The following is a 72,089-nucleotide window of genomic DNA, read 5'->3' on the forward strand; positions in this document are numbered from 1 at the left end:
ATCCATGCTGACTTGGACCGATCCTGTTACTGCTATCCAAATCGCCACTATTACATCCTTGATAATCGACTCCAGCATCTTCGCCACCTTTGATGTCAGGCTAATTGGTCTATAATTCCCTGCTTTCTCTCTCCCTCCTTTCTTGAAAAGTAGGATAACATTAGCTACCCTCCAATCCACGGGAACTGATCCAGAGTCTATAGAACATTGGATCACCAATGCATGCACAATTTCTAGAGCCACCTCCTTGAGTACCCTGGGATGCAGACCATCAGGCCATGTGGATTTATAAGCCTTCAGTCCCATTAGTCTACCCAACATAATTTCCTGACTAATGTGAATTTCCTTCAGTTCCTCCATCACCCTAGGTCAGGGGTGGGGAACCTGCGGCCTTCTAGGCCATTAAGTGCGGCCTTTTGAATTAATCCAAATTTTGGAGAATAAATCCTTTTATTTTTATTACTATGTTTTTGTTCTTCTGTTATTATTTTTATTTTAATCTTAAAATGAACGTATTTAAAATACCAAAGAGTAAAAGAAGATTCAACAAAATAATCCTCCCCGCACGAAAAATGCTTTCTTGCTTTTCAACCACTTATTGCTGCGAATCTACATTCTCCTACCTAACCCAAATCAAGACGCTCTTAAGGTCACAAATGACAATACCCATCTAGAAGATCAGTTGAAACTGTGTACCTCCATGTTGCAACCAAATATTCAAATACTTTCCCATAAAAAGCAGTCACAACAAAGTCATTAAAAGGTTAGTTAACTTTAGAATTAACAAAAACATTTCATTTTGTTGAAGTTAGTACATAGTAGTTAGATTTTTACAAAATAATGTACATTTTGAAGTATATCTAATTGAAGTTTTGTGGATGCGGCCTTATTAAATTACAGCTAACTTAATGCGGCATTCCAACATGAAAGGTTCCAGACCCCTGCCCTAAGTCCTTTGTCCCCTGGGAGATTGTTTGTACCTTCCTTGACAGAACCAAAGTACCTGTTCAACTAATTTGCCATTTCCTTGTTCCCCATAATAAATTCACCTGTTTCTGTCTCCAAAGGACCCACATTTGTGGTTTAATATTGAGGTTTAGTATTGTTTTAGGTAATTTGAGCAAACTCTAAGATTTAATGTATAACATAGCAAGTACCAAATCAATGCTACTGCAAACAGCACCTCGGTTGATTTATCTTTATCATTTTGTTGAGCTTGCATTTATGGACTCCTCCACATTGATCTGGGTGTATTAGAGGAGAATTCCCTTTGTTATGTCCAACTCACACAGCAAGCTAACTCACTATAATGTGTAGGATGGAACTGCAGATGCTGGCTTAAACCAAAGATAGATACAAAATGCTGGAGTAACTCTGCAGGACAGGCAGCATCTCTGGGAGAAGGAATGGGTGACGTTTCGGGTCGAGACCATTCTTCAGGGTACTTGCAAGAAACAAGACTTAAAGATGGCACCACATGTGCGTCTACTAATTGCCTCTTTATTGTTGCTATTGTATCTGCTCTTTCTGACAGAATGTTACAGGCACTCCATGTAAAATTTGTACCACTGGCCTCATAAATCTCATTTAAACTCTCCCCCTCCCATCTCAAAGCTATGCCCCCTTGTATTTGATATTTCCACCATGGGAAGAAGAATCAGAAAGTTTACCCTATCCATGCCTCTCATAATTTTATAAATTTCTATCAAGCCATCCCTCACCCTCCGACGATCTAGAGAAAAACATCCACATTTCACATCCACATTCAATCCACTTTATTGATAGACAATCAACCTCTCCTTGTTGCTAATACACTCCCATCCAGGCAACAACTAGGTGCACCTCTTCTTCATCCGTTTCAAACCCTCTGCATCATTCCTATAACATGGTGACTAGAACTGCACATTAATTTTCAGTTATGTACAGCTGCAACATGACTTGCCAATTTTTATCCTCATCTTTTTTTACTTGATTTTAAAAACAAAGAAAAAATATTATTTGACAGACATTAAATTTTTTGAAGAACCATGTTTCGTTTCACATTTCCAATGTGTCTTATATACTTATGAAATGTCTTTACCAAAACTAAATATTGTTTTTTTGGATATAGTTTTTCAATTAGATAAAAACGGACTTTAATTCACTAATTGACACAACACAGCATATCTTTTGTATATAGGCTTTGAAGCAGTCTGTGGAATGTGGAAACATTACAGATTGCTTCAACTTTATCCAAGTTTAATATTCATCAATATTGTGCACTAAAACTTCAGTTCTGTCAGAATAATATACATGGGTTCACCTTCAACATTTCCCTGAACTTAATAGAGTAATTATAATCTGGCAAGCTCTGGTAGAGACCTGGCAAATTAAGGGCAGAAGTAAATGTCTTTTAAATTGAAAAATAATTGTGTTTTAAACAAGATCTATTACCTCCAAAATTAGTGTCTAATTCTTGAGCTTCCACAAGGTAACTGCAGCAATGATGAGAATACATTTCAATTGTTCCCCTTTATCTTTTACACCATTGCAGGGCACATTGCAAGTCATTTAAACCATTCCTCTGTCTGAGAATGTGATAAACATTTTGGACAATGATGTTTAGAGGCTTGATGTGCCAGTATGCTTCCCAAATGGCATATCAATAACTGTCCATCATTTTCTTGTTGATTCAATAGCAGACAATGATTTTCATCATTTATACTCTGAAAGATCAGAGGTCGAACTGAGACTATTCCCAGGTGACAGTCAAAGTCATCTATCAGCTTCACTGTTCCTGTACAAATCATGGGGAAATAACAGGTGGCCAGAATAATAAACCAATGTCAGTAGTCAAGCTAACAAAATAATAATAATAATGTTTAAGAAAGAACTGCCGATGCTGGAAAAATCTATGGTAGACAAAAAATTCTGGAGAAACTCAGTGGGTGAGGCAGCAAGTTAAGTTAAGTCAAGTCAAGAGAGTTTATTGTCATGTGTCCCAGATAGAACAATGAAATTCTTGCTTGCTGCAGCACAACAGAGTATTGTAAGCATAAATACAGAACAGTTCAGTGCGTCGACGTTTGGGGTCGAGATCCTTCTTCAGACTCAAGAAGGGTCTCGAGCAGACTCAGGAAGTGATGCTATCTGAAGAAGGGTCTCGACCCGAAACGTCAACTATTCCTTCTCTCCATAGATGCTGCCTCATCCACTGAGTTTCTCCAAGATAATAATAATAATATCTTCAATTCAAACCAGATATGCTGAACAATGGTATTTAACATTGGAAGTGTGTTTTCTATTATCCAGTACATCATAATTAAAGTCCTCTTTCTAAATTTTTTCATGCCTAAAAAAATACTAGAGATATAAAATTAATAGAATGTAATTAAAATACATATAAATGAAAGTCATAATTGGCAAAACTTTTTCTGAACCATCGGTTTCAGCAAGGGTTGGAGATTTGATTCCATCATCCCTGCTTCAGGAAAAAAAAAAAGATAATCCTGATTGCTAATCCTTGTAATGAAATGTTAACAAGTTTGGGTCGGCTTCTAACTCTCATTGTAATTGACCACCCAGTCATCATTCATTCACAAATAAGACCAGAGTTGATCAGTAACTGGATGCAGAAAAGCTGCACTGTAGCAAGTTTAATACAGTTAAATTACCTTTTGTGATTTTTGTGACCTTTTTTCTATCTAGACTAGACCAATGGTAAATTTGCTAGTTGAAACTTAAAAGATCTGGGGAATCACCAAGGTATGTTTCTAACTGGTTAGTGAAGATGTAGAATACTGATAATGGTGTTTGGCCATGAGAGGTTACACCTGGAGAGTACAATTAGAGTGTTAGCTTTTACAACAATACAATACAATACAATACAATACAATACAATTTATTTGTCATTTGAACCCCATTGAGGTTCAAACGAAATGTTGTTTCTGCAGTCATACACACAAGAAAGAAACAAGACACAACACAATTTACACAAACATCCATCACAGCGCATCTCCTCCTCGCTGTGATGAAAGGCAAAGACTTATCTCTCCCCTGCATCCCCATTCCCCTCCCAATGTCAGAGTCAAAGTCAAAGCCCCCGGCGGGCGATGGCAATTGTCCCGCGGCCATTAACGCCGCACCGGGTGATGCAAGGCCACGCTCCGGGTCTTGTTGCTGGAGCCCCCGGCGGGCGCTAGCAAAGTCCCACAGCCATTCCAAGCCACGCCGGGCGATGATGTAAGGCCCCGCTCCAGGTACTCTTCAACCCCGCAACTCGGGCGGGGGAAGTCGCCGTTGCGGAAGCTCCGAAAAGCGGTCTCCCAGCAAGGACCCGCAGGTTCCCGGTGTCACTATCCACCAGACTTGCGGTAAGCCTCCAAATCCCCGGGGTCGGGTCGCAGCAGAGCGCCACCACCGCTCCTCCCGCTCCGAACTCAGCCAGCTCCGTGATGGAGAGTAGGTTCGCAGGCTCCGCGACTGGAGCCCCAGGTCGTTCCTGCTGGAGGCCGCTCCACGGTGCTAGGCCCCAATGACAACGGAGACCCGACAGAGAAAAGGTCGGGTTCTCCGTGCAGGGGATAGATTTTAAAGTTTCCCCCACCCCCGCCCCCCACACACATACCCACACACATACACAAAAACAATTAATAAAAACTACATTCAAACGAGACAAAAAACAACAAAAAGACAGACGGACTGCAGAGGCCGCTGCGACGTGAGTCGCGCCGCCCACCGGAGTTTTAAACCCTAGTTTGTATCGGTTCAAATTTAGCAGGCTATTAATTATTTGGTCTTCAGACACAATGTCCTGGACATTTCCAAGATTTAACTCTGCCTTAATTTGCTTTTCCAAGTCAGTGCAATAGTCCCATCAATTGGTGACAAAGTGAGTTCAGGGCAGCACCAATTGAATGCCAATACAGAAAGGTTGAATCAGCTTGTTGAAAAAGAACTGGATCAATATCTGAGCTTTTCTTGTTTACTGTAATTTCATGGCTTTATTCCCTATCACGCTGTGTACAGGTTGTTCCATTCCATAAAGTCCTCAGTTTTTGAGGAATGAGAACTGAGCTGCCATAAATAAACCATTTGTTTAAATTGACAGTTAGTGCATCCATAAAATATATTTAACTTGGCAAACTTGCATATTTCCTGTTCACCACAGAGTCAATCCACAGACTAATTCTGCAAGTAAAAGGGATATATGGTGTTTTCTTCACACATCCCTAGCCAACAATGGACCTACCAGGCACCTTGAGGTCATTTGTGGCCGACCCAGATTGGTCCTGGTCTCTTTTCGCCTCCAGCTCTTCATCCCCCCCCTCCCCACCCCCCGCCCACCCCCTACTCTCAGTCTGAAGAAGGCTCCCGACCCAAAATATCACCCATCCTTTTTCTCTAAAGATGCTGCCTGACCCGTTGAGTTACACCAGCACTTTATGTCTATATTTGGTTTAAACCAGCATCTGCAGTTCTTTGTTTCTACAGGATATATGATCCTCACGTTTTCTTAATCTAAGGAGAGTAAATAAATTGGCACTAACATTAACACTTTGAGATTCAGCACATTTACCTCTGCCAGCTGACCTTTAAAAGGAGCCTCTATCTGTTTCCCTCAGTCACCCACATCATGATATCTGCTGTCCATTGTAGGGCTTATGACTTTTTTCCAAAATATCACCTGGAAATGTTGTATCTTTGCTGGGGAAGGCGAGAGATCCCCCCCCCCCCCCCCCCACCCACACTCCAAAGACATACTGGTTTGTAGGTTGATTTATTTGCTATAAATGTAAATTGTCCCTAGTGTGTGTAGGATACTGTTAATGTGCAGGATCGCTGGTCAGTGCGGACTCGATGGGCTGAAGTGCCTGTTCCTGCGCTGCATCTCTAAACTAAACTAAACTAATTCCCTATTGAATTCCCTGATTCCTCTGTTGTTATCATCTTTACATGCAGTCAGTTGCTGATCATTAGCACAATGAGTACAGGAAGATTTCCCCACAATCCCTCTTGTATCTTTTGTCTTTTTGGCTTCACCACTTTGAATCTGTGCCTGAACAATCCTTTGATAGGTAAAGCAACAATTTCTTCATGATCTTGTACCTTGCCTTCAAGTCTCGCATCAATTTTATTTGATCTGAGACAACCACAGTTCCCTCAGTCTAAACTTGTAGCTGAAATCCCTCAGTTCTGGTGCTATTCCAGTAAATATTAATTTAATTTATTCTTTGTCATTCACTTCCTTCATAGTATGCAGTGAGCAGAAACGGATGCAAACTTCAGTTGCAGACTAATATGCAGCATGGTTTTAAAGATAAAAGTTTAACATTTGCATTTGGAAATTATTAGGGAGGGTTTTTGATATTGATATCAATTTATTAAAAATTGATATCTGTGGATTTAGAAAAAAAAGTAAAGTTGCACTTACGACATGGGTCAGCAACAAGTGAGAGCAACTTGTTACTTGTAGCAAGTGCCTTCCTTTAGATTAGAAGGACTAAAATTCCAAGGCTTACTTGTTTAGTTTAGAGATACAGCGTAGAAAGAGGCCCTTCGGCCCACTGGGTCCGCACCGACCAGCGATCCCTGCGCATTTACATTATCCTACACTCACTAGGGACAATTTTTACATTTACCAAGCCAATTAACCTACAAACCTGTATGTCTTTGGAGTGTGGGAGGAAACCGAAGATCTCGGAGAAAACCCACGCAGGTCTCGGGGAGAACGTGCAAACTCAGTGCAAACTGTCTCTGTAGTCAGGATGGAACCCGGGTCTCCAGGCGCTGCATTCGCTGTAAGGCAGCAACTCTACCGCTGCAGCACTGTGACCGCCATGTCTTTCTTCTACTGTGATAGATGTCATTTAAGCGATATTCTTTCTTGTCTCCTCCACAAAAAATTACTGATTACATTGCCTCTTTTACCTTGCTAAATTTCTTTAGCATTTATTTTATGGGCACTTTGCATGGCTCATTTTCTTAATGGTCAAGCTGAAGGAAGCCTTCAAGTGTAAATGTCAACAATGCCTATAAATGATATAATGACTATAACATCATTAGTGTGTTCACTCACCCCAAAGGAATGTACAAAATGGAAGAAGTTAACAGCTCTGAATTCCCCGATGCATAAAGATGACATTCAAGGATAATAATCATTGCCATACCAACTTTAAAATATAGGAGAGGAAGTAAAAGATATTTTAAAATCGTTTTTGTCTGCGAATGCATTACTAATTTTGTAATTCCAGATTAGTTTAAATTGGTACCAGCACAGATATTGTGGGCCAAAGAGCCTGTGCCTGTGCAGTGCTACTCTATGTATTATGTTCCACTAGGTAACCAGACCATAATAGTGCAAAGTGAAACACATGGTGCAACTATAAAAGGTCCGTGGTAGTTTGTGCCTCGGTAGGCTTATGGTCAAGATTTGCAGTGTGGTTCAAGAGCCCGATGATTGACGGAAATAAACTGTTCTTTAGACTGGAGGTAATGGTTAGCGGCCTTCTGGACCTTCTTCCTGCAGGTGCAGGGAGATGAGAGCATAGCTAGGGTCATGTGGCACTGTATTGATGTTAACTGCTGTTACAAGGGAACAGGTTCAAAGATCTGACTAGTAGAACAGAAAAAAGGCACACTCGCTGTTAAGTTACAAATCAGTTTTGTTGGCCTGAGAGAGAACAAAAACAATACTTATCTCGGTATGCGCAGGGGCCCGTTTTACAGCAGCTCACCTCCCTCTCTCGCAGCCTCCATCTGTGGCGCTGATCGTGATGCAGCCCATCGGTGAACCCCTCTCGTCAAGAACTACCTTATGGCCAAAGATTATAAAGCAGAGCAAGATGCGCCACTCTGCGAAAAAAGCGTAGTATGACATGGGTATGACATGACGCCATTTTATTGAGCTGCAATTTACAATAATATTAATAAAATTTACAATAATATTAACTAAATATGTGAAGTGATCGATTATATATATTGTTCCCTACAACACAGATTACACCAAAGATGATAGAGCGGATCAATCTTTGGAACGGATTACACCAAAGATACTAGAGGAGCATTGCCCGCTGCCTCGGGAGCGCTGACCGCGGGCAGACGCTTGAGGCTCTGCCGCCGGCCGCCTTCATCTGGTATCGGGGGGACCGAGAATCAGTCCTGGATCAACTCAGAAGTGCAGGAAATGTCCTCTTCCCCCAAAGATACTAGAGGAGCCTCTAGTATCTTTGCTTTTCCCTGCGACCTAATGTAAGAGCAGATTTGATAACTGTGGAGTCCGTCCCCGCTACCAAAGATGTCGCGTTTGGCATAAACAAATGGCGGCCGTGACGTTCCGTTACGTACTACACGTCAGCCCATTGGATTTCGGAGGAGTGGTCTATCTTGCTCTGCTCTATAATCTTTGCTTATGGCTTACCGGCGCCTACCTTTATAGAGGCAGAAATCTGTTATTGAAATAACCGCCGGTAAGTCATGGTCAATAGCGCTGCTTCCAAATTCAAATTACAACCAATGGCAGGGGACTGCATCCAAGCAAGCCCCCCCCCCCCCCTTTGGAAGCAAAGCACTATCAGCCGCAGACCTGGCGCGCAAGGTAATACACACAGCGCTATCAGCTGCAGATTGGGCGCGTAAAGCAATATGCATAGCACTCTTGGCCAGCAAAGGTAATACACAGCGCTATAGACTTGGCGCTCAAATTTTTAAACAGAGCGCCGTCACCTGCAGCGCTATGGTTCAAAATATATTGCTACCACCCACAGCACTATGGGCTTTAAACATAGCACAATGGACTTTCAACATAGCGCTATGGGTCACAGACTGTTCGGGCAATAATTTCGTATAACATTCCATCCCTGGAGCAGTCTGGTTACCGTCACATCCGGCCCGCAGGCATTACCTCGTTACAACCGGCCCACAGGCTGTAGTAATGTCCACACGGTCATGATGCCAATCCGCACATACAACGCACTAATATAGAATTGCCAACAAGATTGTCCTGATGGTCAGTCCCCAGTGCACCACTGTTGTCCACTAGCCTCCAAACAAAAAGCCACCATCCTCCTGGGGGGGGGGGGGTTGTAGTCGTGGTACTGTTCTCCTACCCTTCAAATCAAGGTCAGCAAGGTTGTTGATGTTCTTTGAATCATCATGAATATAAGTACAGCAATCCCGCCTGATCAAAGCACATGCCCCTTTTCTCAGCTAGTGGGCTTTAAACATAGCGGGTTTTTAAACATAGCGCTATGGGTCACAGACTGTTCTGGCAAAATCTTCGTATAACAGCTGCACTTGCGTTTTCCTCAGTGGTGCACTTCTCTTGCACTTCTTCCAATTTAGAGCATTTTACATCAGAGTCACGTGAGTGACTACGTGAAGACCCCATCAGCATGCATGCGCGCCATATCGTCTCGCGCATTGCACCTGCGACAGGCGGGGGAAGAGCGCTCCCGCGGCAAAATTGAAAAAACGGTCCTACAGGTAATAAATTTTATTCTAAGGTCGTATTTCTTCCCCTTGCTGTGCTTTGTGTTTCAGCACTATGGACAAGGGGAAGAAAAACGGGTCACGTCTCAATGGCTGCGAGGGACTGTGAAAGTTCCGCAGCCCGACAGCCGGGGGCAACCAGCGTCTGCGGTCCACAGTCACATCAACTGTGCACAGCTGAGCACAGCACCATGTGCTGTACACCCGGAAACAGTGGGCTGGAGGCAAGCCCAGCAAGGGCTGCCCTCGGGCAATCGCTCCAGACGAGTCCGGCCAGGAGGACGCGCTGCCCAAGGGCAGTGGAAGTGACCGTCTGGAGAGATTGCTGAGGTCGTTATCGACGTTTACTCTGCTAAGCCGAGTCCAGCACCGCGAGCTGTACAGCTCGAATCAGCGCAGCGGGCTGGAGGCAAAGCCCAGCAGGAGTCGGTCCGGCCGATATATTCAATGAGTCCGGTCGGGAGGACGCGCTGCTCGAGTGCAGCAGAGGTGCCGCCTCTCCCGCATAAGCGGTTGATGGAGCAAATGCTCCAACGTGACTTGCTCCGGGAGATGGAGCAAGCTCACTATGGGAGTCTTCGCACTCCCATAACAGCACCTTATCGAGGGCTGTCCAATGCATCTCCCTCGACAGAGGGGAGCATTGCGGGCCAGGGCTGGGCTGGTCCTGAAGAAGGGGACGTGGCTGAAGAAATCGGCAGTGTGCTGGGGGTGCAGGATCCTAAGGAGCTACTGGGAGTGGTCACCAAATTTGCGGATCACCGGAATCAGGAGTACCATTGCAGGCCAAGCTGGCGGCCAGCATCGACTACCTGTACTTCCATCCTCTGCAGGAACAGGTAGTTAACGAAACTACGGAGAAGTATATGACTCCTGTGAACTTTACTTCGTTAAAAGTGCCTGCAGTAAACAATGCGATCTGGGGGTACAGTGGGACTGGCATAAGAACCCAGGAGGTCAAACTACAGAAGTTTCTAAAACTTCTGACAGCGGGCATATCATTGTTTGCTCGTTCAGTCGATGGTACAGAGATGACGGACACTCAGCAGGACACACTGGCATTGCTCCGCAATACCCAGTATGAAATCAATTGCTTGCGAGAGTGCAGTAAACCTGCACTAAACCCCAAATTTGCAGGGTTGTGCGAAACAGCTGCAACACAACCGCAGATACTGCTGTTTGGAGGGGAAACTTGTCTAAACAAGTAAAAGAGCTCGACGAAGAGTTTAAAGCCGTCGGGCTCATGAGGGCGTCATCAGCAACGGGCAGACCACACACCTCAGACGGCAGCACCCCTATGCATCCACCAGCAGGCATCAACACCAGGACTCTGGTGAAAGCATGAGGGCCGCGCAGCAACCACAAAGGTCCTTTTTAGGCCAAGGCCCAGAGCGACCCTCATGGAAAATGTGCCAACCCCGCACTCCGGCGCCTCTTCCGCAGAAGAGGCAGAAGCTGAAGAAGGGGACATACCACCGGCAACCAGGGAGGTAGGTGGATCTGGTTCCTTCCAGAACACAAAAGGTGTAGGACCTGTACTAACAGGGGGAATGTCACACTTGTTTTGGGAGGCATGGAGGTTATTACCACTGTGGAAACATTGTTACTGCTAAACAATTAGTTTCAGAGGGATACTTCATGGCATGCATTGATCTAAAAGATGCATACTATTCAGTACCCATACAGAGGGATCATTGTCAATACCTAAAATTTAACTGGATGGGGCAACTATGGCAGTATATAGCGTTGCCTAATGTGTAAACTTCAGCCCCAAGACTGTTCACCAAGATATTAAAACCGGCCTTGGCAATACTTAGGAAACAAAACATATTGTCATGGCATATCTTGATGATATATCAATTGTGGGGAAACCCCTGGAACTCGCTAATTCAGCAGTTTTAGCTACCAAACATTGGTTTGAAACTCTGGGGTCCATCATCCATCCAGATAAATCTAAGTTGACGCCATCCACAACTATGGACTATCTGGGATTCACAATTAACATTATCCACATGTCTGTAACATTGCCAAAGAGTAAAGCAGCAGACTTGGTGGAAGCCTGCAACAAAATTAATTGTTACAAAATAAACCATCTATTCGACAGGTGGCAAGAGTAATTGGGAAACTAGTAGCAGCATTTCCAGCTACTCAGTTTGGACCTTTGCATTATCAAAGATCAAAAAGGGCAAAGGTGCAAGCGCTAAAACACCTTGCAGGTCACTTTGATCGACCTATGCAGTTACCAGCCAAAGCAGTTTCGGAGTTACAATGGTGTAAGGGAAATATTTGGCATAGTTCCAGCCCCATCATTATTAGTAACCCATCATTCACATTACAAACGGAGGTCAGCGCTCATGGCTGGGGAGCTACTAACACTATATCCAGAACTGGTGGTAGATGGAACATTAGGAATCATCATTACTAAAAACACTGGGTATAAATTATTTAGAGATGTTGGGTGCGTTTCATGGGCTAAAAGCCTACTGTTCACAATGCACCATCTGCATGTCCGCCTACAAATTGATAATACCACAGTGGTGGCATATATTAATCATATGGGTGGAATAAAATCGATATCATGTGTCAATCTGGCCAATACAATCTGACAATGGTGTGTTAACATACATATTTGGCTATCAGCAACTTACCTACCAGGTAAGCTCAATACAGTGGCAGACACCAGGTCATGAAAATTTAATGACAGCACCAAATGGATGTTGGACCACATAAATATTTGCTGATATTACTATACGATATGGTACACCAGATATCGATCTATTTGCATCTAGACTCAATCACCAGTTACCAACATATGTCGCTTGGGAACCAGACCTGGGGCAGCAGCAATGGACGCTTCTCGCTGAATTGGGGAAAATTGTTTACTATGCTATTTCCCCCTCCTGCCTCATCAGTCGGGTCCTACGCAAAATACATATGGACTCAGCATCAGGTGTCTTGGAAGTACCTGATTGGCCTACACAACCATGGTTCCCTGTGGTCGTTGACATGGTCTCTGAACCATATGTCCATCATGCTAGATCTGGGCTGACGGACAGGACCATGAATATGATCACGGCGGCCTATCAAGAGTCAATAAAAAGCAGTTCCTCTCCAGCATAAGAATATGGGAGTCGTATTGCTCAAGGACTGGTGTATCGTATACTACAGCTACAAACACCAACGTCCTGAAATTCCTGTCCAGCCTTCATATTGATGAAGGACTGAGCTGCAGCGCTATAATTGCGCTAGGAGTGCCCTGTCAGCTTACTGGTGGCAGGCACCATGACAACTCTCCATGGGATCTCACCCTCTAGTTGCCAAACTTATGAGGGTTATTTACAACACTAACCCTTCTAGAACGAGGTACTCCCAGATCTGGGACGTCAGTGTTGTACTAACATTGCTAAGGGGTTGGTCACCAGCAATGTCCCTGTCCCTGGAAAAGCTCACATTAAAAACAGTATGCTGATGGCACCGGTCTCAGCTCAAAGGGTCCAGTCTCTACATAAACTGAGACTGGACAATATGATGGTATCTACAGAAAAGAAAATCTTTCGCATCTTGGAGCTGGTTAAACAAGATAGACCAGGAACATCGGGATAAATTTTGGAATTCCAGGCATACCCATCTGACACCCAACTGTGTGTAATGACACACCTTCTACTATACCTTAAGACTACTAAAACTTTAAGAGGTAGTGAATTGGCACTATGGGTCAGCTATAAACAGCCTAATGGCCGGGTATCAGCACAGACCATCTCTAGATGGCTCAGACATGTTTTGGGAGCTGCTGGGGTGGATACTGACATTTTTAAATCTCATTCCACAAGGGCAGCAGCAACATCGGCAGCTAGAGACATGGAAGTGCCTATGGACCATATCCTGGCAACAGCAGGATGGTCTAGAGAGAAGACCTTCCAATTCTTTTATAATAAGCCAATAACCAAACCTGCGGTGTTGCAGAATCAATTTGAATTCTGTAATATATTTAGCCCAAGGGAGCATTATTTTTGTTAAAATAAATTGTTATTGTTTGAATTTGATTCATGTCTGAATACGATAACATACTTCCTCCCTTGGATGACTTCGGCAGTGAGTGAAGCATGGATTTGTTCCACGGCATGAAATCACAGATCTTTAAAATCTTCACGTAGTCACTCACGTGACTCCGAAGTAAAATAGTAAGATTAAACGAGAACTTACCAGTTTGAAGTTTGATCTTTATTTTATTAGGAGTTACGTCGAGGGATTACGTGCCCTCCAAGCCCACCCTCTATCATAAAGGTCAACTGGTATCCTAGTTCTTCTTATCTTACTATGTTTATTTCACTTACTATTACTGTGATTTCACACCGCTGCTTTGAAGAATGTCGCGCATGCGTGCTGGCGGGGTCTTCACGTAATCCCTCGACGTAACTCCTCATAAAATAAACTGGTAAACTCGTTTAATCTTACTATTATATTTGGTCTTTACTTTGATTGAAGAAAATGTAGAATGGGTGCCCACTGTGCAGAACATCTTCATTCAATCAACACCTAGAGCCTCAACCTCCAGTTCTCTTCAATACTCCATGCCATCCCACTCTGTTTTTGACCTCCTATAATGCACAATGATATCCAGCCCAACGAATAGCATTCCAAGGTACACAAGAATAGCATTCCATCTTTGTCTAAGGACTTTGAGACTTAATATTAACCATTTCAGGTGAATGGTGTTTTCCCCCATAGGTGTGGCTGCATCAGTCTGAAGAAGGGTTTCGGCCCGAAACGTTGCCGATTTCCTTCGCTCCATAGATGCTGCTGCACCCGCTGAGTTTCTCCAGCATTTTTGTGTCGACCCTTCTTTGTTTCATTTGACTGTTTCCTACTGTTTCAGATGTAATTTCTTTGCCATTGGCTCTTTCTGTTCTATCCATGTCCCCTTCTCTGCGACTGAACCACAGTCATCTTCTCATGGTTTGTAACAAAATATATACAGGATTCAAGGATTCGGATCAATGAATGGAGAAAGCACATTACACTGTTTCATTTCATTAGCCTGAAACATTGACTCTTTCACTTTCCCCACAAATGCTGTCTGACCAGTTTTTGCTGTTCTGTTCAGGAAAGTAGGGCATGTGATTGTGTCAACATTTGTCACACTTGCAAGTGTTCTACTAGATTTGATGCCAGGTTACCCCAAGCATTATGTTCACGTGCTCGTGATGCCAATCCGCACATTCATAAAACTGCAATAAATCTTAACTGAATAGTAAAGGAACAAACTGGTAACAAATTATCAGAGACGCAGTAAACCAAACATCCAATTAAATCAGCAAGCGTGGAAAGGTATAATTATTGCCATTATCCAGGAGTAAAATTTGCTGTTTACAGATGAATCAAACAAAACAAAAGATGATCAACAGAGGCAATACTTTCCAATTCTTTCCTATTAAATAACAATAGCAGCATGGCATGGGCATAATGATTACATGAAAGGGATTGCTCCATTCATTTACAGCTTTTTAGGAGCAGTGTGGATTCACTCAACTGAGAGCAACATCCAGCCGTGCTTTTCATGTATTGGCCCAGCTGAATCTCTTGCCTTCCTGACACACAGGACATCTTTCCCGATATTTGTCATACTCAATCTAGGGGCCCGCATCCTCTCTCCTGCTTTTCCTTATTACCTTCTGTGCCGTTGATAGTGTCCATGGCTGCTGTTTAGCTGCAAACGGGGAGTGAACTTTTAAGGACCATACCAATCTGATTTGAATCCAACAAATTGGTGGAAGCTATTTTCAATACATTGTGGTCTAATTGCGAATCATACATGGCCTTGGGTTAACTGACAAATACAATATTTCTAATGTATCTGTGAATAGTTTTGTAAATTTATTTTGCAGAGGATCCAGAAGGGCATCTAACGCTAACAATAGCAATAGTTTAGCAAACCATAGGTAGGCAAAAAAACAAATTTTAGGAAGGAATGTTTGGGCACCATAGTTACTCTTATCACCTCTGGATTTTCCAACAGCCTTGACCAAATGCAGAATGTGTAGGAAAGATGCTGGATCTCTGGCTACCTGACCCGTTGAGCTATTCCAACATTTTATAGACAACTAGACCAAGTGCAGACCCATTGGGTCTGTTTCCCCAACGGCGATTGCGGGGGGGGGGGGGGGGGGGGGCTGCGGCATCACACTCACATTAACCACCCCCAAACACACAGGTGGGGGGAGGGGGGGTGAGAAGAGGGGAGGGAGGGGAGGGAGGGAGGAGGAGGAGGAAACGGGACAGATTTGGGAGGGAAAGGAGAGCAGTGTAGGGGGTGAGAGAGGGGGATGGGGATAGAGATGTGGGGGAGGGGGGGGTGGGGAGGGAGGGGAGGAGGGAGGGAGGGGAGAGGGGTGGGGGAGAGAGGGGAAAGAATGTGGAGGGAGAGTGGGAGGGGGAGAGAAGTGGAAGTGGGGAGGGAGGGAGGGGTAGGGGGTGTGGTGGAAGAGGGACGGAGGGGGTAGGGGAAGGGGTGGGGGGAGGGGGAAGGGGGTGGGGTAGAGAGTGAAGGGGGGTGGGGGAAAGAGGGATGGGCGGGAGAGGGAGAGGGGTGATGAGAGGGAAACATAGAAACATAAGATTCTATAAGATCCACCCTCAATCTTCTAAATTCTAGCGAGTACAAACCGAGTCTATCCAGTCTTTCTTCATATGAAAGTCCTGACATCCCAGGAATCAGTCTGGTTAACCTTCTCTGTACTCCCTCTATGGCAAGAATGTCTTTGGGCATTGGGCATTGTGACATCACACGATGGAACGTTCACCAGGGGCTGGGGCTGGGGCTGGTGCAAAGGCAATGGATCCATTCCGATTGGACATCCGCGAGCATTGGGCATTGTGACATCACACGATGGAACGAATCAAAAGACAGAAAGGCAGCCGGACGGACGGACGGCGGCAGCCACAGACTTTTAATATATAACTAGACCAAGTGCAGGACCCGTTGGGTCTGTTTCCCCAACGGCGTTTGCAGGGGTGGGGGGGGGGGGGGGGCTGCGGCATCACACTCACATTAACCCCCCCCCAAACACACAGGTGGGGGGAGGGGGGGGTGAGAAGAGGGGGGAGAGGAGGAGGAGGAAACAGGCCAGATTTGGGAGGGAAAGGAGAGCGGGGTAGGGGGTGAGCGAGGGGGATGGGGAGAGAGATGTGGGGGAGGGGGGGATGGGGAGGGAGGGAGGGAAGGGGAGAGGGGTGGGTGGAGAGGGGGGAAAGAGTGGGGAGGTAGAGTGGAGGGGGAAGGGGGGGTGAGAAGTGGAAGAGTGGGGAGGGAGGGGGAGAAGGGTAGGGGGAGTGATGGAAGAAGGACAGAGGGGTAGGGGGAAGGGTTGGGGGGAGAGAGGGGAGGGAAGGGGAGAGTGAGGGGTGGGGCAGTGTGATGGAGAGGGGTGGGGTAAGGGGGAGTGGTGGAAGAAGTACAGAGGGGAAGGGGGCGGGGGAAGAGAGGTAAGGGGGTGGGACAGAGAGGGAAGGGGGTGGGGGAGAGAGGGATGGCATGGGAGGGGGAGGGGAGAAGGGTGAGGGGGGAGGAGAGAGGGGGGGGGAGAGATGTGTGGGGGTAGGGGAGAGGAGGAAGAGTGTGGAGGGAGGGGAAAGAGTGTGGAGGGGGAAGGGGGTGGGGAGAGAGGGAAAGGGTGGGAGAGAGAGGGAATGGGGGGGGGGGAAGAAAGGGGGGGGGGTGGGAGGAGGAGAGGGGTGAGGAGAGGGAGAGCAGAGAGGGGTGGGGGAGGGGGAGGGGGAGGAGAGAGGGATGGGGAGGGGGAGAGAGGTGTGGGGGAGGGGAGGAGGGAGATGGGGGAGAGGGGTGGGGGAGAGGGAATGTGAGTGGGAGAGAGCGGGATGAGAGGGGAGGAGAGGAGAGGGGTGAAGAGAGGGGGAGGGGGGAGGAGAGAGGGATGGGGAGGGGAGAGAGATGTGGGGGGGCGGGATGGGGATGGAGAGGAGGAGGGAGGGGGTGGGGGAGGGAGGGGGAAGAGTGTGGAGGGAGGGTGAAGAGTGTGGAGGGAGGGGGAGAGGGGTGGGGGGAGAGGGGGGAAGAGTGGGGAGGGATAGTGGCAGGGGGTGAGGTGGAAGAGTAGGGAGGGCAGAGGGGTAGGGGAAGGGGTGGGGGGAGAGGGGAGGGAGGGGAAGGGAGGGGGAGAGAGAGGGGTGGGGGATGGAAAGGGGTGGGGTGAGGGAGAGAAGTGGTAGAGTGGGGAGGGAGGGGTAGGGGAGTGGTGGAAGAGGGACGGAGGGGTAGGGGGAAGGGGGCAGGGGAGAGAGGGAAGGGGGTGGGGTAGAGAGTGAAGGGGGGTGGGGGCGAGAGGGATGGGTGAGAGAGGGAGAGGGGTGAGGAGAGGTAAACTTAGAAACATAGAAATTAGGTGCAGGAGTAGCCCATTCGGCCCTTCGAGCCTGCACCGCCATTCAATATGATCATCGCTGATCATCCAACTCAGTATCCTGTACCTACCTTCTCTCCATACCCCCTGATCCCTATAGCCACAAGGGCCACATCTAACTCCCTCTTAAATATAGCCAATGAACTGGCCTCAACTACCTTCTGTGGCAGAGAATTCCAGAGATTCACCACTCTCTGTGTGTGAAAAATGTTTTTCTCATCTCGGTCCTAAAAGATTTCCCCCTTATCCTTAAACTGTGACCTCTTGTTCTGGACGTCCCCCAACATCGGGAACAATCTTCCTGCATCTAGCCTGTCCAACCCCTTAAAATGTTTGTAAGTTTCTATAAGATCCCCCCTCAATCTTCTAAATTCTAGCGAGTACAAGCCAAGTCTATCCAGTCTTTCTTCATATGAAAGTCCTGACATCCCAGGAATCAGTCTGGTTAACCTTCTCTGTACTCCCTCTATGGCAAGAATGTATTTGGCAAGGGAGATGGAGAGGGGGGAGTAGAGAGGGGTGGGGGAGGGGAAGAGAGAGGGGAGGGGGTGAGAGGTGTGGGGGAGGGAGGGGAGGAGGGAGATGGGGTCGGGGAGATAGTGGGAAGAGTGTGGAGGGAGGGGGAAGAGTGGGGAGGGAGAAATGGGGTTGGGGAGAGAGGGATGGGGGTAGGAGGATGAGGGGAGGAGAGGGACAGGGCTGAGGAGAGTGAGATGGAGAGGGGGAGGGGGAGGGGAAGAGAGAGCGATGGGGGAGGGGGAGGGGAAGAGAGAGCGATGGGGAGGGGGAGAGAGGTGTGGGGGATGGGGGGGAGGGATGGGAGAGGGAGGGGAGGTGGGAGATGGGGTAGGGAGGGAGGGGGAAGTTTGTGGATGGAGGGGGGTGGGGGGAGAGAGGGGAAAGAGTGGGGGGGGGAGAGTGTGGGAGGAGAGAAGTGGACGAATGGGGAGGGAGGGGAAGAGGTGTAGGAGGGGTGGTGGAAGAGGGACAGAGGGGTAGGGGGAAGGGGGCGGGGGGAGAGAGGGAAGGGGGTGCGTTAGAGAGGCTAGGGGTGGGGGAGGGATGGGGGTGGGGGGAGGAGAGGGAGAGGGGTGAGGAGAGGGAGATGGAGAGGGGGAGGAGAGAGGGGTGGGGGAGGGGAGAGAGGTGTGGGGGAGAGGGGAGGGAGGCGAGGAGGGAGACAGGGTAGGGGGTAGAGGGGGAAGAGTGTGGATGGTGGGGGAGGAGTGAGGAGGGGGAAGGGGGTGGGGGACGGAAGGGGGTGTGGGGAGGGGGGGAGGGGGAAGGGGGTGGGGGAGGGAAGGGGGAGAGGGAAGGGGGTGGGGAGAGAGGGATGGGGTGGGAGGAGGAGGGGGACGAGAGGTAGAGGGGTGAGGAGAGGGAGATTGGGAAGGGGAGGAGAGAGGGATGGGGGAGGGGGAGAGAGGGATGGGGAGGGGGGAGAGGTGTAGGGAGGGGGCGGAGGGAGATGGGGCAGGGGAGGGAGGGGGAAGAGTGTGGAGGGAGGGGGAGAGTGGTGGGGGGAGAGAGGGGAAATAGTGGGGAGGGATAGTGGAAGGGGGAGGGGGAGGGGGAGGGATAGTCCATCTGTTCCCCATTCCCTTTCACCCCCAATCCTCTTTCTCTATTCCCACACACGTGATGACATAGGCTGCGGGGGTGGGGCTGGTGCAAAGGCATATGTAAATGGATCCATTCCGATTGGACATCTGTGAGCATTGGGCATTGTGACATCACACGATGGGACGTTCACCAGGGGCTGGGGCAGGGGCTGGGGCTGCTTCTATAGGTGAGAAGCCAGTTTTTTTTTAAATATTGGGGGGGGTGAGAAGAATTTGATTAAAAATGTGTACATAAACACAACGAAATTTAATCAGGAGTGGATACTTAGAAAGAAAAGTGAAATCTCTGCCGAAATGGAAATAAACTCGGCGATTCTGCGTCTGGTGTCGGCGTAGCAACAAATCAAAGGCAGAAAGGCGGCCGGCAGGCCATTCAGCCCTTCGAGCCAGCACCGCCATTCAATGTGATCATGGCTGATCATCCCCAATCAGTACCTCGTTCCTGCCTTCTCCCCATATCCCCTGACTCCGCTATTTTTAGAGCCCTATCTAGCTCTCTCTTGAAAGCATCCGGGAAACCCGCCTCCACCGCCCTCTGAGGCAGAGAATTCCACACTCATTACTCTCTGTGAGAAAAATTGTTTCCTTGTCTCCGTTCTAAATGGGGTGGCACGGTGGGGTGGCACGGTGGCGCAGCGGTAGAGTTGCTGCCTTACAGCACCTCAGACCCAGATTTGATCCTGATTATGGGTGCTGTCTGTGCAGAATTCGTACATTCTTCCTATGACCACATTAGACAATAGACAATAGGTGCAGGAGTAGGCCATTCAGCCCTTCGAGCCAGCCATTCAATGTGGTCATGGCTGATCATCCCTAATCAGTACCCTGTTCCTGCCTTCTCCCCATATCCCCTGACTCCGCTATTTTTAAGAGCCCTATCTAGCTCTCTCTTGAAAGTATCCAGAGAACCGACCTCCACCGTCTTCTGAGGCAGAGAATTCCACAGACTCAAACTCTCTGTGAGAAAAAGTGTTTCCTCGTCTCCGTTCTAAATGGCTTACCCCTTATTCTTAAACTGTGGCCCCTGGTTCTGGACTCCCCCAACATCGGGAACATGTTTCCTGCCTCTAGCCTGTCCAAACACTTAACAATCTAATATGTTTCAATTAGATATCCTCTCATCCTTCTAAACTCCAGAGTGTACAAGCCCAGCTGCTCCATTCTCTCAGCATATGACAGTCCCGCCATCCCGGAAAATAACTTTGTAAACCTACGCTGCACTCCCTCAATAGCAAGAATGTCCTTCCTCAAATTAGGGGACCAAAACTGCACACAATACTCCAGGCGTGGTCTCACTAGGGCTCTGTACAACTGGCGAAGGTCCTCTTTGCTCCTATATTTGATTCCTCTTGTTATAAAGGCCAACATGCCATTCGCTTTCTTCACTGTCTGCTGTACTTGCATGCTTACTTTCATAGACTGATGTACAAGGACCCCCAGATCCCGTTGTACTTCCCCTTTTCCCAACTTGACGCCATTTAGATAGTAATCTGCCTTCCTGTTTTTGCTACCAAAGTGGATAACCTCACATTTATCCGCATTAAACTTCATCTGCCATGCATCTGCCCACTCCCCCAACCTGTCCAAGTCACCCTGCATTCTCATAGCATCCTCCTCACAGTTCACACTGCCACCCAGCTTTGTGTCATCTGCAAAATTGCTAATGTTACTTTGAATCGCTTCATCCAAATCATTGATGTATATTGTAAATAGCTGCGGTCCCAGCGCTGAGCCTTACGCTACCCCACTAGTCACTGCCTGCCATTCTGAAAGGGACCCGTTAATCCCTACTTTTGTGTCTATCTCGACCAAATGCAGAGCAGGAATAAAATAAGGCCTATCCAGAATTGGCATAAGCAGATAGCCCGTCAAAAAAAGCTTGTCAACATCAATCAATGGCTTACAAACAAAATTCAAAATAATTTTCAAGTTATAACCTGCAAATATCTTATGTGTGTTGACTGGAATTGCTTTATCAGCACAAACAAAATTTTGCAGCAGATTCACTTCTGAAAATCTACACATCTATTTTCTGGCTTCAATCAACAAAAGTAATTCAGCTTCCTCGATGTCACTGGGAGACATAACAAATGAAAACAATGTAGTTTCAAGACAGTTGTTCATCTTTTTATGAACTTAGTCAATAGCAGATTGGTATCTTAACAATATCACAGAAAGAATCACCAATTTAAGAGGATCATGCATCAATGTTCTGCAGTGCAGCAACAGGACGGTATTTTGAACATAAACCTAAATTAAAAAAAACACAATTGCACAACCAAATAGATAGCTACTATCATGAAATGACTGTATTTTATAAGAGCTGGAGAATTGCTGATACTGAATTGAATTACTGCCTTCTACACATCTGCAGGCATTGTTTTGTTCAGATGCAGTTATTATTGCGGTAAATCTGTATTATTTAGACATAATTTGTAAATAATATTCCAACATGAACTAAAATCGACTACAATAAATATTTGAAACAGTATTTTACATCGATCCCCTTGAAGCAAATCAATTACTTTGTATCAACGCAGTTGTATTTGTTATAAATATTATCAACAACTACCAATTCTCTTCTTCTTTCTTGACGATTGTTCTATGCACCCTTTGTACACCTTCATCTGCATGTTTAAAACAGAAAATTGACTTTAGGGTTTTCTGAGGCTCTTGAGCAGTGGGAGGATAATGTTCTTTAAGTGCTGTCTGAAAAAAGCAACTTTTTCAGGGTCCTTGGGAGCTGTGACATTGGTCTTCTTGTAGCACCACTTCTGCAGATATTGATATGTTGTGGCTAGGCTGCAGAAGATAATGGAGCCGTTTCAAAGGTGGTCAGTCACAGAGAGCGGAGGGTGCCTGGAACGCACTGCCAGAGGTGGTGGAGGAGGCAGTACAACAGTGGTATGCATTAAAGAGGCTTATGAATAGGCACATGAATATACAGGGGATGATAGGATATGGATCAGCAACAGGCAGTGGATGTTAGGCTGGCATCATGTTCAGCACAGACATTGTGGGCAGAAGGGCTTGTTCCTGTGCTGTAATAAAGGATACTTTGACTTTGACTTTGTACTATGTTGTTCTATCGTGTATTTTAGTCCACTCGCTATCAGGTGCTGTCATGGCATGTCATCTATGTGGGCTCTCACTTGCACGATTGTATAATGTAACAGGTAACAGTGCTTGGATCAGGGATGTTGCCATTGCCTTTGTGTTTTCCCTCTGATGAAACAAAGTGCTTGTTATGGCAAAGCCGTGGTACCCGCATTTTGATAGGAGAGAACCCCACTGGGTTTAGACATTCCTACTCTTTCCTTGTGTAGAAACTGCTGGTGTTTACACTGAAAATTGACACAAAATGCTGGAGTAACTCACATTTTGGGTCTCGACCTGAAACGTCACCTATTCCTTTACTCCAGATATGCTGCCTGACCTGGTAAGTTACTCTAGCATTTTGTGCTTACTTTTTCCTTGTTGATTACTCCTTCCCAAAGTGTATTTTCACTGTGGAGTTGATGTCACCCAAGAGGATTAGTTCGGCTCCCTTTGGGATCTGGGCCAGGATTTGTTTCAAGGTAGGAGTAGGCGTTCTTCATGGTCTTATCCAAAGCTTCCAGGGATGGTGTGAATCACTGGTGACTAGATGCTGTTGCTTCCATGTTATAGTGAGCCAAAAGCTCAATAGATTTGCTGATTGTTCAGAGCTAGTCACTGGGAGGCCAGATCAGCTTATTCTTGATGGCAAAGCTCAATCTGTAATATATAGAAAATATATAGAATCTATACATAACTAAAACTCTGATCTTGTTATCTTCCGGTGTGCGCAAAAACGATTCCCGATAGAGCTACGAATTTTCGCCAGTTCGCTCACCGTTTTCCTGCGCTGCGAGTGCACCAAGTTTCGTTCCGATCGGTTGAATGTCGTAAATGTTAGCGAGGTTTAAAATTCTTAAAAAACGCACGTGCGCAGATTGATCTCTTCTGCCAGTCAGCGCTGTGTAGATAAGTCTCTTCCCCTGTCACTCCCCCGGGACGATCCTCCCCTCTCTGAGCCATCGCGTCTTTACTGGAGCTGAGTGAGGGTGGCCGGCGGAGGTTTCCAACCAGACTTTCGGAAGGACCCTAAGCAGCCCAGCCCCAAGCAGTCCAGCCCCGCCCCACCCAAAGCAGCCACTCAGCCCCAAACAGCAGCCCAGCCCCAAGCAGCAGCCCTGCCCCAAGCAGCCCGGCATTGGAGACCCGACCCAGCCCAGCCCAGCGTAGAAGATCCAGCTCAGCCCAGCCCAGAGTCGGAGACCCAGCCCAGAGTCGGAGAACCAGCCCAGAGTCGGAGAACCAGCCCAGCCCAGAGTCGGTGACCAAGCCCAGCCCGGAGTCAGAGATGTCGGCGATGTCACCAAATGAAATGCGGAGACTCTGATCCCGACGGAGGAGCGACCAGCGCCCACTGTGAGTCCCTATCGCACCGCCAATTCCAACCACTACCCCTCTGGTCCCCCTCGCTGGCCCCCTACCCCGTGATGCCCCCCCTCCCCCCATGGCTCTTACCCCGTTTTTTCTCCGAGCTTATCACCCCCCACCCCCACAATCCCCCCTTGCCCCCACAACCCCCACACCCCCACAACACCTCCACACCCCCACAACCCCCCCTGCCCCACAACCCCTCCGCCCCCACAATCCCACCCACCCCACAACTCCCCCGCCCCCACAAACCCCGCGCCCACACAACTCCCCCCACCCCCCACAACCCCCCCCACCCCCAACACCCAACAACTACTCCACCCCCCACAACCCCTCCACCCCCACCCCCTCCCCACCCCCACAACCCCTCCGCCCCCACAACTCCCCCACCCCCACAACCCCCCCGCCCCCACAACTCCCCCCCCGCGCCCCCACAACTTCCCCCACCCCCCACTCTCAAAGTAAAATCTAAGCCCACTTTAGTTTCCCTCTCCCCAGCTCTCAGTCTGAAGAAGAGTCTCGACCCAAAATGTCACCTATTCTTTTTCTCCAGTGAAGCTGCCTGACCCTCTGAGGTACTCCAGCATTTTGTGTTTTTCGATGTTAACCAGCATCTACAATTCCTTCCTACACATTTCCTTTGGCAATTGATACTCCGGTGACATGGCTGGGATCCTTGGCAATTGTGTTCTTTAAAAAATGAAAGAATATGTTGAAGAAGCAGGGATACAGGAGAGCAACTGGCTTTTCTCAAGAAAAGTTACATGGATTAACTTCAGAAAGTTTGACATATTGTTGGTTTTAAGGAAGCAAAAGATCATGATTTTCCAGAATACTGTGGAAATACTTGTAATGTTGGTATTCATTGGCATCAACAAGCTGGCATAAGTGCTGCCAACAAACTTTCTGTACGGATTAGTTATGATTAATAATAATTACTAAAGATGGATCATGACACTGTTTAAATTTTCAAGCATGAGTTGCAAGATACACCATTAATTTGGCACAGCATGCAGAAGGATATTGTTGATTATCACTTACTTATTTATGAGGTGATAATAAAACCAAGCATCTTCTGTAAGAAGCATCACAGGCTCATTAGATTTTGAATGCTCTTCTCTACTTCATCTTTAATTGGATGGTCTCTTGTTTAAAAATGTATCCTTATTACAACCGTTTACAGAGTTTAAACATTTTTTTATAAGAAAACAATCATTGCAAAACAAGATTTTGCACCTTTATTTCGCAAGCGAATGCAGAAGATTTGCTCTGTTTCCACATTAAGGCCTAATGTCCCTCATATAATCTTATGATGCATGGATTGGATGTAGTGGCATATTGAGAATTGAAATAAATAACTTTTCCTTTTCCATCTTGTTTGAGGCATCTTTTCTAGATCCTGGCCAGAAGCAAGAGATTGTCAGCTGCCTGGGAGCAGCCTGGAACCAGCAGACAGACTATATAGAATACACAACATTGATGCTAGATGCAACATTTTGGCGTAGTTCAGCTAATGAATCACACACATGCATGCACGCACACACACACACACACGCACGCACGCACGCACGCACGCACGCACGCACGCACACACACACACACACACACACACACACACACACACACACACACACACACACACACACACACACACCCACACACATCCACACAGACAAGATGAGAGTTTTAATAATATACTAGACGTATTGGGACCTGTTGGGTCCCTATCACATGGGAGGCCTGGTCCCCCAACGCAACCCATTCTCCAATGCAATATTCCACCACTCACCCTTTCCCCCAACGCTACCCGTTTCCCCAACACAATATTCGACAACACCCATAGCCTCCACGGGAGGCCTGGTCCCCCCACGCATCCCGTTCCCCACACAATATTCCATCACTCACCCGTTCCCCCAACGCAACATGTGCCCCCAACTCAATATTCCACCACTCACCCATAGCCCCCAGCTGCGCAGGGGCTGCTCATTTCACCGTATTCACCATCCCTCATTTTATACTTTCAAAAAAATTCAGGGTACTGTGACTTTAAGAAAAATGCATTTGCAATGTTGTAAACAGGGCTACAATCCCATTGTGACGTCATAGCTATAAGCACAGGGAAGAAATCTTTCTCAAATTGGGGTTTTGTAAATCTAAAAATGTCAATAACGTGAAATATAAAATCAATCTGAGCTAAACTTGATGCAAAACAACCACAGGACAATTGTGATTAAGGTGGTCCAAAAATGTTAGCAATATTGTGTACCATTTTTACGTAGTCCGGAAGCACATCAGATAGATCTATATTACTAAAAGTCTGTTCTTGACCGGTTTTGGCCATCTGTGCTGCGATTTCCGAGAGAACGCCGCCACCTACGGCCGTCATTTTTGGCCACCTTGCTCAGAGCCCGCCTCCGCCACATGTGTGCCGAGGATTTTTCCCGTCGATTAAAAATGACAGAGATATTAATGTTTTTACAAAATTCCCCATTCTCTCTGCTGCCCCCGCTGGCGGCAGGGGGGAGGGACTATAAGACCAGGAAGTGGTGTGCCACACAGTCTCTTCAAGATGGAGGAAGGCAGAGAGTCACGTTTCTCTGAGCTGTGAATAACACTGAACACATGTCTACTCAAATGTAAGTGCCCTTAGTGGTTCTAAAATGCTTACAGAATGTGTCTATTGGTTCTAAGCCTTGCAAAAAGTGTCTCTATTGGTTCTAAAGCTTGCAAAAAATGTCTCTATTGGTTCTAAAGCTTGCAAAAAAAATGTCTCTATTGGTTCTAAAGCTTGCAAAAAATGTCTCTATTGGTTCTAAAGCTTGCAAAAAAAATGTCTCTATTGGTTCTAAGCTTGCAAAAATATGTCTATTGGTTCTAAAGCTTGCAAAAATATGTCTATTGGTTCTAAAGATGGCAAAAATATGTCACTATTGGTTCTAAGCTTGCAAAAATATGTCTATTGGTTCTAAAGCTTGCAAAATATGTCTATTGGTTCTAAAGCTTGCAAAATATGTCTATTGGTTCTAAAGCTTGCAAAAATATGTCTATTGGTTCTAAAGCTGGCAAAAATATGTCTATTGGTTCTAAAGCTTGCAAAAATATGTCTATAGGTTCTACCTGGCAAAAATATGTCTATTTGTTCTAAAGCTGGAAAAAATATGTCTATTGGTTCTAAAGCTTGCAAAAAAAATGTCTATTGGTTCAAAAGCTTGCAAGAAAAATGTCTATTGGTTCAAAAGCTTGCAAAAAAATGTCTATTGTTTCTAAAGCTTGCAAAAAAAATGTCTATTGGTTCTAAAGCTTGCAAAAAAAAAGTCTATTGGTTCTAAAGCTGGCAAAAATATGTCTATTGGTTCTAAAGCTTGCAAAAAAAATGTCTATTGGTTCTAAAATGGTTCCTACTAGCGCTCCAGAAAGCCCCCCGCCCCTCCCCCCTCTGGTTGGCTTGGCTTGGGTGTGTCTTGAAATTGAAAGGCACTACTTACTGCAAATGGTGGCATGAAGTTGAAAGGCACTACTTACTGCAAATGGTGGCTTGGGTGTGGCTTGAAGTTGAAAGGCACTACTTACTGCAAATGGTGGCATGAAGTTGAAAGGCACTACTTACTGCAAATGGTGGATTAGTTGCTTTGGCTTCAAGTTGAAAGGCACTACTTACTGCAAATGGTGATTTGGGAGCGTTGGCTTGAAGTTGAAAGGCACTATTACTGCAAATGGTGGCTTGGTTGCTTTGGCTTGAAGTTGAAAGGCACTACTTACTGCAAATGGTGGCTTGGGTGTGGCAGGTGATTTGGCTTGAAGTTGAAAGGCACCACTTACTGCAAATGGTGGCATGAAGTTGAAAGGCACTACTTACTGCAAATGGTGGCTTGGGAGCTTTGGCTTGAAGTTGAAAGGCACTACTTACTGCAAATGGTGGCTTGGGAGCTTTGACTTGAAGTTGAAAGGCACTACTTCCTGCAAATGATGGCTTGGGTGTGGCTTGAAGTTGAATGGCACTACTTACTGCAAATAGGGGGGCGTGGGTGCATTGGCTTGAAGTTGAAAGGCACTACTTACTGCAAATTGTGGCTTGAAGTTGAAAGGCACTACTTACTGCAAATGGTGGCTTGGGTGCTTTGGCTTGCAGTTGAAAGGCAGTACTTACTGCAAATGGTGGCTTGGGTGCAATGGCTTGAAGTTAAAAGGCACTACTTGCTGCTAATGGTGGCATGAGGTTGAAAGGCACTACTTACTGCAAATGGTGGCTTGGGTGCTTTGGCTTGAAGTTGAAAGCACTACTTACTGCAAATGGTGGCTTGGGAGCTTTGGTTTGAAGTTGAAAGGCACTATTACTGCATATGGTGGCTTGGTTGCTTTGGCTTGAAGTTGAAAGGCGCTACTTCCTGCAAATGGTGGCTTGGGAGCTTTGAAGTTGAAAGGCACTACTTACTGCAAATGATGGCTTGGGTGTGGCTTGAAGTTGAAAGACACCACTTACTGCAAATGGTGGCATGAAGTTGAAAGGCACTACTTACTGCAAATGGTGGCTTGGGAGCTTTGGCTTGAAGTTGAAAGGCACTACTTACTGCAAATGGTGGCATGAGGTTGACAGGCACTACTTACTGCAAATGGTGGCTTGGGTGCATTGGCTTGAAGTAGATAGGCACTATTTACTGCTAATGGTAGCATGAAGTTGAAAGGCACTATTACTGCAAATGGTGGCTTGGTTGCTTTGGCTTGAAGTTGAAAGGCACTACTTACTGCAAATGGTGGCTTGGGAGCTTTGACGAAGTTGAAAGGCACCTCTTAACTGCTAATGGTGGCTTGGGTGTGGCTTGGGTGTGGTTTGAAGTTAAAAGGCACTATTACTGCAAATGGTGGCTTGGATGCAATGGCTTGAAGTTAAAAGGCATTACTTACTGCAAATGGTGGCTTGGGTGCATTGGCATGAAGTTGAAAGGCACCACTTACTGCAAATGGTGGCATGAAGTTGAAAGGCACTACTTACTGCAAATGGCAGCTTGGGTGTTTTGGCTTGAAGTTAAAAGGCACTACTGTAAATGCACTTACTTCCTGTTTGCACTCTATATTGATTTTAGATAAAACGCTACCACTTACGGCTGTGATTTTTGGCCATCTTACTCAGACTCGCTCCGCTGAGCAGGTGCAAGAATTCTTCCCATCAATGAAAAATAAAAGTGTTATTTTTTTTTTTTTTAATGTTGAGAATCTCTCTCCTGTCAATCACTCCATGAAAGCCACACCTTTTCCAGTGGGGTGCGGGGGGGAGGGGTTATAAAACCCGGAAATGTGGGTGTGGCTCAGTCTCTGCAAGATGGAGGAGGGAGAGGTCACGACTCGCTGTCTTTAGTGGCTTTGCACCCTACTTCAAATGGTATGAAACTGCATTTGAATTTGGTGGCCTTGCACCCTGATAGAAGTGGTAAGAAACTGCACTTGAATTTTGTGGCCTTATACCCTGCTTGAAATAGAATTTCAAGGATTAGCCGTGAGTCAACTACCAGCCCACCAGCCGTGAGTGAGTGAGTTGCCAGCACAACAGGCTTGATTGACTGAGACGCCAGCCCAATAATCCATTTGGCGCACAATTTGCATACTAGCCCTCTGGAAACCAGTCCCTTCAGCCCACAACACCCATACTAGCACTCCAGAAAGCCCCCCCCCCCCCCCCCCCCAACCGGCCACCAATATTAGAATTGGTGGAGAGGTGGAATATTGCGTTGGATGACCAGCCCTCCTGTGTGATGCTGGGACCCAACGGGTTCCACTTAGTCTAGTATATAGATAGATTTCTTTGTTATGTTGGTGTGTTAAATTTGCTGTGAAGCAGCAGCAAGTACGATTTATTCCATTCCCAGTGCATATGACAGTTAAACATTATTTTTCATTGAATGATACAGCACGGAAACAGGCCCTTCAGCCCAGCAAGTCCACATCGACCATTGATCACCCATTCACACCAATTCTATATTATCCCACTTTCACAATCATTCCTTACACACAAAGGACAATTTATAGAGGCCAATAGTTCCAAATAATTATTTTTTTATTTTTCAAATGTTACAAACGCTTGATACTCTTGACCAATGCAGCTAATTGAGAGTAACTTAGGCGTAGTTGCTGAGGGTATTTGTCTGAGGGCACACTGTTTTATCCTTCCTGAGAGGGTTTTGTGGAGAATGCATTGGTGATGATTTCCCAATGCCTTGAGATGCCTATGTAATCCAGTCTCAGAAACATGTTGGTAAGGCAGGGATCACTGCTGCCTGGGATACCACATGTTTCATGCCATGATTAAGGTATTGATCTTCATATATAATTTTCCTCAATCAGTCAAAGACAATGTTGGCGCATTGGAAGAGGGGATGAATTTCATCATCAATGACAAAATGTGGCAGTGAGAGGAATGACAAGCCTAATTAAATGCTGTGCAGTATATAGTGGTTCCTGTGCATGACACATGGATTTACACAAGCTATTTTCTCTGTTAGCCAATTTGGGCTTAATTTCCTTGCAGTATCACGCTTATAGAGTCATACATCTTTTATACAGCCCCTTCGGCCCAAATTGCCCATGCCGACCCTTCTGCACTAGTCACACCTGCCTGCATTTGGCCCTTATACCTTTAAACCTACCCTATCCTATCCATGTATCTGGAAAAATGCTCCTTAAACATTGTAATAGTACCTGCCTCACCTACCTTCTCTGGCAGCTTTCTCCATAATTATGTTAATTGCTTTACATTCAGAAGGCTGGTCCATTGTATTAGTTAGAATTATCATTTTTATTTCTGTAAGATTGCTAGTTTCACCTTGAAAAAGGGCATACATAGATGGAGTAAAAATTTAACGTGCGATTGAGCCAACATTTCCAACATTACCCTTGTGAAAAATAAATTGAAATCACTGTGCTGACTTTTCTTAAATTCAGCAAATACAGCAAGTGTTTTCTTTTCCTTTAATTATTAATCATGGACTTAGAGATCTGCCATTTTTCATCTTCCACTTTGTAGGACAAAATTAGTTGGTTGAAACAAACAGTTCCAAATTAATACAGGTATAGAATCTTTCATTGGGAACTTAATTAATGTGTCAAACACCTATTTCAGTTGATTAAAAAGTTGACATAACCCCAGCAAATTTATGCATACTCATTCTAAAGCCATTGCAGGTGTTAACATTGAAAACTAAATTTCAATTATTTTAGAGCATCTACTTGAAAAGATTCAGTTCCATTCAGATAGATGTACTATTTCTGATTAATTCTGATAAAATCGTATTTGGCTAAAAACCATAAAATGAAATTGTAATCATACCTGCACTTTTGATTTGACTGTAAGAAAAACATTTTAGCCAAAATCTTCAAGACCGCTTCCCATTGATCAAGGAGAAAATTACATGTCTGACATTGACCTCTTTTAGTATGATTTCTCTGGTGGCACCTGGTAACTGATGCAATATGCCTCATTGGTTGGTACTATGTTGTAGTAAATAATTTAAAGTCACAATAGCAACAGCAGAATGCCAAATTTGCCAGATGCACAGAGATAAAATTAATGAGCACAAAATATAACATTCTGTAAGCACACTCATCTTCTTTAGAACTCCTGTCCCTCAGTCAGCACTTTCCATATAGATTTTAGATTTGCTTTTTTATTGCCAGTTAATGTTCTCACATAAACTGTGCAAGATTTTGTGAAGCCTGCTCAGGAAAAACTGAGTCAAATGGCCGATCTCTCTACTGCCCAGGCCAACTTTAGTTATGTACATACTATAAGGCCATTAATATGTGGAAGTGGGTATTGTTTGTCAATGTGGCTACTCTGAAGTTTTTTAACCAAATGTATGGAATTGCAAGTATTAATTATGGAATCATAAAATTGCAATGCCTTTCAGCCGATTGAATCTGTGTATGCTCTGTGTAAAGCAATCCAGTCAGTTTCATTCTCACTGTGTTTCCCTGTAAAATTGATTTTGACATTCCTATCCAATTCCGTCACAAGCAGTGAGCTCCAGCTCATAAACAATTTTTTAATGAACTTTTTTTACACATTCGCTGTGAATCTTGGGCTCAACATTTTAAATCTACGGCTCCAGTTTTGTTCATCCACTAATGGAACTGCTTCTCCTTAAACCCACAATTATACCTCTATCAATTTTTTCTCAACCTTTTCTTCATTGAGAACAGCTACAGTTTCTTCAGCCTAAACTTACAGTTAAAATCCCACGTACCTGGAACCATTCTATTAAATCTTTTCTGAAACTGATTGCCAGAACCTTGCAAAGGATTGATGATGAACGATAAAAGGCTCCAAAGTGTTTTTTTTTTTTAGAGTTCCAGACCATACTGTTTTGGTAACTGAAAGCATCATTATGTTGGAGGTTGAATCACTGGACAAAATAGGAAGCTGTGTACTTTGAAGGATATTTTTTATTCATTTGTGGGATGTGGGTGTCACTTAAAAGGCCAACATTTATTATCCATTTCCCATAAAATGTTTTGAAAATGGTGGAGATATGGTAAAAGTGGTACTGCTCCCAAAGTGCAACTTTTGAAGGTAATAATATTTCAAGTGAGGACATATAAATTAGAAATTAATTGTGGATCAAGGTGTATGCATGGTGTTCATATTGATATGAAACTTAGTAGGTTCACGCCTTGCTGTAGACAAGGCTAGTATTTTGCTTAAGTGCATTTTGTGGGTTGCACACAGTGCAGCAATAGTCTGCTGGTGTTGAGGGAAGTGAATGTTTGATATGGCGGACAGGGTACTGTATGCAGTACAAGTATGCAGTTCAGTTCTGGATGGGGTGCCTGTTCTTCAGTGCATCAACAGACATATTGATTCTCTTAAGGAATATAGAGTATGGAGGAGGGAATGTGACCTGAAATAACCTTGATATGAAAGTTAGTAGAGTTGTAGAGATGGGCGATGATATAGAAAATAATTGAATGAGGATATGGAAGGTATTGATTGCTGTTCCATGGAAATATACTCCGTATTTGAAATTTAAAGGATCTAGCTATTATCAATGCAATTTGAGTTTTTATATGAATATAATTATAGAGACATAAGAGGTCAGTGCATTGTTAATATGATTGAACGTTCAATATTTTTTTCCACATATTCTGGCAATTGATATTGGATAGCACTAGGTTGCAGTTAAATGTGCTATTGCTTAATTCCTGGAATTAAATTCTGTGTTTCTAAAGACTCGCTGATAAAGTTCCACAAATGAACAAATCCCAACCACAGGGTTAAGCAAGAGAAGATGTGATTGTTCTTCTTAGAGCAAAGAAGCAATTTGATCGGAGTGAACATGATCATGTTGGATTTAGACAGGGTAAATAGAGGGCATGTATTGAGGGCCAGGGACACAGTTTCAAAGTCATGGGTGAAGGAAACAACAGGGATGTGAAGAAAAGCTTTTTATGCAGAGAATGGTGATGTTTTGAATTAGGAAAAAGGCTGATTTCAACAGGGGAAGAGTGGACCGGGTGAAAGCGGTTTGGGAGCAAATGCTTTCAGGTAAAATTGGGAATCATTCAAAGCAATTGGTGCGAGTTCAGGGCCAGCACGTTCTGTAAGGGTGAAAGGCAAAAGTAGCAAAATTAGAGAACTGTGGATGCCAAAGAATTTTAGAAACCTGATCAGGGAAAACAAGAAAAGGTTTGACATGTGTAAGCATCTGGGATTGAGGAATATACAGTATGAAGGAGATAACAAAAATGAAATTAGGAGAGCAAAATTGGCACACAAAATATGCTTTGATATGAAACTCAATGGAGTGGTGGAGGGTGAGATATGTAGTCCAAGGATACACTTGGAAATTTGCGCAAGGAAATGGCAGATGGAGCTAAATTCTAATGAGCGTGAAATATTGCATTTTAAGAGTATAAATGTACAAGGAAAGTGTACAAAAAATGTGGGACTCTTTGGAGTACAAAATAATCTTTAGTTGTTTAGTCCATGAAAGTAGCAGCATAGGTGGATAGGGTATAAAAGAAGACATATATCATGCTTTCTTTCATCAGTTGAAGCATAGAATAGAGAAGTTAGGCAGCTGTAGAGATCGTTAGTTAGGCAACATTTGGAGTGCTGTGTGCAGTTCTTGTTCACTACGCTCCCACATCTCAAAGGCATAGAGATTGATAGGCTAATTGGGCATTTTAAATTGTCCATTGTTTAATTTAGAGGCACAGCATGGAAACAGGCCCTTTGGCCCACCAGCAATGTGCTGACCAGCGATCCCCGCACATTAGCACTATCCTACACACACTAGGGATCATTTACACTTATACCAAGCCAATTTACATACAAACCTGCACGTCTTGGGAGCGTGGGAGGAAACCGAAGATCTCAGAGAAAACCCATGCGGTTTACGGGAACAACGTACAAACTCCGTACAGACAGCACCCGTAGCCAAGATCGAATCTGGGTCTCCGGGACTGCAAGCGCTGTAAAGCAGCAACCCTATCTCTGCTTCACCCTACCGCCCTAAGTGTCTCAGTGAATTGGGGGGACGGTAAAATGTGAGATTTACGTACTTTTAGTGTAAATATGTGGTTGAATGGGTGACATAGATCTGGTGAGTCAAGGAGCCTGTTTCCATTCTGTACCTCTCTATGAAATCTTAGACGTTGAAATTGAAGACAGAGATTGAAAGATTTTTATGTATTACTGGAATCTGGAAGGTGGCACCAAGGTAAAGCCCCTGTCCCACTTTCACGACCTAATTGGCGACCTCTGCCGAGTTTGCCCTTGACAGAACCCTGGCTAGACAGGTCTGTTCGTGTGGCCCTGAATGCAACTCGGGCCTGGCATCAGGAAACATGGACGTCTACAAGGCAGAGTCCTACCGACTGCGAAGGGCGGTGAAGGACGCAAAGAGAAGGTACAGAGACAAGATGGAGTTACAGATGGAGCAGCAGGACACCAGAAGCCTGTGGCAGGGGCTACGGATTGTAACCAACTACCGGAGCACCCCTCCCTCATCCGCAAGTGCCGGCACCTCCCTAGCTGATGACCTGAACTCCTTTTACGCTCGTTTACACTCCAGGTCTGCCGACTATCGACAATACCGCCAGCGGGCTGGCTACCGAAACTGAAGGGAGGAATGTGCACACATTCTCGCTGTCCGAGCACGATGTGAGGAGAGCTCTGACACGGGTGAACACGAGAAAAGCTGCAGGCCCCGATGGCATCTCGGGGCGAGTACTCAAGTCCTGTGCTACGCAGCTAGCTCCAGTGCTCACTACATTATTCAACCTCTCCCTGGACAAGTCCGTGGTCCCTGCCTGCTTCAAAAAATCCATCATTGTACCGGTACCAAAAAATGCCTCCCCAGCCTGTCTGAATGACTACCGTCCGGTGGCCCTTACCTCGGTAGTCATGAAATGCTTTGAGCGGCTGGTGAAGCAACACATCTGTGCCTTCCTCCCTCGGAACATGGACCCGTTGCAGTTCGCATACCGTCCGAACAGATCCACGGACGATGCGGTCTCCCAGGTTTTGCACACCGCTCTCTCCCATCTGGACAGCCAGAAGGGGGGCTACGTGAGGATGCTGTTCATAGACTACAGTTCAGCCTTCAACACGATAGTCCCCACCAGACTGGCCGGGAAGCTAATGGAATTGGGACTCAACACCTCCCTATGTGCCTGGGTCCTGGACTTTCTCACCGCCAGGCCCCAGGTAGTCAAGATGGAAGGGAATACATCGAAGTCCCTTACCCTGAGCACAGGATCGCCCCAGGGTTGCGTCCTCAGCCCCCTATTGTACTCCCTGTACACACATGACTGTGTGGCTAGGTTCAGCTCCAACTCAATAATTAAGTTTGCTGATGACACTGTGGTGGTGGGCCTGATCTCAGACAACGACGAGAAGGCCTACCGGGAGGAGGTGGCTGGTCTAACTACATTGGTGCCAGGATAACAGCCTCCTCTTGAACATCAAAAAAACGAAGGAGCTGATCATGGACTTTAGGAGGGCACATCATCCGAGGACGTACACTCCATTGAGGATAAATGGGGATCCTGTGGATAGGGTGAACTGTTTTAAATATCTGGGAGTCCACATCTCCGAGGATATGACATGGGTATCACGCGCCTCAGCACTCGTGAGTAAGGCAAGGCAGCACCTTTACCACCTCAGGCAATTGAGGAAATTCAGAGTGTCTCCGAGGATCCTCCAGTGGTTCTACGCAGCGGCGGTGGAAAGCATCTTGTCCGGGAACATTACCATCTGGTTTGGAAATTGCTCTGCCAAGGACAAGAAGGCTCTGCAGAGAGTAGTGCGTTCGGCCGTACGCACTATGGGAACTTCACTTGCCTCCGTTGCCATGCTGTGAGAACGGAGAGGTTGAGAAGGAGTTTCTTCCCAGAGGCCATTCGGACTGTAAACGCCTATCTCACCAGGGACTAACTCTACTGAACGTTTTTCCTTCCATTATTTATTATGTAAAAGAATATGTGTGATGATTGTGTTTATAGTTTGTTTAGTTGTTTGGTTGTTTGTCTTTTGCACAAAAGTCCGCGAGCATTGCCACTTTCATTTCACTGCACATCTCGTATGTGTATGTGACAAATAAACTTGACTTGACTTGACTTGACTTGACATACTCGCAGCATGGTCACCACGAGGTCGTAGGAGGTCGTAGGAGGTCTTTGTAACTCTTCCTCATGCTCGAGAGTGGTCTCCGCGTACTCGTGGCCTCAAGTAGGTTGCGGCGTTTATTCCAGCCTGATAAAAAATGTCCACGAGTATAAAAAAGGTCGGCATGGAAAAATTGATACTTTTTACTCGTAGGTAGGTCGTAGGTAAGTCGTAGTAGGTCGTGATGGTAGTTGCAGATAGTTGTAGATAGTCGTAGGCAGTTGTAGTTCGGTAAATGGCCCGAGACAAAAAATGTAAACATGACATAATTTTATCATGTGATCATTTTCCACTCATAGCTAGTCGTAGTTGGACTTAGGTGTGGAAGACTGAGGTCGAGGGGGGTCGTAAGAGGTCGTAGACATAGTCGTAGGAAGTTGTAGACATAGTCGTAGGAGGTCTTTTACTTCGGCGAGTCAACACGACCTTGAATCGGAACTCCATCTTTCCTGAGTCTGTGTGCAATACAGAGGAGCTTAGCTCATGGTTTCACTCCACCTGCCAAACTGTTTTGGACACTGTGGCTCCATTAAAATCCAGGCAGCCAAAAACTAAATTTGAGCCCTGGCTGAATGACACGACCCATGCTGTCAGACGTGAGTGCCGTAGAGCTGAGCGCAAGTGGCAGAAGGATAAACTGCAGGTGTCTTTTCAAATGTTAAGGGAGTGTTGGCGTCATTATCAGAAAACTGTGAAAGATGCTAAAAGAAAACATTTCTCGGATATTATCCTGTCAAACTGTCACAAGCCTCGTGTTTTGTTTAACACCATTGACACTGTTCTTAATGCCCCGCAGACTGTCTGTATGGAGGCGTCCCCTGCTGTGTGTGAAAACTTCCTTCACTTTTTTATTGATAAGGTCACTTCTATTAGAGCTCTAATCCCACCATCTGCTTATGACCCCTCAATCTCTGTCCCCTGCTCGGCTGTATTTGACCAGTTTAAGCCTGTGACTCTTTCCTTTTTACAGGAGATTGTTGGTCATTTGAAGCCCTCAGGTTCTCCAAACGATGCTGTCCCTCCTCGACTATTTAAAGAGGTTTTCCCCACTGTAGGACCATCTGTTATTGCAGTCATAAATAGCAGTCTGTCCTCAGGTGTTGTCCCTGAACATTTTAAACATGCAGTAGTACAACCCCTGATTAAAAAACCTGCTCTTGACCCTGCAGTTCTTGGTAATTTCAGGCCTATCTCCAAACTGCCTTTTCTATCAAAAATCCTGGAGAAGATCGTGCACAGTCAATTAATGGCCTTTCTAGAAGAACATAATATTTTAGAAGTTTTCCAATCCGGTTTTAAATCCCTGCACAGCACCGAATCAGCCCTTTTAAGAGTGTTTAATGATATTTTTTTAGCTACTGACCGTGGTGACTGTGTTACCCTTGTGCTTTTAGATTTGACTGCTGCTTTTGACACAGTGGATCATGAAATATTGATCTCACGTTTGAAGCAGTGGGTGGGTATCAGGGGCATAGCACTAGAGTGGTTCAGGTCGTACCTGGCTGATCGAACTTTCTGTGTCAGCCTTGGGGATTCTGTATCCTCCTCTGCTCCTCTCTCGTGTGGGGTCCCACAAGGCTCAGTTCTTGGCCCTCTCCTCTTTTCTCTCTATTTGCTTCCACTTGGTTCCATACTTAGGAAGCATGGAATTTCATTCCACTTTTATGCAGACGACAGTCAGATTTATGTGCCTCTTAAAAAGAAGGATGAACACTCTGTCGGACTGTTACTTGAGTGTCTCAACGACATAAAGGCCTGGATGGCTCTGAACTTTTTAAAATTTAATGATAAAAAGACGGAAGTAATGGTTTTTGGTGGCACCACTGGGGCCCCCCCTGTAGATCTGGGCTCCCTGGCCCAGTATATCAAACCAAGCATCACAAACCTAGGGGTTAAAGTGGACCCTGAGCTTAAATTTGACAGTCAGATCAAGGCTGTTGTTAAATCAAGCTTTTTCCATTTGAGGCAGCTGGCCAAAATAAAGCCAATTCTGTCAAGGCAGCACTTTGAGACGGTAATCCACGCCTTTGTTACCACTCGGCTGGATTACTGCAATGCACTGTATGTGGGGGTTAGTGGGTCCTCCATCGCCCGTCTCCAGATGGTACAGAATGCAGCTGTACGTCTTTTAACTGGCACACGTAAACATGAGCACATTTCGCACATTTTAGCCTCACTCCACTGGTTGTCTATTCAGTTTAGGATCCATTTTAAAATTCTTTTATTTGCTTTTAAATCCCTAAATGGTCTTGCCCCGCCCTATCTATCTGAGCTTCTACACCCTTATACACCCGCCCGCTCTCTCAGGTCAGATAATCAGCTGCTCCTGAGTGGGCCAAAAACTAAGCGGAAGCTCAGAGGGGACCGTGCCTTTGCTGTGTCGGCTCCCAAATTATGGAACGATCTGCCTCTCCACATTAAACAGGCCTCTTCTCTGTCTGTTTTTAAATCATCTCTTAAAACCCATCTCTTCTCCGTGGCCTTTGATACCCAGTAAGATGTCGACTTTATTTACTTGATTTAATTTCTTATTTTGATTGCTTATTGCGTGGTTATTATTTTTACTCATGTTTTATGTCTTTTAATTTATTGTTGTATTTCATATGTAATTTTTGCGCTTTATGTGAGCTGTTATGTTATGTTCTGTTATGTTGTCTGTTTATGATGTCTTGTTTATTCTTCTGTACAGCACTTTGGTCAACATTGGTTGTCTTAAAGTGCTTAACAAATAAAGTTGGATTGGATTGGATTGGATTGAACATTTTTTCAAGGGCTATGGTCTTCTAAACTCGTGGATGAGGTCGTCCAAGTGGGACAGGCCCTAAATAGATTATCCTTGATCTTAAAGATTGACAGAGCAATTACAAGGGGTTGAACAGCCAACTCCTGTTTATATGTCTTAATTTTTATGTCTTCAATTGGAGAATGTCTTGCTCCGTGATACAAGATGCTTGGGTTGATTTCCCAGAGCAAAAGAATTACCATTGGTATAGATATTTGTATCGGTATTGGTTTATTATTGTCACCAGTACCAAGATACAGAGAAAAATGTGGGTACTACACAAGTACCATAGGTGGTGAGAAGCCCAAATACAGAAATACAGAATATGGTGTTCTAGCCTTATAGTGTTACAGATGCAGAGAAAGTGAAGATAATAAAACAGTGCAAGGCCCGCAATGAGGTAGCTTGGGAGATGCGGACTTCACATTTAGCTCATGAGAGCGCCAGTTAGTAGTTTGAGAACAGCAGGGAAGAGGTTGTTCATGAATCTGGTGATATGTGCTTTCAATCCTTTATATCTTCTGCCAGGCAGGAGAGAGGAGAAGAAGGAATGACCGGGACAATGACTGGGACATGAGTTGACCTTGATGATGAGGGCTGCTGTCCCAAGGCAGCATAATATGTAGACGGAGTCGATGGGGGGTGAGGAGGCAGGTCCATGTGATGCACTGGGCTACCTCCACAAATCTCTGCGATTTTTTGCTCTCGCGGTCGGAGATGTTGCCAAACCAAGCTGTGATGCATCCTGATAGGATACTTTTTCTGATGCATCTGTCGAAGTTAATAAGAGTAATTGGAAACATGCCAAATTTCCTTAGTCTTCTGAGGAAGTGGAGAAGTTGGTATGATTTTTTGACACTAGCTTTAAAGTATTTGGTCCAGGGCAAATTATTGGTCATATTTACACCTAGAAACTTGAAGCACGCGACCAACTCCACTTCATCATCATTGATGTTGACTAGGGGAAATTTACAATTTTACCAAAGCCAATTAACCTACAAACCTGTACGTCTATGAAATGTGGCAGGACACCGGAGCACCCAGAGAAATGTACAAGCCCTATCCGGACAGCATTCGTAGTCAGGATCGAACCAGGGTCTCTGGTGCTGTAAGGCAACAACTCTACGCCATTGTGCCATCCATTTCCAAACTCTCCATCACCTTCCTGTCTTTTCATTGTTCAATATTGGGGCCCACTACAGTGGTGTCAACTATAAACGGAAATAGTTTATAGCAGAATTTGGACACGCGATCATGAGTATATGGGGAGTTCAGTAAAGGGTTGAGAATGCATTCTTGTAGGACACCACAGTTGAGAATTATTGTGGAGGATGTTTTAAAGACATAAGGTCATAAAGTCATAAGGTCATAAGGAATAGTAGTAGAATTAGGTCATTCAGCCCATCAAGTCTACTCGGCCAATCAATCATGGCTGATCTATCTCTCCCTCCTAACCTCATTCTCCTGCCTTCTCCCCATAACCTCGGACACCTGTACTAATCAAGAATCTATCTATCTCTGCCTTAAAAATATTCACTGACTTGGCCTCTACAGCCTTGTGTGGCAAAGAATTCCACAGATTCACCACCCTCTGACTAAAGAAATTTCCCCTCATCTCCTTCCTAAAAGAATGTCCTTTAAATCTGTGGCTATGACCTCGTTCTAGACTGTCCCACTAATGGAAGCATCCTCTCCACATCGGCTTTATCCTGACATAGGATTCTGACATAGGAGTCCTTGTTATCCAAATATTTCAGCAAAGTGTGTTGGGCCAGGGAGATGGGGTCTGCCGTAAACCTATGGTGACAGTAGGCAAATTGCTGTAGTTGCTGCAACATTGTGTGGTGGAAGGAAATCTGGAAAGCATCACAAACAAGATTTAAGCATTCGTGATTCTGTGCAGAAATCCTGAATTTTCTTGTTCTCACATGGAGTCATAGAGTAATGGAGACTTACAGCTAAAAAGCAGACCCTTCGGCCCACTATATCCATGTTAGCCTTTGTATTTGTCTACACTAATCATTGATTTGCCTCAATTTGGTCCCTGCATGGGGATATGTTATCAGTTTCAATCATTTTCTTGCAAATTCCACACCAGTGTAATACCCAATGGACACAATATAAACCAATATTGCAAATTATCCCATAGGAACAATGCTTTCTTTTAACTTAATTTCTCTTTCTGATAATCCTAACTGTTCTGATTTAATGTCCTTTATTGACTAATTTAATTTATTTGTCTTTTTGTTCTGAATTATTTTATTATAGCACATAAAAGCAAAGTAAAAGCTTTGTTCTGAGAAGTAGAACAAAGAACTGAACAAATTAGGAGAAAATGCTAAATTGCTTAGAATTAGACGAGACAAGAAGAACAATGAATGAGGAAAAGTAAAAGAACCTTAAGGGATGTGAAATTGCTTTTGGAAAGTTCATTAACTGGAAGAAATGGACCTGATTTAGTTCTGTTATTTGATACAGCTCAAACCATGACTATGAATGCTACAAAAGAATACTGCAGAATACCTCTTGGGTAACCACGCACACAATTTTCATAACATATAATATTTAGCCAAATAAAAGGCTAGCCCAAAAATGACCTGAATCTTGCTAGTTTAACTTAATTCATGAAAGCCTATAATTCGCTCTGTTTTTGTCAATTTCAAGTTTAATTATACCCATTTAAGAGAAAGTACAAAAGTGGATGCATAAGGAGAAGAATATTGTTGGACCATTCACTGAAAAAAAAATTGCCAGTTTTTGGAGGCTTGAAATTTCAGTTTTAGTATGAAGTCACTAAGAATTTTTAAGAACATTTTGGATGGAGTCTTGTTAGACAGTTTGAAAATTGTAGAAACACCGGGTCAAATCTCACTGGCACCAAATATGGTTTTGCTACATTACTCTCCTAAAATATTGCACGTCAGCCAGACTGGCTTGGCCTATTTTTTCCAGGGCTGATCTGTTTTTTCCCGAGCAGCCTCACGAGTAACTGCTTAAGAAAAGGCCCAGAATTTGAGATCTTTTTGCAACAGCAAGGGGAGGAAGAACTCTATTTCCTTTCAGGATGCAGATACTCTTAAAGGAGGGGACGTGTTGTGGTTTTCAAGTTCTTATCAGTTGATCTAAGAGATGGAGGAGTCTCCAGTAATGATCAGTCTGAACAGTAGACCAACGGGTGCCCTTAAGATAATAAAGAACACAAACAGACTAAATGTTTGGAGTTCCCAAAACAAAGCTCACAAGCATGACTTTTTCACTATTAAATTCAAACGATATACAGTAATTGGCAATCACTAGAAATTGATTATGATTGTCTTGCTGGCTAAGTTTTTCTTCGCATCTTAAGATGGCAGAAGAGATTGATCCTGGAGTTACAGACCTTAGTTCCTCCTGGCGGATGCCTGTGCATGACATCTTTTAATGGGGATGGACAGCCACTGTATGGCTCTTGATAGAGACAGATCCAGGTCCAACATCATGGACTCCATGGTTCCACGTTTGGGAGTCTCTCCCTACTGCAGCCTTCTTCCAACTTCTCAGTCATTGTGCTGCTCCACCTGCTGGCTAGCCACCATCATCCACCCTCATATTGCGCTTGAACAGCTTACAACCCAGCGGTATGATACTGGTTTCCCTAACTTCAAGTAACCCTTGCATCCCCTCTCTCTCTGTTTATAACAATGGCCAGTTTCTTTTATCGTCATTTATTTTTGCATATCTTTCATTCATTTCTTCTATATCTCTCTATATCACTGTCTATATCTCTTGTTTCCCTTTCCCCAGACTCTCAGTCTGAAAAAAGGTCTCAAAATATTACCTATTCCTTTTCTCCAGAGATGCTGTCTGACCCGCAGAGTTACTCCAGCTTTTCGTGTCCATCTTCGGTTTAAACCAGCATCTGCAGTTCCTTCCTACGTCATCCTCCGCCTGTTTCACCATTGACAATTAAACAATTCATCACCAACTTATTTATCTGGACACTAATTAGAATGTGGATCAAATCGAATGACTGAAACAAATAACATTAACGGATTAAGGGAAAATGAGACACATTCACAAGGTGAAAGAATGGAGAAATAAGCTTATGGCATTGGATGAAGTAGGACAAGAAGTGGCACCTGTGACTGGTGACCCTAATGCTCTGGAGTTATATGCAGTTCATTGAGATGTGCATGAGATAGAAATGGAATAACCATAAAGGGATATAGAGAATGGTAGGAGACTTTGAAATTGCACCCAATAAAAAATAATTTAAAATATGGCAATACTATCAGTACTATCTTGACAGTGAATTTGATTGTCCTCTAAAAATGAAATAAATATGAACATAGATGAATTGATGTAGTACATATGAGTGTGAATGACACATTAGGAACTGCCTGTACATATTCTGTGCCTCTTGATTTATTCTTAAACTGATGAGGTTGGACAAACTCGATTGCTTTCTCTGAAATGTTGGTGGCTGAAAAGAGACCCAATAGAAGTTTATAAATTTATGAGAGGCATAGATATAATAAACAGTCCAAATCTTTTTCACAGGGTGGAAATAACAAAAACATGGCTTTAAGATGAGTGTGGGGGCAGAGTTTAAAGGAAATGTGCAGGGCACATTTTATACAGAGAGGCCTAGTTGCCTAGAACGTGCTGCCAGGGATAGTAGTGGAAGTATATACGATCACGGCATTTAAGGGACTTTTAGATGGGAACATTAATTTTCAGGGAAGATAGACACAAAATGCTGGAGCACACAACAGGTAAAGCAGCATCTCCAGAGAAAAGGAATAGGTGATGTTTCGGCTCTAGACCCTTCTTCAGACCCCAGGGAATGGAGACCTTTCAGAGAATGGAGGGATATGGATCACATGCAGGCAGAAGAGATTAGTCATTTGTCATTGTGTTCGGCCTAACTAAGTGTTGTCGTATTCTATGTCCAATGGAAATATTTGCAATCCTCTATAGTAAGTAGTTTGGAGGAAAGATTGTAATTTGTTTGAATAGGAAGAGACAGTGCATTCACTGATAATTATGGTTGATGGATATGTCATTGCATGAATCCAGAGGTGAGAAACTTGGCACAGGTCCTGTAACAAATTCAACTGAGTTAAATGCAGCTGCTAGAAGCTGAGACTGCACAATTGTTAGGAAAATGTCTGTGTCCACAAGGAGTTTTATATTTATGTTGTTACCAAATGAGAGCGGATTGATTTTAATGCTTGTGGGAACATTGTATTGTAATAGGGAGGAATTTTGAAAGTTATAAACACCCCAGGAATAATGTCACATTAGTGCTGGACTTACAGATGGCTGCCTAATACCATGGAGCCAAAGTACAACGAGAGAGGCAGCAAGCAGTCATGCTGGAAATGGAAGCAATTATTTACAGAGACGATCTAGAGAGGGAAAGTCAGCAGAGTTTACATCGCACCTTCAAGAGCAGAAAAAAGGAAAGACCAATGAGTCCGAGGAGTCGAAGTGGAAGTCAAGGTGCAAGAGACTGTAAAATCAGTGGCATGAAGTTGAATAACGTTAAGAAGAAATTTTAGCATAAATGTATATGGTTGAGGTCTTAGTATATAAAGGTACAAAATGGACTGACCAATTGTAACTACTATGGTAATGAATAGTAAGATTAAACGAGAACTTACCAGTTTGAAGTTTGATCGTTATTTTATGAGGAGTAACGTTGAGGGATTACGTGAAGAACCCCGCCTGGACGCATGCGTGTCATTCTTCAAAGCAGCGGTGTGAAATCACAGATAACTGTAATGACTAAACATAGTAAGATTAGAGAAGAGATACCAGTTGAGTATATGATCAAGGGTGGGAGCGGAGGGCACGTAATCCCTCAACGTTACTCCTCATAAAATAACGATCAAACTTCAAACTGGTAAGTTCTCGTTTAATCTTACTATTTTACTTCGGAGTCACATGAGTGACTACGTGAAGCTTTTAAAGCTCTGTGATTTCATGCCGTGGAAACGAGTCCATGCATCACATCTGCCTTGATTATGGGGAGAATAGTGTTAACATCATTAGACATCAATACGATATTGAAAACCCAACGATAAATATATTAACATCAAATTATAGCCCATATTTATGGGGTAAATTATATTACAGAACTTAAAATTGTTTCTGCAAATGTTCCAGGTTTAATGACTGGTTTGTTATAAAATCGTTGGAAAGTTTTCTCCGTTGACCATCCTGCTGTCTTGAGGATTTGGTCCATAGGAAGATCCAACTTCATAGCTGCCGATGTAGCGGCAGCCCTGGTGGAGTGAGATTTAAAATGCTAGTGTCTACTCCAGCCTTATTAGGACCTGTTTTAGCCATCTAGAGATGGTCTGGACTGTCACTGTTTTGAGTGGCTGTTTGTAGCTGATTAAAAGTGACATTTCTTTCCCTCTGATGATCTTAGTATACTCCATATATAATAGTAAGTGTGTTACAATACAGAGACGATCATCTGTCGGGTATGCCCTGAATTCTGTTTTTTGTTTGTTTTTTGCCTGCTGACCCCTGTCAGTTCTGTTTGACTAATTCATTGATGTGAAAAGTTAAATTTCCAGATTAAATAGTCATGTTGTCCAGCCTTAGTTTCTGTAGTGACTGGACCCTTTGTGCCGTGACCAAGGCCATCAGCATGACTGTTTTCATAGTCAGTTTCTGTAGGGACAGAGCTGTAGCTGGAGACCAGTTTCTTAACATGGTCAGTGCAATGCTCACATCCCATATTTGGGAGTACCTGGTTCATGGGGGATTAACATTAAAATGCCCCTCATAGAAACATAGACATAGAAACATAGAAATTAGGTGCAGGAGTAGGCCATTCGGCCCTTCGAGCCTGCACCGCCATTCAATATGATCATGGCTGATCATCCAACTCAGTATCCCGTACCTGCCTTCACTCCATACCCTCTGATCCCCTTAGCCACAAGGGCCACATCTAACTCCCTCTTAAATATAGCCAATGAACTGGCCTCAACTACCCTCTGTGGCAGAGAGTTCCAGAGATTCACCACTCTCTGTGTGAAAAAAGTTCTTCTCATCTCGGTTTTAAAGGATTTCCCCCTTATCCTTAAGCTGTGACCCCTTGTCCTGGACTTCCCCAACATCGGGAGCAATCTTCCTGCATCTAGCCTGTCCAACCCCTTAAGAATGTTATAAGTTTCTATAAGATCCCCTCTCAATCTCCTAAATTCGAGAGAGTATAAACCAAGTCTATCCAGTCTTTCTTCATAAGACAGTCCTGACATCCCAGGAATCAGTCTGGTGAACCTTCTCTGCACTCCCTCTATGGCAATAATGTCCTTCCTCAGATTTGGAGACCAAAACTGTACGCAATACTCCAGGTGTGGTCTCACCAAGACCCTGTACAACTGCAGTAGAACCTCCCTGCTCCTATACTCAAATCCTTTTGCTATGAAAGCTAACATACCATTCGCTTTCTTCACTGCCTGCTGCACCTGCATGCCCACTTTCAATGACTGGTGTACCATGACACCCAGGTCTCGCTGCATCTCCCCTTTTCCTAGTCGGCCACCATTTAGATAATAGTCTGCTTTCCTGTTTTTGCCACCAAAATGGATAACCTCACATTTATCCACATTATACTGCATCTGCCAAACATTTGCCCACTCACCCAGCCTATCCAAGTCACCTTGCAGTCTCCTAGCATCCTCCTCACAGCTAACACTGCCCCCCAGCTAAGTGTCATCCGCAAACTTGGAGATATTGCCTTCAATTCCCTCATCCAGATCATTAATATATATTGTAAATAGCTGGGGTCCCAGCACTGAGCCTTACGGTACCCCACTAGTCACTGCCTGCCATTGTGAAAAGGACCCGTTTACTCCTACTCTTTGCTTCCTGTTTGCCAGCCAGTTCTCTATCCACATCAATACTGAACCCCCAATGCCGTGTGCTTTAAGTTTGTAAACTAATCTCTTATGTGGGACCTTGTCGAAAGCCTTCTGGAAGTCCAGATACACCACATCCACTGGTTCTCCCCTATCCACGCTACTAGTTACATCCTCGAAAAATTCTATAAGATTCGTCAGACATGATTTACCTTTTGTAAATCCATGCTGACTTTGTCCAATGATTTCACCACTTTCCAAATGTGCTGCTATCCCATCTTTAATAACTGACTCTAGCAGTTTCCCCACTACCGATGTTAGACTAACTGGTCTGCAATTCCCCGTTTTCTCTCTCCCTCCCTTCTTAAAAAGTGGGGTTACGTTTGCTACCCGCCAATCCTCAGGAACTACTCCAGAATCTAAAGAGTTTTGAAAGATTATTACTAATGCATCCACTATTTCTGGAGCTACTTCCTTAAGTACTCTGGGATGCAGCCTATCTGGCCCTGGGGATTTATCGGCCTTTAATCCATTTAATTTACCCAACACCACTTCCCGGCTAACCTAGATTTCACTCAATTCCTCCAACTCCTTTGACCCGCGGTCCCCTGCTATTTCCGGCAGATTATTTATGTCTTCCTTAGTGAAGACGGAACCAAAGTAGTTATTCAATTGGTCCGCCATATCCTTGTTCCCCATGATCAACTCACCTGTTTCTGACTGCAAGGGACCTACATTTGTTTTAACTAATCTCTTTCTTTTCACATATCTATAAAAACTTTTGCAGTCAGTTTTTATGTTCCCTGCCAGTTTTCTTTCATAATCTATTTTTCCTTTCCTAATTAAGCCCTTTGTCCTCCTCTGCTGGTCTCTGAATTTCTCCCAGTCCTCCGGTATGCTGCTTTTTCTGGCTAATTTGTACGCATCATCCTTCGCTTTGATACTATCCCTGATTTCCCTTGTTATCCACGGATGCACTACCTTCCCTGATTTATTCTTTTGCCAAACTGGGATGAACAATTTTTGTAGTTCATCCATGCAGTCTTTAAATGTCTTCCATTGCATATCCACCGTCAACCCTTTTAGAATTAATTGCCAGTCAATCTTGGCCTCATGAGTTTGGTTACCAGGGTGTGTCCCAACAGAATGCCGCTCTGTTCCTTGCCACAGGTATGTTGACAGAGCACTTCTGGCGCAGTTGATGGCACTATGACTGAGCCTCTCATCGTAATGGAGGCTTGCCAGGAATTCCAGAACAGACGGGATGTTCATAGATCTGTGGGTGATCTTTCCTTTGTTACTGGATGGACCAGTAAATTAGGTCTATGATGGATGGTGATGCATGGTTCTAATACCATGTCTAGTATCACCGGGAACCATGGTTGAGTAGGCCAATTGGGTACTATCAAAATACCAGACGCAGAGTCTTGCTGTATTTCCCTTAATACCCGACTGATGAGGCAGAAAGGAGGGAATACATAAATAAACAATTTCCCCCAATGCAGCGAAAATGCATCTGTTGCTGCTGCCCCAGGGTCTGGTTCCCATGAAACATAATTTGATAACTGGTGATTGAGCCTGGATGCGAAAAGATCGATATCTGGTGTTCCATACCGTGCTGTAATTTCAGCAAATACATTTTTATCCAACATCCATTCAGTGTTTTCATTGAATTTGCGTGACCTGGTGTCTGCCACTAAATTTAGTTTACCCGGTAAGTAGGTAGCTGATATCCAAATATCTCTCTGGATACACCATTGCCAAATTGTGTTGGCCAGATTGTCACATGATGTCGATTTGTTTCCACCCATATGGTTGATATATGCTACCACGGTGGTGTTGTCAATTTGTAGTCTAACATGCTGGTGATTTAACCCAGAACAATGTGACTTAAGGCCATGGAATGCACTTAACATTTCCAGGTAGTTTATGCCCAGTGTTTGTAATAATGATGCCTCCTGTGCATTCCATCTCCCTCCACAGCTGGAGATGGAATTGGTAGCACCCCAACCAAGTACACTGGCATCAGTTTGTAGTACCATAGACGGGTTGCTGATAATTATTGGATTGGAACAATACCTGATGTTATGTTCCCACCATTTTAGTTCCATTATGGCCTCTGTCAAATTATGGCCACCATTATGGCCACCATTATAGCTTCATTGGTCTGTCAATATGGCCACCATTAATTTTGAGTGCTCTTATTTTTGCTCTCTGTAAATTTCGATAGTGTAAAGGTCCGAATTGTGTGGCTGGAAATGCAGCCACTATCTTCCCAATTATTCTAGCTACCAGTCTAATGGATGGTTTGGTGATGTCAATGATTTCGCTACAAGCCTCTATTAAGGCTGTACCCTTTTCTTTCGGCAAAGTCACTGACATGAGAACTGAGTTAATGATGAACCCCACATAATCCATTTTTGTTGAAGGCGTTAATTTAGACTTAACTGGATGGATGATAAACCCCAGTTTTTCAAACAATTGTTTTGTGGCTGTTACCACTTGTTTAGCCAATTCCAAAGTTTTGCCAACAATAAGTATGTCATCTAGATATGCCATTACCATGTGTTTTTGTTTCCGCAGTAACGCTAGGGCTGGTTTCAAAATTTTTGTGAACAGCCTGGGGGCTGATGTTAGACCATTAGGTAGTGCCCTGTATTTCCAGTGCTGACCCATCCAGTTGATTTTTAAATAACATCTGTGGTCACCTCTTGTGGGTACTGTATAGTAAGCATCTTTGAAATCGATGCTTGCCATGTAGTAGCCTTCGAAAATCAATTGCTTAGCAGTAACAAAGGTTTCCATCTTGAATGAATATATTGTACAAAGGTATTCAAAGTAGTCAAATCGATGATGATGCGGCAACCACCATCTTTCTTGTTTTTTATAAAGATGTTGGACACGAATTCCTGTGATTCGTGTTGGGTTTTCTCAATTACTCCTTTTTTATATAGCCGCTGTAAGTCAGCATGTGCTTTAGATTTTTCTATGCCTGTGAGCACGAACATTCGGTTTGGTACATGCTGAACTGGAGGGTTATGTTTTTGTATAAATTCTATGGTATAACCCTGGATACTGCTTAGAATATAAGTGTCGGTAGTTAACTTATTCCATGCATCCAAATAATATCGTAATCTCCCACCAACTTCCATGCTCCCTTTAATTCTTAAGGAACCAGACCCACCTACCTCCAAGGTTACCAGTGGTAGGTGTGTTACTTCTTCGGCATCCTCCGTGGACGTTGAGGCGCCATTGTCTGGGTCTGTAGTTGGGTTGGTGTTGAGGGCTTGCGCATTTTCCAGGAAGGTCGGTCTAGGCCATGGCCTAAAAAAGACCGATGTTGGGTGTTCCTGGTTTTTGCGCTTTCTCCAGTTTGTCTTGGCCGACTGGTGGGTGCGTAGGGGTGATGTTTTTGGCCATAGTAGCTTATGGATGCTGCTTTTATGAGCCCCAGGGTTTTCACCTCTTCGTCAAGTTCTTTGACTTGTTTTGATAAATCCCCTCCAAATAGTAGTATTGATGGTTTGGAGGTTCCAGGTTTGCAGAGGCCTGCAAATTTGGGGTCTAAAGCCGGTTGGATAGCACTTTTCCTAATACTGTTTAACTCGTATTGTGAGTTGCAGAGTAAAGCCAGTGCATCTTGGTGGTCTAGGGTCATGTTTTGCTCATTCAATGTGCGGGCAAAAGCCGTAATTCCTGCTGTTAGGACTTTTAGGACTTTCTGTATTTTTAAGTCCCTGGTTCTAATTGATGCCCCGACATGTTTCCAGATGCACTGGTTGACACTGGGAACATTTAGCGACTTGCAGTTCCCTGGTGGTAAGTGTCGTGCCGTGGTGTCCGATAATGCCGGTCCCTGTAGTTGGTTAAAAGACATGTAGTCAATGTTTGCCACTATTTTCGGCTCCAGGTTTAGGCCAGTTTGGTCGGGTTGGATAAACTGGGACACCATATCCAACATGTTTTCTTTCACCCCAGGCATACTAGTGGTATGTTGATCACTCCCCTCTTCAGGGTCAGCCCAGAATTGACCCTCCGTGCTCCCCTCTGATGAGGGAGAAACACTGTGCAGCCCCACAAGAGGTACTGCTGTGGGGCTTACTAACTGCCCACTGTGGCGAGCCTCCATCTCCCGGAGCCTGCCACTTTGGAGTATTTCCTCCAGCAGCCGCTCCAACCAGTTCCAATGCTCTCGGGCATAGGCCGCTCGCGGCTGCTCCTGTTCCTCCAGCCGCTTCAACCGGCCCCAATGCTCACGGGCACTGGCCGCTCGCGGCTGTTCCTGATCCTGCAGCCACTCCAACCGGCTCCAATGCTCACGGGCACTGGCCGTCGCGGCTGCTGTTGTTCCCCGCTCCCAGCCACTACAACCGGCTCCAATGCGCACGGGCACTGGCCGCTCGCGGCTGCTCCTGAAGCCGCTCCAACCGGCCCCAATGCTCACGGGCACTGGCCACTCGCGGCTATTCAGAGTGGGACTCATCGGAGTCAACGACTCTGTTAGTTTTTTGCTTCGCTCTACCGCCCGGCCGTGGCCGGTGCGGGAGCGAAGTCGGGCACAGTTGTTCCCATTTCGGGAGATTGGCGTGCCGTTGGCTGCTGCTGCCGGCTGCCCGCAACTCCGCGGTTCTCCCCCGCCTTCGTGGATCTGGTCCATGTCTCCACCTGTAAGGTAAGTGGAAGGAACGCAGAGTCTCCTTACCTGCTGTTCCCGGCTTTCAAATTCTGCCGCTAAGGGAAACGTCATTCCCCCTGCTGTGACTCGTTGCAATGCGTGTAGCGATATGACACGCATGCGTCCTGGCGGGGTTCTTCACATAGTCACTCACGTGACTCCGAAGTAAAATCAGTGTGATAGCTTTTGTTAAGTTTGGTGTTAACTATAGTTGATTAAAATGTGTAATGGCATGTATTTGTAATGATGCATATTTATAAGATAACTAGACCAAGTGGGACCCATTGGGTCCCATCCCCTCAACGCGAGGTTGCGGGGATGGGACTAACCACCCCCTCCACTAATGCACTAACCACCCCCTCCACACACACACACACACACACACACACACACACACACACACACACACACACACACACACACACACACACACACACACACACACACACACACACACACACACTAACCACCCCCCTTAATATTATATTAATATTATTAATTCGCTCCTTTTACCCCATCCCCGCCCTATCCACTGACGCATAGCCCACAACTCACAGGCGCGGCTAGAGAGGGAGAGGGAGAGGGGTAGAGAGAGATGGCAGAGAGGGCAGGGAGCAGAGACAGAGAGGGCAGAGGGCAGAGATACAGTTGGCAGAGACAGAGAGGACAGAGACAGAGATGGCAGAGACAGAGAGGGCAGAGGGCAGAGACAGAGAGGGCAGAGACAGAGAGGGCAGAGACAGAGAGTGCAGAGACAGAGGCAGAGAGGGCAGAGGGCAGCGACAGAGGCAGAGAGAGGGCAGAGACAGAGGCAGAGACAGAGACAGAGAGAGCCGAGAGTGGGCAGAGGCAGACAGAGGGCAGAGACAGAGGGCAGAGACAGAGGCAGGGGCAGAGAGAGGGCAGAGAGGGAGGGAGCATCACTCCACCACTCACCCATAGGTCCCAACACTCACCACTCCCTAGAGAGTGAGGAGGGCAGAGAGGGAGGGGGGCATGGGCAGAGAGGGAGGACCTGAGGACCCGACCGAGGACCTGACTGAGGACCAGACCCGAGCCGAGGACCGGACCTGAGCCGAGTCGAGGCACAGGCAGGCGAGCGTCAACCAGCTATGATCTTTGGTCTTTAGTCGACGGCCCGACTTCACCTCTGGCTGCGTCTTTTGAATGAAGTCACTCGCAGCGCATGGTAGAACGGCTCGCAGACCCATTGTGACGTCATCAGCCAAAGACAGTAATTTTTAAATTCAAAGATTTGTCAGATGTTTGAACATTTTCGGTAATAACTCGAGAAATAAAGCATGAATTTTTCAGATGGCGGTTTTGGACTCCACGGGAAAAATGTCTACCAGAATATGTAAAAATTATATCGTTATCACGTAGATTTTTCGAGAAGATGTGATTATATACAAACAAACACACATTCAAGATCAGAGGGCAGAGGGCAGGGACAGAGGCAGAGGCAGAGGGCAGAGGCAGAGTGCAGTGGCAGAGGGCAGAGCCAGAGGGCGGAGATGGAGGGCGGAGACAGAGGGCAGAGGCAGGCTGCAGAGGGCCGAGGCAAGGGCAGAGGAGAGGGCAGACGAGAGGAGGGCAGGGGCAGGGGCAGAGGGCAGGGGTAGGGGGCAGAGGCAGAGACAGAGAGCAGAGAGCAGAGGGCAGAAGGCAGGGGCGGAGTGCAGGGCAGAGGGCAGAGGGCAGGGGCGGAGTGCAGGGCAGAGGGCAGAGGGCAGGGGGCAGAGGCAGAGGCCAGAGGGAGGGCAGAGGTTGGGGGCAGAGGGCAGGAACAGAGGGCAGAGGCAGAGGTCAGAGGCAGAGGCAGAGGGGGTGGGGGAAGGCAGAGAGGGAGTGGGGGGGTGGGGGGGCGGTGGAGCGGAGGGGGCAGAGGAAGCGGGAGAGGGGCAGAGAGAGTGCGGGGGGGGCAGAGAAGGAGGGGGTAGAGATTGAGGGATGGAGGGAGAATAGTGTCACAGGGGAGGGCTGGTTCCCGAATACAATACTCCCTCACTCCAGGTCCAGCCCCAGGCTCCAGGCTCCCGGCTCAGCTTCTCAGGTACAATCGTCGGGCTCGGCTTGCGGCAGCAACCTCCCCGCCATGCATGGACCCGGGGCGAGTACAAGGCCCGACTTGCTCGTTCTTTCTGCTTCTTTTGAATAACCGGGGTGGGGGGGGAGTGGTCGGAGGGGTGACGTCATTCGCAGCGCTTGGAAGAAGGGTGCACAGAGCAGACCCATTGTGATGTCATCAGCGAAAGACAGTGGTTTTTAAATTGAAAGTTTTGTCAGAATTTTGAACATATTCAGTAATAACTCGAGAAATAAAGCCTGAAATTTTCATATGGCTATTTTGGACTCCACGGAAAAAATCTCTACCGGAATATGTAAAACTTTTACCATTAGAAGATTTACCATTTAGAAGATTGAGGAGGGATCTTATAGAAACTTACAAAATTCTTAAGGGGTTGGACAGGCTAGATGCAGGAAGATTGTTCTCGATGTTGGGGAAGTCCAAAACAAAGGGTCACAGTTTAAGGATAAGGGGGAAATCTTTTTGGACCGAGATGAGAAAAACATTTTTCACACAGAGAGTGGTGAATCTCTGGAATTCTCTGCCACAGAAGGTAGTTGAGGCCAGTTCATTTGCTAAATTTAAGAGGGAGTTAGATGTGGCCCTTGTGGCTAAAGGGATCAGGGGGTATGGAGAGAAGGCAGGTACAGGATACTGAGTTGGATGATCAGCCATGATCATATTGAATGGCGGTGCAGGCTCGAAGGGCCGAATGGCCTACTCCTGCACCTATTTTCTATGTTTCTATGTTTCTATGTTTCTATCGTTTTTTCGCGAATATGTGAATACACACAGATACACAAATAAATACACATCCAAGATCAGAGTTTTATAAATATAGAGATTAAGTTTTGGTAATAATTGCAGTATAAAATTTAGAATCAGTTCTGAATCAAGCTTATTTGTGGAGCGAAACATAGAAACTAGCAGTACTGGGAGTGCATATTACAGTGTTTGTAGACCAGAATTTAGTTGTGTATATTTATATAACTGGTCATACAGCTGGCATTTTTGTACTAGCTCTGCTCTTCATTGGCTTTTGACTGCCCTAAATAAAGGTTGTTTTGCTGGTAGCTAAATTTATATTACTTGTATTGAATTGCAATATGAAAAACCCTACAGACTATGATTAATGTGCAAAGAAATCTCATTACAGCTAACCATTTAAAAACAATCCCTTGTCATGCATTAAATATCATTATTTTTGTAATTCATTGTAGTTTCTTTGAGAACCAGCTAAGTTTTAGGCATTTGTTTTTTAATCTTTTTAAAGGTTAACCATGTAACTCAAACCTATGTTCACATTGATATTGAAACAGCATCACTATTGACAAGTTTTAGTTGAAATCAAAATCATTATAAATCTTATTTTTAACTAGACCAAATGGGCATGTCACATGGGAGATCTGGTCCCGAAACGCAATATTCCACCACTCACCCATAGCCCCCAACTGTGCAGGCATGGCTGATGGGTTCCCGTTGTTGTGATGCCAGAGATCCCCGTTGTGATGCGAGTCATGGCAACCCTCCTCTATTTCCCTTCATCCCCCAGCACTCCCTCCCCCTCCTCTTGACACTCCCTCTTCTTTCCCTTCTCCTCCTCCCCTTCCCCACTCCCTCCCTCACCTCTCCTCCTCCTTTCCTCTACCCTCTGTCACGCACTCCCTCCCTCCATAACCCATCTCCCCTCCCTACCCCCCTTGATGTCATTGTGAGAGCTGCTGTGTTTTTTTAAACTGATTTTTAAAAATGTAAATGAGATGCCATTGTGATGTCATTGTGGGGTGGAACACTGCTGATGGGCAGTTTATGTAAATTACATCACAATGTGAAGTCATACTCTGCTAACTGCCAGTGCAGATAGAAGAGATGGAAGAAAAAAGTCATTGTTGTAAAGTTTTAAATGTGAATAAGTTGTAAAATATGGCATCAATCTGAACAAAACATAAATTTTACACATCACAGGACAATGGTGAGTAAGGTGGTGCAAAAATTGTAGCGCTATGGTGTACCGTTTTTGCGCAAATATAGGTACAAAGGCACAAACAAACCGGGCAAATATAGAAACAAGATGTGAGATTTAGTAATATATAGATGAAAGATTTTTATGTAAAGTTGAAGCATTAAAGTACCAATTACCAGGCTTGAGACTGCTTCATTTCCATCTCACAAATATCAATCCCAATCCAAAGAACACAAAAAACCCAATGGCTTAATTAACCATCTAACCCTTTATTGCAAAAGCACTGCTGTAATCTTGTTTAACTGTAAGATGAGTCCTTTGGGCTTTCTTTATCTGGGTAATTGATCTATACCTCATCTTTTTGGGTTTGTGATTTGACTACGGGCGTTATACATGACTGGATCTATGTGCAAGGCATGAGGTATTCAGATTAGCTTGCAGTACAGTAATTAACTTTGAAAGTATAAAGAATAGCATATAATTTCCAAGAAAGTTAATTATGATATAATCAATCCATTTAATGAATAGCTTCATATAGTCCACAAATTCAATTTCTCAGTAACTTCTATCTGAGGTGTAACTTGTTGACAATGCAAACTATCAATATCTATATTACTAAAACTCTGATCTTGACCGCTTTTGGCCCATTGTGCTGCGATTTCCGACAGAACGCCGCCACCTATGGTCGTCATTTTTGGCCACCTCGCTCAGAGCCCGCATCCGCCTTACGGGTGCGGAGGGTTTTCCCATTGATGACAAATCAGAGAGATATTAATGTTTTTTTTTAAATCACCATTCTCTCTGCTGCCCCTGCTGGAGGGAGGGGGAGGGACTATAAAACCAGGAAGTGGTGTGCCTCACTCAGTCTCTGCAAGACGGATGAAGCCAAGGGTAACGTCTCTCTGAGCTCTGAATAACACTGAACACATGTCTACACAACTGTGAGTCCCCTTAATGTGATTTAAAAATGAAAATATGGTTTGTTTGAAGTAAAAAGGCACTGCCTACAAATGGTTGTTTGGCTGCTTTGGCTTCAAGTTGAAAGGCACTACTTACTGCAAATGGTGGCCTGGGTGCTTTGGCTTGAGGTTGAAAGGCATGACACTGCAAATGGTGGCTTGGGTGCTTTGCTTGAAGTTGAAAGGCACTACTTACTGCAAATGGTGGCATGGGTGATTTGGCTTGAAGTTGAAAGGCACTTCTTACTGCAAATGGTGGCTTGGGTGCTTTGGCTTGAAGTTGAAAGGCACTACTAACTGCAAATGGTGGCTTGGGTGCTTTGGCTTGAAGTTGAAAGGCACTACTTACTGCAAATGGTGTCTTGGGAGCTTTGGTTTGAAATTGAAAGGCACTACTTACTGCAAATGGTGGCTTGGGAGCTTTGGCTTGAAGTTGAAAGGCACTACTTACTGCAAATGGTGGCTTGGGTGCTTTGCTTGAGGTTGAAAGGCACTTACTGCAAATGGTGGCGGATGCTTTGGCTTGACGTTGAAAGGCACAACTTACTGCAAATGGTGGCTTGGGTGATTTGGCTTGAAGTTGAAAGGCACTTCTTACTGCAACTGGTGGCTTGGGTGCTTTGGCTTGAAGTTGAAAGGCACTACTTACTGCAAATGGTGGCATGAAGTTGAAAGGCACTACTTACTGTAAATGGTGGCTTGGGTGCTTTGGCTTGAAGTTGAAAGGCACTTATTGCAAATGGTGGCTTGGGTGCTTTGGCTTGAAGTTGAAAGGCACTACTTAATGTAAATGGTAGCTTGGGTGCTTTGGCTTGAAGTTGAAAGGCACTACTTACTGCAAATGGTGGCTTGGGAGCTTTGGCTTGAAGTTGAAAGGCACTAACTGCAAATGGTGGCTTGGGTGCTTTGGCTTGAAGTTGAAAGGCACTACTTACTGCAAATGGTGGTGTGGGTGCATTAGCATGAAGTTGAAAGGCACTACTTACTGCAAATGGCGGCTTGGGTGCTTTGGCGAAGTTAAAAGGCACTACTGCAAATGCACTTCCTGTTTGCACTGTATATTGATTTTAGATAAAACGCTACCACTTATGGCTGTCATGTTTGGCCATCTTACTCAGTCCCCCCTCCGCTGAGCAGGTGCAGAGAATTCTTCCCATCAATGAAAAATAAAAGCGTTATTAGTGTTCAAAAAATGTTGAGCATCTCTCTCCTGTCAATCACGCCATGAAAGCCACTCCTTTTCCGGTGGGAGGGCGAGGGGTTATAAAAGTGTGATTGGGGAAGTGTGGGTGTGGCTCAGTCTCTGCATGATGCGGGAGGGAGAGGTCACGACTCTGTCTGAGCTGTGAATCAACTGAACACACTAAATGTCTACTGAACTGTGAGTTTGGTATTTTGCGTGGTTTTATGGTGGTTTCACCCTGCATGAAATGGTATGAAGCTGCATTTGAATTTGGTGGCCTTGCACCCTGCTTGAAGTGGAATGAAACTGCACTTGAATTTGGCGGCCTTGCATCCTGCTTGAAATGTTATGAAACTGCACTGAATTTGGTGGCCTTGCACCCTGCTGAAAGTGGTATGAAGCTGCACTTGAATTTGGTGGCCTTGGATCCAGCTTGAAGTGGTATGAAACTGCACCTGAATTCAGTGGCCTTGCACCCTGCTTGAAGAGGTTGGAAACTGCACTTGAATTCGGTAGCCTTGCACCCTGCTTGAAGTGGCAGGAAACTGCACTTAAATTCGGTGGCCTTGCATCCTGCTCATAGTGGTAAGAAATTGTACTTGAATTTAGTGGCCTTGCACCCTGCTTGAAATAGTAGGAACATGAATTTGAATTTGGTGGCCTTGCACCCTGCTTGAAATGGAATTTCAAGGAATAGTCATGAGTCAACTGCCAGCCCACCAGCCGTGAGTGAGCTGCCAGCAGATCAGGCTTGAGGGACTGAGCTGCCACCCCAAGAAACCATACCAGCACTCCAGAAAGCCCCCCCCCCCCACTGGCCACCAATATTGGAATTGGTGGAGAGGTGGAATATTGCTTCGGGGGACCAGCCCTCCCGTGTGAACATGGGACCCAACGGGTCCCACTTAGTCTGGTCTATACCTAAAAGTTTTGCTTCAAACATGTAGTTTCCTTGGGCAACATATTGTTGGAACATATAAGACAGTGGCTGGAAAACATAAGATTACCTGCAGGGCATGAATTACATGAGTCTCAATGGCTTCAAGACAGCACATCCCATATACCCACTGACCACAGTGTGAAAAGGTTACCCTTCAGGTCCCTTTTAAATCTATCCTCTGTCATCTGAAACCTATGCCCTCAAGTTTTAATATCCCCAACCCCAGAAAAATGATTTTATTCATCGTATTTACACCCCTCGTATATTTATATAGCTATATAAGGTCACCATTCAATATATTTGGCTCCAGGGAAGAAAGTTCCAGCCTATCCAGTCTCCTCTTATAACTCAAGCTTTCCAGTCCTTGGAACTCCTACATGATTTTTTAAATATCATTTCCAGCTTATTGACATCCTTCTTGTAGCAGGCCAATGAGAGTTGTGCACAATACTCCAATTGTAGTCTCATTGATGACATTTACATATGCTGTATAATATACCACCTCCTGTAATTAGTGCCCTGATTGATGAAGGCAAGCATGCCAAACGCCTTCTTCATTACATGTCGGAAGGAACTGCTGATGCTGGTTCATACCAAAGATAGACTCAAAATGCTGGAGTAACTCAGCAGGTCAGGCAGTATCGCTGGAGAAAAGGAATAGGTGATGTTTCAGGTCGAGACATTTCTTCAGACTGAGGAAGTCACCTGTACCTTTTCTCCAGAGGTGCTACTTGAACCACTGAGTTACTCCAGCATGTTGTGTCTTCCTCTTTATGGGCCTGTCCCACTTAGACGACTTTTTAGGCAACTGCAGGAGACAATGCAGTCACCATATGGTCGCCACATGTTCGACGGTGGTTGCCGGGGAGTCGCCTTCATGGTCGTGAGAAGTTCCCGCATTCTGGGAACTAGTCACGGCCTCATTATGGTTGCTGCAAATTTTTCAACATGTTGAAAAATTAGCGGCGACCAGAATGAAGCCGCCATGGAGAGTAGCGAGAATTCCCGTGCCGTAGGTGGGTCGCCAGGAGGTCCTAGTGGGTTGCCAGGAGGTCGAAGGTTCTCATAGGTTCTCGTACGTTGTTGACGGTGTAGTAGTTTTCAGAACCAAGGATAACCGACCGGTAATGTTAAATGTCCGCCGAGTATCTCTGGCTTCTTAAAAGGTGTCTCCACTCCTTCTCCCTCCTTCTCCCCTCTCTTCCCCCCCCCGCCTTTTAAAGGGCTTGCCGTACACTGTGATTTAGCCGTCTTAATTACATCGCCAACCTTCCTGTTCATCGCGGTGTGTGTCTGTATCACCTTTGCTTTGCACCGTGTGAATTTCACTCAGACAACGCTCTCCCCGCTTGCCCTCTTCCCTGCCTGCATAACGGGCTGGTGAAGGAAGCGATGTGTGTGTGTGTTCTACTCTGACAGTCGTCGTTCCAGTTGCCGTTTTTTCAGGCGGCTGCCGGCAACTTGACAAGTGGGACAGGCCCATTATTCTGTCTTCCTGTTCAGTTTACTCTTAACCATATAACCATATAACCATATAACAATTACAGCACGGAAACAGGCCATCTCGGCCCTACAAGTCTGTGCCGAACAACTTTTTTCCCTTAGTCCCACCTGCCTGCACTCATACCATAACCCTCCATTCCCTTCTCATCCATATGCCTATCCAATTTATTTTTAAATGATACCAACGAACCTGCCGCCACCACTTCCACTGGAAGCTCATTCCACACCGCTACCACTCTCTGAGTAAAGAAGTTCCCCCTCATGTTACCCCTAAACTTCTGTCCCTTAATTCTGAAGTCATGTCCTCTTGTTTGAATCTTCCCTATTCTCAAAGGGAAAAGCTTGATCACATCAACTCTGTCTATCCCTCTCATCATTTTAAAGACCTCTATCAAGTCCCCCCTTAACCTTCTGCGCTCCAGAGAATAAAGACCTAACTTATTCAACCTATCTCTGTAACTTAGTTGTTGAAACCCAGGCAACATTCTAGTAAATCTCCTCTGTACTCTCTCTATTTTGTTGACATCCTTCCTATAATTGGGCGACCAAAATTGTACACCATACTCCAGATTTGGTCTCACCAATGCCTTGTACAATTTTAACATTACATCCCAGCTTCTATACTCAATGCTCTGATTTATAAAGGCTAGCATACCAAAAGCTTTCTTTACCACCCTATCTATATGAGATTCCACCTTCAAGGAACTATGCACGGTTATTCCCAGATCCCTCTGTTCAACTGTATTCTTCAATTCCCTACCATTTATCATGTACGTCCTATTTTGATTTGTCCTGCCAAGGCGTAACACCTCACATTTATCAGCATTAAACTCCATCTGCCATCTTTCAGCCCATTTTTCCAAATGGCCTAAATCACTCTGTAGACTTTGGAAATCCTCTTCATTATCCACAACACCCCCTATCTTGGTATCATCTGCATACTTACTAATCCAATTTACCACCCCTTCATCCAGATCATTGATGTACATGACAAACAACAAAGGACCCAACACAGATCCCTGAGGCACCCCACTAGTCACCTGCCTGCAACCCGACAAACAGCCATCCACCATTACCCTCTGGCTTCTCCCATTCAGCCACTGCTGAATCCATCTTGCTATTCCTGCATTTATACCCAACAGTTTAACCTTCTTAACCAACCTTCCATGAGGAACCTTGTCAAAGGCCTTACTAAAGTCCATATAGACAACATCCACTGCTTTACCCTCGTCAATTTCCCTAGTAACCTCTTCAAAAAATTCAAGAAGATTAGTCAAACATGACCTTCCAGGCACAAATCCATGTTGACTGTTCCTAATCAGACCTTGTTTATCCAGATGCTTATATATATTATCTCTAAGTATCTTTTCCATTAATTTGCCCACCACTGAAGTCAAACTAACAGGTCTATAATTGCTAGGTTTACTCTTAGAACCCTTTTTAAACAATGGAACAACATGCGCAGTATGCCAATCCTCGGGGACTATTCCCGTTTCTAATGACATTTGAAATATTTCTGTCATAGCCCCGGCTATTTCTACACTAACTTCCCTCAATGTCCTAGGGAATATCCTGTCAGGACCTGGAGACTTATCCACTTTTATATTTTTCAAAAGTGTCAGTACTTCTTTCACTTTGAAACTCATAGTATCCATAACTACTCTACTCGTTTCCCTTACCTCATATAATTCAATATCCTTCTCCTTGGTGAATACCGAAGAAAAGAAATTGTTCAATATCTCCCCCATCTCTTTTGGCTCTGCAGATAGCTGCCCACTCTGTTTCTCCAATGGACCAATTTTATCCCTCGTTATCCTTTTGCTATTAATATAGTTGTAGAAACCCTTTGGATTTACTTTCACCTTACTTGCCAAAGCAACCTCATATCTTCTTTTAGCTTTTCTAATTTCTTTCTTAAGATTCTTTTTACATTCCTTATACTCCACAAGCACCTCATTTACTTCATGCTGCCTATAATTATTGTAGATCTCCCTCTTTTTCCGAACAAGATGTCCAATTTCCCTTGAAAACCAGGGCTCTTTCCAATTTTTACTGTTTCCTTTCAACCGAACAGGAACATAAAGATTCTGTGCTCTTAAAATTTCCCCTTTAAATGTCCACCATTTCTCTTCTACATCTTTCCCATAAAACAAAATGTCCCAGTCCACTCCTTTTAAATCATCTCGCATCTCATCAAAGTTAGCCTTTCTCCAATCAAAAATCTCAACCCTAGGTCCAGTTCTGACCTTCTCCATAATTATATTGAAACTAATGGTATTGTGATCACTGGACCCGAAGTGCTCCCCAACGCATACCTCCGCCACCTGTCCCGTCTCATTTCCTAACAGGAGGTCCAGCACTGCCCCTCCTCTAGTAGGTACCTCTATGTATTGCTGCAAAAAACTATCCTGCACACATTTTACAAACTCCAAACCATCCAGCCCATTTACAGAATGTGTTTCCCAGTCTATGTGTGGAAAGTTGAAATCTCCCACAATCACTACCTTGTGCTTACTACTAATATCTGCTATCTCCTTACATATTTGCTCTTCCAATTCTCGTTCCCCATTTGACGGTCTATAATATACCCCTATAAGTGTTGCTACACCTTTCCCACTTCTCAGTTCCACCCAAATAGCCTCCCTAGATGAGCCCTCCAATCTATCCTGCCAAAGCACTGCTGTAATATCTTCCCTGACTAGCAATGCAACACCTCCACCTCTTGCTCCTCCAATTCTATCACACCTGAAGCAACGAAATCCTGGAATATTTAGTTTCCAATCACAGCCCTCCTGCAACCATGTTTCACTGATCGCCACAACATCATACTTCCAGGTGTCTATCCAGACTCTAAGCTCATCCACCTTTCTTACAATGCTCCTAGCATTAAAATATGCACATTTAAGAAACCCCCCGTCTCTTCTTCTCTGTTTTTTTCCTTTTTTTACTTTCTCCTCTTGTGTCCGAGTGCTTCCCTTTTCTGCTTCCTGCCTCCCATTCTGTCTACTAGCTTTCTCTATTTGAGTCCCTCGCCCCAACCATTCTAGTTTAAAGTCTCCCCAGTGACCTTTGCAAATTTCCCCGCCAGGATATTGGTCCCCCTCGGGTTCAAGTGCAACCCATCCTTTCTGTACAGGTCCCACCTTCCCCAAAAGAAGTCCCAATGATCCAGAAACTTGAATCCCTGCCCTCTGCACCAGTCTTTCAGCCACGCATTTATCCTCCACCTCGCTCCATTCCTACTCTCACTGTCGCGTGGTACAGGCAGTAATCCTGAGATTGTTACCTTTTTGGTCCTTTTCCTTAACTCTCCTCCCAACTCCCTAAATCCTCCCTTCAGGACCTCTTCACTTTTTTTACCTATGTCATTTGTACCAATATGTACCACGACCTCAGGCTCCTCTCCCTCTGATTTCAGGATATCTTGGATGCGTTGAGACACGTCCGAGACCTTGGCACCAGGGAGGCAGACCACCATCCTGGTCTCCCTACTGCGTCCACAGAAACGCCTATCCGACCCCCTAACAATAGAGTCCCCAATTACAATTGCCCTCTTCTTTTTTTCCACTTGTTACAGTCAAGATATTCACTAGAGGTGGAAACTATTAGCATGGTAGGTGCACACCTGAAAGTGCCCAGCCACCACAAAGCATGTTGGACTGGGGCACAGCCACTAGCTGGGTGAATGTTTTTAAACTGTTCCAACATGATCTGATGAAATTTGCAGGCTGCAACATTAAGTAAATCAATTTCCTGGATTTGCTCTTGCTTTTACTAATTCTATTTACATAACTTAAGTGTCTGCACTTCAGAAGTAACTTAATAGATTTGAAACATTTTGTGGCCTTTTGGAACTCAACGACAGTGTTGCCTAATACAAAGTTTTTCTAACTTACTGCTTATTTTTGTTTCTTGGTTAAATCAGGTCTATAATATACGTACATCCTCCATGATCTGCTGTTTGCTAGTCAGTGAAACCATCAGAGAACAATGCATCCCACATTGTTTATTGTGAAATTATCAGTGATAACAGAGATTTATTGGTCACCAAACTAATTTCCAGCACAAGGTCACATTGTGATTCATCGGGTGTAAATCTGCTTGACTTTGTTTTGGGTATAAGTGTAAAGGTGCCTAAAGAATATCAACAACAAAACATTCAACAGAGAATCATAGAGCTATACAACAGAAAATCATAGAACCAGAGAATCGCAGAAAACTATACAGCAGAAAAATTGGTCCTTAGGGCACCTTGTCCATGCCAACACAGTTGCACAACTGAGTGGTTGGTTTGGAAGAATATGAGCCAGGTGCAGGAAAATCTGAAACAAGAGGAACCGGTTCTGCAGGGCTCGGTGCTAGGGCTGCTACCCTTCACGTAGTATATTAATGATTTGGGCGAGGGGATTGAAGGTTTTGTGGCCAGGTTTGCGGATGATACGAAAATAGGTGAAAGGGCAGGTAGTGTAGAGAAAGCAGGGACTCTGCAGAAGGACTTGGGCAGGTTGGGAGAGTGGGCAGAGAAGTGGCAGATGGAATATAGTTTATCAAAGTGTGTAATCATGCATTTTGGTAGTTGGAATAAAGGCGTAGACTATTTTCTAAACGGGGAGAGAATCCACAAATCGGAGGTGCAAAGAGACTTGGGATGCAGGTGCAGGATTCTCAAAAAGTGAATCTGCAAACCGGGTGGTGCCTGCAATGGCTGCCTCGCCAACAGTCTGTCTGTCCCTTCCTTCTCTGTTGTTTTATAGTATGTGTTAAATGTATGTTTTAGTGTTCTTTAGCTTGTTTTATGTGAGATGGGGGAAACTTTTTTTAAATCTCTTACCTCGACGGAGATGTGATTTTTTTTCTGTATCATATCTCCGTCCGCACTGCAGCCTAACATCGAGGAGTTGGCGGCCTCTGCTGGAGGCCGACTTCTGGAGCTCCTGTAGGGGTTTTGCGTTTCCCTTTACTCCACAAAAGGGATTCCCCTAGGTTCTAGACCTCGGAATTATGGTGGGATATGATAAAAAGGTTGAATTGACCAGAGTGTGCCGATGAGAGAAAACAGAAACCAAGATGGACTCAAAGCAAGTCTAAAATTTACAGGCTTTATTAAACAATGAGAAATCGAATCTCACCAACACTACATAATGCGTGGCTAAACTTATGCTTTAAACTAAGACGATGGACGGAAAACTAACGGGCACGTCGTGAAACTTACTTTAACACAAGTTTACTCCCCCTCGACCTCTATCCTATTTCGGGAATTTTCACCAGGTCACCAGGATACTCACAGCTTAGGTCGATGCAGGCTCACGAGCTGTCCAGCAGAGCAGGAAGAGCAGGAAGAGAGAGAGAGTTCTGGCTTGACTTCGACTTTTATACCTGAGCTTCCTTTGAAACCCCCAGGTGGTCCTCTGGATAGAAGGGGTTCTTTTGATGTTTCCCAGTTTCGATCTGGCATGAACAATAGGCTTCCGATGATAAGGGGTTTGCTGATGTCATGATCCCTCAGCCTGATCGTTATCATCCCCGATGGTGATTGTGCTTGTGCTGGCCTGTTTACCACCGTCTGCTGAGGCTTGGTTCCTTCCTTTGTGTATCCAAGAGAATCTCGTTATCTCCGTCTCAGCCTTTCCTGTTCACACCGTTGTGTGATGTCCAAGTCCACAGGCCAGACGGGTTTGATTCTTTCTGTGGATTGGGGGGGGGTTTTCCGTTGCAGCCAGCAAATTTGTCTTTTAAAATATCCATGTCCTTATCCAAGTCCGGATTGGCCCCAATAACTTACATGCCCCTACGATACGTCCAGGCTTGCACGGACCGTGTCGATTGACAAAGTTAGTGGGCAATCCTCCAGCCTCAAGAGCTGTAAACACTCCTGGTGCGAAGGTGAAATTATGTACCCCAAAAGCCCCCTTAATCGCTAAACTAGGCCCTCAAAGCACATTAACTTACACTATACACCTTTTACTTTACATCAATCCCACAAACCATACAGTACCCTCACGACCATTCCCTGAAAATGCAGGGATTACAACTTATGTACAAAAACTATTGCACTAGAGTACAGACATTTTACAGTGATGGGGTGTCGTTACGGTGACGTTGGGCGGCTCGATTTACCAGCTGTGGTAATTTGGCCATCCTCCTCCGCCTTTTAAATTTGCAATTAATGCATAGCAAATACAGCACAATTATCATCTGGCAGATGATCAGAACATGGGACACGATGCGGACCCATGCTGGAACTATGATCCAGGACTCCAGGTCCCACCAACTTGGAGACTTGATCTCTTCGATCTCCCTGGCGATATCCAGTGTCTTTTGTTCCAGGGAGAAGAAGTGTTTGTGCGACAAGTCGACCGCCACCAGCAACACTTTTAATTTTTCATTCACTGGGGGAATATCATACCCGAAATGGGCAACATAGTTAAATAAATCCGTCTGCCACCCATCAGGGCATACATGGACGACATGACCACACTAACCACTACTGCAGCATGCACCAAGCGGCTACTTGGAAAGCTGCAGGAGAACATCAAGTGGGCCCGAATGAAGATCAAACCAAGTAAATCTCGAAGCATCTCCATAGTCAAGGGGGTGCTTAGAGACACAAGGTTCTGTATCGGTGACGACCCTATACCAACAGTGTCTGAACAGCCAGTTAAAAGCCTGGGCAGATGGTACAATGCAAGTCTCAAGGATAAAGAGCAGGTGGAACAACTAAGGCAAGAAATTGTCAATGGCCTGGAGAACATCAATCAGACCCTACTGCCTGGGAAACTGAAGCTCTGGTGCCTACAGTTTGGACTCCTTCCTCGGACAATGTGGCCACTGACCATTTATGAAGCCCCAATAACAACTGTGGAGAAGATGGAGCGAACCATAACTTCATACGCGAAGAAATGACTCGGGGTCCCACGATGTCTAACTAACATCGGCCTATATGGCAAAGGGGTCCTGGAACTACCTCTCACTAGTCTAACAGAGGAATACAAGTGTTCTAAAGTAAGACTTCAGATGACACTGAGGGACTCTAGAGACAAGACCATCAGTGCTGTTGCGCCGCCCCTAGTAACTGGCCGGAAGTGGACGCCATCTGATGCAGTACAGCAAGCTTCATCAGCCCTGAGATACAAAGACATCGTGGGGCAAGTCCAGCAGGGAAGAGGAGGCTTTGGCCTTACGACAAGTAAACCAACTTGGCGAAAGGCCACAACATCAGAGCGGAGGACATTGGTGGTCGAGGAGGTGCGGCGACAAGAGGAGGCCGCAAGAAGTGCAAAGGCGGTCTCTCTTGCCAAACAGGGGCAATGGATGCAGTGGGAAGGTGTGGAGCGGAGGAAGATCAGCTGGAAAGAACTATGGGAAATGGAAGCAAGCAAGATCAGCTTCATCATCAGAGCGACTTATGACGTGCTTCCATCACCAAAGAACCTCCATCAGTGGTATGGCGAGGATCCAACCTGTGCCCTCTGCCCAACTCCAGCGACCCTCAAACACATCATGGTAGGCTGCAAGACCAGCCTCACGCAAGGGAGATACACGTGGCGGCATAATCAGGTACTAAAAAGCCTGGCATCAGCCCTTGAGAACAGGCGGTGTGCGACCAACTCCTTGCCTCCGAGAGCAAGCAACCCCCTCCCCCTAAGGGCAACAACCTTTGTCCGAGAAGGACAGAAAACATCTAAACATCCTTCCACCAGATCAGAAGAAGGAAACCTATGCAGGGCCCGCGACTGGAGGATGCTGGCGGACATCGGCCGACAACTAGTTTTTCCACCTGAAATTGCTTCCACCCACCTCAGGCCAGACTTGGTGTTCTGGTCCCCTTCACAGAAGACTGCTTACATCATAGAGCTCACAGTTCCATGGGAGAACTCTGTTGAGGAGGCCTATGAGCGTAAGAAGCTGCGTTACGCAGAGCTTGCAGCAGAGGCAACGCAGCGTGGCTGGAACACCAAAGTCTATCCAGTTGAAGTGGGATGCAGAGGATTTGTTGCGTCATCTACCATCAGACTGCTGAAGGAGCTTGGAATCCACGGTCAGGCTCTGCGGAAGACCATAAGATCACTCTCAGAGGCGGCTGAAAGAAGCAGCCGGTGGATTTGGCTCAAGCGGAAAGACCCATGCTGGGCCCCAAGTATTTCAGGGTGAATCTTTGGGACGGTTTGACACGGGACACGCGCTGAGGGCTGATCATCCTGCAGCGGGCCGCCCTTGTGGAGGGTGTATAGTGATAAAAGGCCGAAACACCCAGTGATGCAAGGGTACACTACTGATGATGTGTCCTGTGCCCAACTGTCCTGAAGGTTACCCAGGCCAAGATATCCGTATCCACTCCCCCCCCCCCCCCCCCCCCCGCCCCCCCCCCCACAGATGTTGAGCGTCTACCACTCTCAACAATCAACGAATGTCGTGAAATGCTCCCCACCTATTGGCACAAGGGACTTCTTAACATCTTGTCCTGTATACCCACAACAGATGGAATTAGAAGAGACTGGGAACAAGAATTAGCTATAAAAATTTCAAAAGAGAGCTGGGATAAACATTTACTACAGGTGCATAAATGCTCGATCAATGTACGACATACGCTTATCCAATTCAAAACATTACATAGACTATACTATTCAAAAACTAAATTAAATAAAATCTTTCCCAATGTTTCACCAATCTGTGATAAATGTCTGTGTCAAGAAGCTACCATAGCGCATTCTTTTGTTTTTTGTACAAAAATCCAAAAATTCTGGCATGGAATATTTGATATTTTTTCAAAATTAATTAAAATAAAACTGGTACCAAAACCAGAATGGATCATTTTTGGGATATCGGAAGGTATCCCTGAATTAAACGTGTATCAGAAGAATTTACTCAATTACGGGCTAATAATGGGAAAAAAGCTCATACTTAAATTCTGGAAAAATGCGCCCACACCAACAATAAAAATGTGGATATCAAATATGTTTGAAACATTACATTTGGAAGAGATGAGATTCCTCTTAGCAGATAAAGCAAACCAATTCCAAAAGACGTGGTCTACGTTTATGGACCTATTACAAGCATGAGGTGCAATAGTAATTTTAAAAAATAAATAAATAAATAAATGGTATCAGGACCTGGCATTGGGAGATAAAACAACAAAAACAGACTTGGTTGGTAGTCTTTCTGCGGAGTTTAATGTTATAATAGAGCGATTGTCCTTACTTTCTTTTTCTTTCTTTTCTAGGGTCTACTTTCTTACTTTACTTCCTTCTCTAACTTCTTTTCTAAGGGGCTTTCTTTTCCCAACACTCTTCTGCACTTCACAACTCTTGCGCACCTTCTTTACTTTCCTTACTTCTATCTTTTTCTTAAAGCTTTAAAAAAAAAAAAAAATGAAGCGGTACAAAAAATGTATTAAGATATATGTGTTGTGTGAAAAAAAAAAAAAAAAAAAAAAAAAAAAAAAAAAAAAAAAACATCTTGTCCTGTGTATTTGATTCTTTCTCGTACCGAGAGGTGAACCGAAGAAGGTTCCGGGATGGGTAATATTCGCTGCTGTGCCACATGGACATCTGCCCTGGGTTTAAAGCAGAAGCTGCTGTGCGGTATCGGGCACCACAGCTGTGATCCGTGCTGATACCGCTGGGCACTTGTGGTGACACAGTACGTCCCACTGCTTATATACGCCACCTGTGGAGGGACATGGTCTGCCGCCATCGCCTCCATGGTGCAGTTTATAGGCTGTGCCCCATCAGTCTTGAACCCACACTGAGGCCTAGCCTCAGCGCCCATGTGCTGGGGACACAGGATTACCTGTGCTCCCCGGCTCCGACAACCCAAAAGGTCAATGCCTGTCACAGCTTGCTCCCTCACTATGACATAGGGCGGGACCTTCCCGTAGCGAATATGCACCCCCCCACGAACAACTCCCACGTTCTCCACTCGGTACAGAGGAGCTGGTCGTGCCGAGGTTCCCATCACCGGGATTCGTACGACCACTCCCATTATGGTGTGATTGGATTTTCCGCAATCCACCGGTACTGGGTAGGCCTCGGAGGCCACACGAAGCTGACAAGGACTCAAAGTGCTGTTATAAGGGTGTAGCGCTGCTAGGTGCTGGTTGCTTATCCAGGAGGGGACCCGACCTTGCCTCAGGTCTTCCAGGTTGCTCCTCCCCTCCCCCAACAACCACGCACCATACAGCCCACACACCTCATTCTGTGCAGCCTGATCGGACGCATTCCGGTCCTCTTTAATCAAAGCGTTTATCGTTTTTGCATGTGTCTCCAATTGTGCTATGATTTCTTTTAGATGTAGAGTCATTGCCACCTCTTCGTGTAGTCCCGATCCTACCACCGCATTTTCCTCCCCCAGAACCTTTCTTAACTGGCCCTTCAACTGATTGATCTGCAAGGCCAGTTCTACGTTGTCCATGCTATTAATAATAGACGTCCCCGTGTTAAATGCTGTAAACCCGTCATTAACCACCCCTCGTCTTTGCCTACCGGACCCCAAAGTGAAATCCCCTCCCCCGCGGTACATCTCTTCTATGTCTATGTCCCCGAAATCCAGGTTGTGGAATTCCTCGAACATGTCTTTTAACAGGGCCTGATATAATAATTCCGTCTCGCGGGGGCACCATGCGGGTAACCGCACTTCAGTCAAATCCGATGGACTCCTCCGTGACCCCGCGACGCGCCATGCACATCCGGAGGCACATCGTTTCCATCATCCATATGGCGGGGCTACTTATCTGGAAAACAATGCAAAACACCTCCTTGCCTCCACAGAGCTACCTGCCTAATAATGGCATTTGGGGTTTTGTTTTGTCTGTTGTGGTCTACTTTTCCACAGCACATCCCTTTGATCCCGTACTGTCTGTCCCTGTACTCCCCTGTAGCTATACAAAACCTTATATCTAATTACGCTAACTACATCTACTTACACACAAACCAATGCTAAATACAACGCCACCCGTCTCCGGGTGGCCAACTCATAACTGGTCCCCGTCACGCTGGGGCCATCCCTCTGTTGGGCCCTCCCGTGCAGGCCAGAACTCCTCCTGTCGAGGGGCCTGATTGCCCCTCACCTCCCTGTGCACTACGGGGTTTCGAGCCGCACTCCGTAGTGCCCTGTTTCGACCACTCTCCTTCCCGGCCCTTTTGTGGCCGGCCCTACCCCTAGGTTTCATTAGGGATGGGGACCACCTTACTGGGGGTTTAGTGACTCCGTCACTCCTACGTCTGACCGGGGGTTCCCACACCAGAGGTAATACCTCCATCTCCTCTGCTTCTGCTAGTTCTGCCTCTCTTAGGCAGTCTACGGTACCTGCCTGCGGAGGGCTGGAGTCAGCATCCTTCCCCGCTGCTTCCAGTCCTCGCCCTGGAACACAGCCGGCTACTTCAGGCTGACTACCTGTGGACTCGCCTGGCTCCCCTACGGTTTCCACATCAACCTGGGTCTGTTCTTGATATTTACCCCCATACGGTCCCTCTATCATCTCCTGCCTGCAAATGGCTGCTGAGGCAGCCTTTAAAATGGGGTCTTGTGCC

This window comes from Amblyraja radiata, chromosome 5 (assembly GCF_010909765.2).
Source record: "Amblyraja radiata isolate CabotCenter1 chromosome 5, sAmbRad1.1.pri, whole genome shotgun sequence".
Lineage (NCBI taxonomy): Eukaryota > Metazoa > Chordata > Chondrichthyes > Rajiformes > Rajidae > Amblyraja > Amblyraja radiata.